Genomic DNA, 71,461 nt, shown 5'->3' on the forward strand with positions numbered 1-71,461 from the left:
ATATTTCTGAGGCACAACTCCTAATCAAGAAATACAAAATTAGACATGGGACAGTAGAAGGCCTCATTTCAGGAAGCAAGGGACCCAGAACCTTCAGTGTCAACAGTTCCACAGTAACCCATCTGGGCATTCATGCTAGAGGGTAAAAGAATCGGGTGTCTCTGATCCCAGAGGTTGCGTTAAGGAAAGAAGGAGGTGGGGATAAGAGCAACTGTAAAGTTTTACCTCCTTGTTGTCATTAATCACATTTTTTCTTCTTCCCTCACACCCAGTTACAGGCCTAAATGCTGGACCGAGCTATTCAGGGACAGGAATCGCTTATCATTCATCTTTATTTAAAAATTTTTAAAATTTGTTTTTAATGTTTACTTTTAAGAGAGAGAGAGAGAGAGAGAGCATGCACAAGCAGGGGAGGGGCAGTGAGAGAGCAGAACAGAGGATAGATATAAAGGGAGCCCTGTGCTGACAGCGGAGAGCCCAGTGTGGGGCTTGAACCCACAAACCGTAGGATCATGACGTGAGCTGAAATCCGATGCTTAACTGACCGAGCCACTCAGGCACCCCTGTCATTCATCTTTGAATCCCCCATACATTGCACACAGCATAAGCAAAGTATTTGTTGAAGGAATGCACAGATGAATGAAAGAATGAGTGAATGAATGAATGAATTCCTCCAGGCCCTAAGAATTGACAGTCCTGAATATCCCTCTCTTTCTTCTTCTTTTGTTTTTAAAGTTTATTTGTTTATTTGAGAGAGAGAGAACATGTATGCACTTGAGCCAGGGGAAAGGCAGAGAGAGAGAGGGAGAGAAGGAGAATCCCAAGCAGACTCTGCATTGCCAGCACGGAGCCAGATGCAGGGCTCGAACCCACGAACTGTGAGATCATGACCTGAGCTGAAATCAAAGAGTCAGATGCTCGACCAACTGAGCCACCCAGGCGCCCTTGTCCAATTAGTACTTTAGGTCGAGGGCAGGCAAACTGCAACCCATGGGCCAAATTGGCCCCACCACCTTTTTGTAAATAAAATGTAATGGGACACATGTTTTTATTATATGTTGTCTGTAACTACTTTTGTACTACAAGGGCAGAGTTGAGTAGCTGTGACAGAGACCGTACGACAAACAAAGGCTAAAATATTTACCATTGGGCCCTTTACTGAAAAAGTTTGTCTCTGATGTAGGCCTTCATTACACCCAACATGTAATAATCACCTCCTAACTGGTGTCTTAGCCTCTGCTCTCTATTCTGCAGCTAGAGGTTTTCCTAAAATATAAATCCAGTAAGGTTTTACTCCCCCCAAAACTTTGTTGGCTCCTCATTTTCTGGAACTTCCTAGTGGACTTTTTAGGATTTGTCATGATCTGGCCCCAATCTCCTGCAGTCTCTTCTCTTCCTTCTCCTTTCTCTCTTGCACACCAGCCACAGCAGACCATGGAACAGGTCAGCGGCTCCCATCCCTTCTCTAGAATGTCCTTTCTCTGTTCTCTACTGGCCTCTCTGTGACACCTGTCCTGACCTCCTGACCCTATATTCATATAAATCACGATAAGGTAAATTATACTGCAATATCAAGCACCCCCAAATTTCAGTATCTTAAAACTACAAATAAATTGAACAAAGAATAACATATACACAAGTGTCCCATTCCCAGAGAGCTCGACAAGTGTGTATGATGCTTTCCTTCCTCCCAAGAATGGGGAAAAAAACAGCCTTGCCACTCCCCCCCTTTTTTGTAATATGCATACAATGACTACCTTCTTAATAGGTATTTGTCATTTTGTTTGAAACTTGTCATTTTGGCCCTTGTAGAGGTTGTGGTTGATAAACAATTATAAAAGGAGAATTTCATTTAAGGAAGAAAGAGTGGAAAGTCTAAGAAGATGAACCATAACTAAAGGGCCGTGCTTAGAACTGCTTTTGACCACAGTAAGAGCTCAGTAGATGCTGGCTCAAGCTGGCCTGCTGCTACTTTCCAAAAGTCTACTTCTTGAGCCAGTTCCCCAGGCGGAGAGTGTGGGATCAGCCTGAGCCCAGGCTGTCGGCTGAGTGAGGAGGGAAGGAGGGCCCAGCCTCTGTCTGAACTGTAGTGATGCCTTCATTGGCACATTCTTCCCAGCGGGGCATAAAACCATGTTTGATTTGCTCCAAGTGGCACAGGGAAGTTTCTCCAGCACTGCCACCTCTCTCTATTCTAAATGCACTTGCTCTATCCTGACATTTCTAGTCCTTGTCCCACCCCCTGATAGCTGGTTTCTGCCCAGCTCCTTCAGACTGGCTCTTAGGAGGGTGTGAGCACTTGTTACGCAGACCATCTGCCTACCTTCATTCCGGGAGCACTTTGGGAGCAGACTCCACTCCACTAGCTCTGGGCTGATCCCTGAGCTCCTGTGTTGCCATTTCCACTTCTTGGCTTTATACTCTGGACCCCGGAGACTGTGGCCCAGGGGCCCCCACTGAGCCTACATGTTTCTGAAATCACTGTTTGCCCTACCTTGGCACGCAAAGTCAAGCCATCCTTGGCTTGGCCTTTTGTTTGGGGTCCTACTGTTTTGTGTCTTGCTCTCTTCCTTGCCCTCCCTGTGGACTGATCTTCGACTCTGAGCACCACCTGGAACACTGGATCCTGCCCTCATTCTTCCAGGTATTGCCCTATCAGAACCCTCTGGAAAACCAAGCTTGGAAATCCATACCAGAGTCATCCCTGAACTCCACACCCATTCTGTGGCTCACTCCACATACCTCTGGCTCCAAGAACTTTTTTTTTTGTTTGTTTAAATTTATTTATTTATTTATTTATTTATTTATTTATTAGAGAGACAGAGAGAGAGCGCAAAAACATGAGCGGGAGAGCGACAGAGAGGGAGGGAGAGAAGGGATCCCGAGTAGTCACTACATCGTCAATGTGGAGCCTGCTGCGGGGTTCGAGCCCATGAACCCTGAGGTCATGACCTGAGTTGAAATCAAGAGTCTGATGCCTGGAGCACCTGGGTGGCTCAGTTGGTTGAGCATCTGACTGTGGCCCAGGTCATGATCCCACGCTTTGTGAGTTCAAGCTCCGAGTTGGGCTCTGTGCTGACAGCTCGGAGCCTGGAGCCTGCTTCGGATTCTGTGTCTCCCTCCCTCTCTGCCCCTCCCCTGCTTGCACTCTGTCTCCCAAAAAATAAATAAACATTAAAAAGAAAAAGTCTGATGCTTAACCAACTGAACCACCCAGGCGTGTCCCAAGAACTCTCGATGTAGACCTGATTAAATTTATCATACTGTATTTGGATTAGGTGTAGCACCAGCCCCTCAATGGGATGCTGAACACAGTCCCCTTTTGGGAACCCACCTCCCCGTCTGACTTCTTTTCCAATCCCAGTCTGCAACCTGGTTCCTGATTTTGAGATTCACGTTGTTCCTCCATTGCTGGATACTGTCCCAGGCTATCCTCTACCAGGCTTCCAAGTTTTCTTTTGATTCTTTTGAATCCGGAGCCCTGTGCTCTTTCTCTACACCACTGCTACCCACCATCCCCATGTTGGGGCCGGCTCTTCAGAGCTCTGATGGGGAACCCTCAAGGACCACCGGTCCACAAGTATGAAGAGTGGCTTCTCCCTGCCCAGAAAGTTCATTTACTTCTGTACAGCACTCAGTTTAGTGTCTGGCCTAGAATAAGCCTTTCTTTTCTTCTTTTTTAATGTTTTATTTATTTTTGAGGGAGAGATAGAGTAGGGGAGGGTCAGAGAGAGAGAGAGGGAGACACAGAATTAGAAGCAGGCTCCAGGCCCTGAGCTGTCAGCACAGAGTCCGATGCGGGGCTCGAACCCACGAACCGTGAGATCATGACCTAAGCCAAAGTCTGACGCTTAACCGACTGAGCCACCCAGGTGCCCCTAGAATAAGCCTTCCTAAGTGTTATTTATTGTTGTTGTTGTTATCACCCACAATGAAAGTAGGCAAGGTTTGTTCCTAGAAGAGAAAGGCATACGTAACAGGTAATAATAAGCCACGCTTTCTTTTTAAAGATTTTTTAAATGTCTACTTATTTATTTATTTTTTAAATTTTTTAGCATTTATTCAGTTTTGAGAGACAGAGAATGAGTGGGGAAGGGCCAGAGAGAGAGGGAGACACAGAATCTGAAACAGGCTGAGCCATCAGAGCACAAAGCCTGATGTGGGGCTTGAACCCACAAACTGAGATCATGACCTGAGCTGAAGTTAGATGCTCAACCGACTGAGCCACCCAGGTGCCCCTATTTATTTTTTAAGAGAGAGTGCACGTGAGTGGGGCAGGGGCAGAGAAAGGGGGACAGAGGATCCAAAGTGGGCTCTGTGCTGACAGCTCAGAGCCTGGAACCTGCTTCAGATTCTGTGTGCGTGTCTCTCTCTTCCCCTCCCCTGCTTGCACTCTGTCCTCTGTCTCTCTCTCTCTCTGTCTCTCTCAAAAATAAATAATCATTAAAAAAATATTTTTAATAAAAAACAAAATAAATAAATAAACACCATCAAGCCAATAAAATAAGTCAAGAGCCAGGTTTGGCTTCAGTGACCTGGGACCTTCCTTCCCCACCTTCTACCTTCCCTCCCTCTCTTCTTGCTTTCTGCCCATCCGGTGGTGCTGACTCTTGTCCCCAGGACGGTGGCAGAAGGCACTGTGTGCAGAAAGAAAACCAGCGAGGGCACCTGGGTGGCTCAGGTTAAGCATCTGACTCTTGGTTTCGGCTCAGGTCATGATCACATGGTTCGGCTCATGAATTTGAGCCCCACACTGGGTTCTCTGCTCTCAGCGAGGAGCCCGCTTCAGATCCTCTGTCTCGCTCTTTCCCCCTACCCCACTCTCATTCTGTCTCTGTCTCTCTCTGTCTCAAAAATAAATAAACACTAAAAAAGAAAGAAAACCAGTGAGCTTGGTCTGAAGGGTGGTGTGGGGCCTGCAAACCTATGGGAGAGAGAACATGGTCTGAAGCAGTCCCCTTAGTAACAGGGCTGACTGAGCAGACCACTTCCTTTCAAAAAGGAACTAGCAAGATTAGGTGGAATGAGGGCTGAGGTGAGATGTGCCAAAATTAAGCAAATAAAGCAAATGGTCTCTCTTTTTTTTTTTTTTTTTTTAAATATTTTTATTTATTTCTAGGAGAGAGAGAGAGAGAGACAGCGTGAGCAGGGGAGGGTCAGAGAGAGAGGGAGTCACAGACTGAAACAGGCTCCAGGCTCTGAGCTGGCAGTCAGCACAGAGCCCGAAGCGGGGCTTGAACCCACGAACCGCGAGATCATGACCTAAGCGAAAGTCGGACGCTTAACCGACTAAGCCACCCAGGCGCCCCACAAATGGTCTCTCTTGTACAGGGAGAACTTTGGGATGAAATGTTAAGGCAAAGCACTGACCAGTGTGGTTCACTGGTATAACAGTGTGTAATTGTTAACAAAATTTTATCCCTGTACCATAAAATTCACGCTTCTACAGGGCGACTCCAGCAGTTTTTAGTATATTCACAGAGTTGTGCCTCCATCCCCATTATCTGATCCTAGAACAGTTCATCACCCTGTATCTATTAGCAGTAACTCCTCATTTTCCCTCCAGTCCCTGGCCACCACTAATTTACTTTCAGTCTCTGCATTTGTCTATTCTGGACATTTTATAAAAATGCAATCATACAGGGGCGCCTAGCTGGGCTCAGTCGGAAAAGCATGCTAATCCTGATCTTGGGGTTGTGAGTACAAGCCCCACGTTGGGTGTAGAGATCACTAAAAAAATAAATATAAACCTTAAAAAGTGGAATCATACAATACGCGTGTGGTCTTTTGTGTCTGTTATTTCACTTAGCATGGTGGTTTCAAGGCTTACCTATTTCTTTTTAGGTTTATTTATTCACTTTGAGAGAGAGAGAGAGAGAGCATGCGCTTGCAAGTGGGGGATGGGCGAAAGAGAAAAGGAGAGAGAATCTCAAGCGGGCTCTGCACCATCAGCACAAAATGCAATATTGGGCTCGAACTCAAGAACTGTGAGATGATGACTTGAGCTGAAGTCAAACACTTAACTGACTGAGCCACCCAGGCGCCCCAAGGCTTACCCACGTTATAGCAAAATGTGGCCAAATAATTATATTATGGCCATTATATGGCCAAATAATAATTCCATTGTATGGATAAGCCACCTTTTGTTTTCCCCTTCATCATTTGAAGGGCATTTGTGTTGTTCCTACTTTTTGGCTATTATGAATAATGCTGTTATAAACATTCGTGTCAGGTTTCTGTGTGGACACATTTTCCTTCCTTTTGAGTACACATGTAGGAGCAGAGCTGCTGGGCCATATGGTAGGTAGGTCTATGTTTATCTTTTTAGGGAGCTACTCAACTGTTTCTGCAGCGGCTGCACTATTTTACCTCCCTGCCATAAATGTCTGAGTGCTCCAGTGTCCACATGTCCTTGCCAACACTGATTATTGCCCATCTTAAAATTTTTTTTTTTAATATTTAGTTTTGAGAGAGAGAGAGAGACAGAGTGCAAGCAGGAGAGGGCAGAGACAGAGGGAGACACAGAATCCAAAGCAGGCTTCAGGCTCTGAGCTGTCAGCGCAGAGCCTGATGTAGGACTCGAACCCAGGAACCATGAGATCATGACCTATGCCCAAGTCAGATGCTCAACTGACTAAGCCACCCAGGCACCCTTGTCCATCTTTTATTATAGCCATCCTACTAGGTATAAAGCTATACTTCATTGCAGCTTTAATTTGTATTTTCCTACTAATGATGTCGAGCATCTTTTCACACATTTCTTGGCCTTTTGTATATCTTCTTTGAAAATTATATAAAGCACTATGTGATTTTAACCCTATACGCACATAACCATATTCCCCAGTACAGTCTGACACTGCGTATGAGTTCTGATAATTGCTTATTTAAGTTACCATCAGTAGGTAGAATGGAGAGGAATATTCCTGAGGTTTCCTTAAAGGAAGAGGAATGCTGTGTGGGTTGATGTTTCTCATCAAAGTGGCTTTTCTTGGCTGTCAGGTGGCATATTACTATGGGGATTAAATTGAGTATTAAATATGGGCAGCAGGGATATTCAGTGGCCCAGTTCAGCAGCACTGGTTATTTAAGGTCTGCATCTGTTCTGACTGGCCGATGCCCATGCCTTGAAGTTTTTTTGCCTTTCGGAATAATCTGCCTACATATTGAATGCCCAGCTCGTATGTCTAACAAATGCTTGATAATTGTTAATTTCATTCTTTCCCTTCTTTTGTTGAGCTCCTTTATGTCTTGCCATCATCAAAAGCACCCCGTTGATTGCTGGTATGTATATTTTCTTTTCATCTCACCCTGGACCCAAGAATGTGCTTTGATGCTCTTTGGTGGCTGTCCTGGTTCTTTATCATAAAGATCATATGTCTCTGTATAGCCCTTTGCTTCCAGGACTTTGGCAACTGCTCCTAACCCCAGATTCCCCCCTTCAGACACCTGGTCTGTTAACCTGAAGACCCTTTTCATTTTACGTATGTACGTATGTACGTATGTATGCATTAGGCTCTGCACCTAACCTAGGGCTTAAACTCATAACTCTGAGATCAAGAGTTGCATATTCTACTGACTGAGCCAGTCAGGTACCCCTGAAGACCCTTTTTATTTATTTAGTTATTTATTTATATTTTTTAATTTATGTATTTATTTTTGTTAATATTTATTTTATTTTTGAGAGAGACAGAGAGAGAGAGAGAGGCAGAGTGCCAGGAGGAACAGAGAGAGAGGGGGACACAGAATCTGAAGCAGGCTCCAGGCTCCAAGGTATCAGCACAGAGCCCAATGTGGGGGCTCCAACCGCAGACTGTGAGACTGTGACCTGAGTCGAAGTTGGATGCCTAACTGACTGAGCCACCGAGGCACCCCTTGAAGACCCTTTCTTTTTCTTTCATAGTTTATCCTCAAGTTGGTTTCCTTGAAGACACTTTTTAAAAGTAATCTTTCTCTGTGGACATATTGGATTCATATTTGGTCATTTTCTCACTCAGTGATACCAATGGTGGTAATCAACTGGTGTAATGCTGACCAAAGAATGTGTCAATTGTGGAAGTGTTTGTAATACTGAGCAGAGGGAAACTATTTAAATGTTATTAATAGCAGATTGGCTAAAGAAAGCCTGGTACAGCCATGTGTTTCAGGGGCTGGCACACTTCTTCTGTAAAAGACCAGGCAGTAACAGTTCAGGCGTTGTGGGCTACAGAGTCTCTGACGAAGCCATTCAACTCAGCTGTCTTAGTGCAAAAGCAGCCATAGACAATATGTAAATAAATGGGTGTGGCTGTGTGCCAGTGAAATTTTATTTAGGTGTTGGGCTATCTTTGACCTGCAGGCCATGGTTTGCTGACCTCTGACATAACGAACTCCTTCTATGTGGCTCTTAAAGGATCTAACAGCATTATGTGTATGAAAGATGTCCATCAAGTTGTTTAAATAATATATATGTATGTATATTTTTAGGAGGAAGGAGAGCAAAATTACACACACACTTGTACAGGCCCCAAAAAGAGCCTTACAAGATACACACCCTCCTGTTAACAGTAACACACAGAGTGATTAGGATTGAGGAAGTGGGGAGTTTGAGGCAGATGGGTACTTTTCCTTACTTTATTGCTTGAATGTTGCGCACTGGAAGAGCCTCGGTTTTGTAATTAAAATAAAATTGGGGGCGCCTGGGTGGCTCAGTTGATTTAGCGCCTGGCTCTTGATTTCGGCTCAGGCCATGATCTTGTGGTTCCTGAGATGGAGTCTGGCATCAGATTCTGTGCTGAGAGTACAGAGCCTGCTTAGGACTCTGTCTCCTCCCTCTGCCCTTCCCTCTGCTTGTGCTCTCTCTCTCTCTTTCTCTCTCTCCTCTCTCAAAATAAATAAACTTAAAAACTGAATAAAATTCAATTGGGGCTAAAAAATGTTTTTAATATTTATTTTTGAGAGAGAGAGAGCATGAGTGGGGTAGAGCAGAGAGAGAGAGAGAGAGAGCGAGAGAGACAGAGACACAGAATCCCAAGCAGGCTCTAGGCTCCGAGCTGCCAGCACAGAGCCTGACGCGGGCCTTGAACTCACAAACTGCGAGATCATGACCTGAGCAGATCATGACACTTAACCAACTGAGCCACCCAGGGGCCCCCAATTGGGATTTTTTTTAAGATTCAAATGAGTTTTACTGGAATTATTCATAAGGTGCCTAACATGTATTCTACATAAAATGTAGTAAGTTCACAATCATAATGGCCACACAATTAGCAAACACCCAGTGTGTCTGAGCTGCAGAATCTCATGGTTGTAAGTGGGAGTCTAGATGGATCCACGGACAAACGGGAGGCAGATTTGGTTGAGATGTCAGCTCAGAGCCTTGGTTGGGAAGCACAAGCCTGAATCTGGAGCCAGGTCTGAGGGCAGAGTTGGGGACAGATGCATCAGGCACCGCCCGGATCTCCCCTCGTCAATAACCCCCTCTCATCAGGCTCCTTCTAGGTGTGAATGGTGTCAGGAATGTTACGGGTCATTATGTGCACTTTTGCATGAGCCAGGAGCTGAAGGTCTACTGCAGATCAGTCCGGGTGCAGTAGGTGGAGGGGGTATGTACCCTCGCAGGTGAAACAAGAAGAAAACTAGTAAATAGGCGAAGTGTCCTACTCTGGAATGGGTGTACCGCAGAGAAGGGTGCAAGTGGGAGGGGATCTTTGCAGGATAGGTCACATCTGAGTCACATCTGAGTCACTCTGAGGTATGAATAGGAGTTCGCTACATCAACCAAGGCACGGCAGGAAATTCCAGGCAGACCGTTGAGCAGAGATGAAGGTTCAGAGTTGGGAAATACTGTCAAAGTCACCCTAAGAAGTTTATGAACAGAGAGGCTGAGAGACTGTGGATCAGGAAGGGGAACCAGCAGAGGTTGCAGGCAAGGGAGACAGGAAGTCACATCTGAGCTTTAGAAGATTTTCTGGTGGCCACAGGAAGCAGGGGAAGAGCTGTCAATCATCTCTTGTGACAGGAGCCTGGATCAGCTCATGAGTGCATTTAGACCATGTGGCCCTCACCCCTGGGCCATTCTGTAAGCTGTCCCCTCTGCTTGCCATGTTCCCTCCTCTCCTCTTAGCATGGCCAATTCTCTTTCAGTCTTTAAATTTTTAAAACTCAGTCATCACCTCCACCAAGAAAAGTTCACTGACTTCCCTACCACATCCTAACACCCCCAGCTGGGTCAAAGACCTCTCCTCTGGGCTCTGTGAGGCTCTGTGTATCTCTTTGTCTCCGTGTGAATCCCGTTGCTTTATGATGGTATTTTGGTTTCTGAATTATCACTAGACTGTGATTTTCTTAGGGTAGAGGCCAGGTTTCATTAATCTTTGGGTCATGATTTCATGGTTTGTGAGTTCAAGTCCTGCATTGGGTGAACTCGAGCCCCACTTCAGGTAAGCCCTGCTTCTCTCTCGGCACAGAGAAGAGGATTAGTAAATACTTGTGAATGAATAAAGGGATGAATGAAAGGCGAAGAGGGGAGATGAGAGGTGTTGGGGAGGCTGAATTAGGTTAACTGGTTGTGTTATTTGAGGCAAATTAATACTCAGAGACTGAGTATGTCTTTGCAAGCAATTTATTTAACCAGGTTCACAGTGAGAATTTCACAAGCCAGTGGCATACAAACCAATCATAGATTAATCACACTATTGTTCCAGTCAAGGGGAGATGAAAAGAATGAAGTCCAAATTTAGTTCAGGTAAAGAACTAAAGATCCAGGAGAGATGACTTAGCCAACCAGAGAACAGACGTCCAGGTGCCAGTGTGGCAGTCAGAGTCCCCTGTTGTTAGAGCTCGTTGCTAGGGAATGATGGTGCAGGTGTTGGGTAAGAGGTAAAAGTGTCACTTTTATGCCCCTGAGGTCTTTAGAAAGCTATTTAGATCAGCAAAGAGTTGCCTTGGCCCCACCAAACACTGGGATAGTCCTCACAAATGCACAGTATTTAGAGGCTAAATGTCCTCTTGACATAGTTGCTTCTTCGTTTGTTTTAACTTGATACCCCCAGCAGCTGACCTACTGAGTGCTTATCAGTGACAACAGATGAGATGGTGACATCCTGACACTGCTTACTTTATTCTTATATCAAAACGGCTTGTTTCTTAAAAACCACCTCAGTTTTGTCATAAACAAAACCAATACAGGGCACCTGGGTGGCTCAGTGGGTTAAGCATCTGACCTTAGCTCAGGTCATGATCTCACAGTTCATGAGTTTGAGTCCCGCACTGGGTGAGCTTGAGCCCCACTTCGGGTAAGCCCTGCTTCTCTCTCTCTTCCCTTTGTGGGATTCTCTCTCTCTCTGTTCCTCACTCACTTTCACCCCCCCCAAAATAAGATAAAAATAAAATAAAATAAAATACCCAATACACAACACTCATGAAGTGATTGAGCAGGGCTAGTGGAGGGTGGGCAGTGAGAGGGGTTTTCTGGTTTGGGAGTCGAGGAGGTCTGAAGTGCTTTTACTCACAATACTTCTGACACCCAGTGGGTGTGGGTTTTTCTTCACACTAACCACTTCAATTCAATTTTGATACTCTCTACCTGGAGTTAGTGTCAGATCTCACGGAGTACAGAGGCTTGGTCCCACAAGATGGCTCCCAACATCAGATGCCAACTGCGAGTCCGGGTTCCCAACGGTACCTGGTCAACTGGCTATAAATTGGGGGTTTTCACAATCCCCTGTTCAGGTTCAGTAATTTGCTGGAATGGCGCACAGAACTCAGGGAAACACTTTACTTAGATTTATCAGTGTATTATAAAGGATACAACTCAGGAACAGCCAGACGGAAGAGGTGCATAGGGCAAGGTTTTAGGGGCTCAGGTGGGGGCAGCATGGAGCTTCTCTGCCCTCCCTGGGTGCTCACTTTCTGACCACTTCCTGTGCTCACCAACCCAGAAGCTTTCTAAACCCCAACCTGAAGCATTCTAGAAGCCCCCAGCCCCTAGTCAGTTCATCAGCGTACAAAAGACACTCATTACTTTAGGGATTCCAACAGTTTTAGCCGCTGTTACCAGGAACCCAAGACAAAAACCAAGTGTATCTTTATCACAGGAAGTGATACTGGCATTCACCAAGGCGGGGGGGGGGGGGGCTCCAGTCACATAGGAGAAGAAAAGCAGATACCAGAAGGAAGATTGTGCAGTTATCTAGTGTGTAGTGACACAAAACAACAACGGTTGTTCATGTTATTTATTTATTTATTGTTTATTTTATATATTTTGAGTGAGAGAGAGAAAGAGAGAGCACGAGTGGGGGAGAGACAGAGAGAGAGGGGGAGAGAGAGAATCCCAAGCAGGCTTCACACTGTTGGTGCGGAGCCTGACTTGGGGCTCTAATTCACGAACTGTTAGATCATGACGTGAGCTGAAATCAAGAGTCGGACACACAACTGACAGTCACCCAGCCGCCCCCAAGACCATCATTTATGACTATCTTTTGCTGTGGCAGAAGTGGACTGAACACCCCCTAGTCCCACTCCTGGGCCAAGCTCACAGGCCCTAGATATTAGGTGTGGCTTTTGTGTGGCCTGTTCTGTGTCTGGTTCTCCTTAGCGTCTCTGTTCCACCTACGTATTCCAGGAATCCTTTCTCTTAACCTTTGCAAGGGCTTCTTATATATGCCCAGACCCCAGACGCTCAGGGCTTTGGCAGCCTTGTGAAGTAACTTTCCTCATGTGATCCACTCTCAGTCCTTACAGGGGCCACGTGTTAGGACTCTTTCTTGCATATAACTGGAAGCCTGGCATGCATAGGTTTAAGCAAAAATGGGAATTTAGTGGCTCACATAACTGAAAATTCCGGGGGCTGGACCTAACTTTAGCCATGGCTGGATATAAATGTCAGGACCTTGATTCATTCTCTGATGATTTTGTTTCACTTCCTGGCTCTAGGCTCTATTCTCAGCAAGCTCTCCCTGTGTGATGGCAAAAAGGGGCGGCGGCAGCCCCAGCCCAGCCCGAAGGAGCAAGCCTTTTATCTCTAGTAGGGCCTGCAACAAATAGCCCCAGAGTCATTCTAATGAGGCCAATACGGTTGTTTGCTGGCTCCTGAACCCGTCTTTGAGGTTAAGGGCTAGCAGCAGCGTCCTCTGCTGGATAAGGAGGGATAGGTCCGCGGGGGTCGCAGAAACCGCAAATGTTCACCGTGGGGAGAGACGGCAACGCTCAACGCTCCGAAATCCCACCAGGGTGGAGCTTAGACTGCGCAGGGCACACAGTGCCTGGCACTTTGCCCCTCTGGAAATCCTTCCACATTTCATGAAAATATGGTACCACAGAGCCACCACCTGGGACTCTGGCCCGATGGTCAGCGTGGGCCCAAAGGGATGCCTGTAGGTCTGAAGACCTGCAAGGCACAGACTCTTCATTGTCGATATTTAAAAAAAAAAAAATTTTTTTTAATGTTTTATTTATTTCTAGGAGAGAGAGAGAGAGACAGCGTGAGCAGGGGAGGGTCAGAGAGAGAGGGAGTCACAGACTCTGAAACAGGCTCCAGGCTCTGAGCGGGCTGTCAGCACAGAGCCCGACGCGGGGCTCGAACCCACGAACCGCGAGATCATGACCTAAGCGAAAGTCGGACGCTTAACCGACTGAGCCACCCAGGCGCCCCCATTGTCGATATTTAATTGCTAATCTTTCTAGGGAAATACAGGCAAAAAAGGCCACTCCCCCCCACCACACCCAGAAATATTGCAGGAAATCAAGCCTTTTAAGGTTTTTATACCCGTAGTCCCTCTTCTGTAGTTTCCAATTCTTTTTCCTAGATGGAACCTAGGAGCCCAATTTATTAATTTGTTCACTCATCTGCTAACCGTTTAGTGATCACTTATTCTGGGCCAGACATTGGAGGTACAGGATGTCTAAGGCCCAATCTTAGCTCTTGAGGATCACAGGCCAGAGCAGGGGAGACAGATTGAAAAAATGGCCATCCTGAACTTGATGATTCTGTATAATAAAGGTATAGAGGAAGAGCTTTGGAAGGAAGGCTTAGCCCTTGCCCCCTGGGGCCCATTCACCTGTGCAGTGACATCGCCTCACTCCATGCCTGGTGCACTGGTCTATATTGCAAACAGGAGGGTATGGTTGGCAAAAAACTAGCAAAATATTTCCGGAGTTTTCTCTTCTGGGAACATACCTTTCTGACCACAGGTAGGAAGTTACATATGTACCAGGTTTTTCACTGTGATGCTGTTGGTAGTAGCAAAGGCTGGAAATAACCTTGAGGTTCAATATTAATTAAAAAAAAAGATGGTGTAACCACACAAAGGAATACTATACATCTAGAAGATCAACTTCGTCTGTAAGGATCTGGAACAGTCTCCAAGGCATACTAAGAAGTGAAAAAGCCGAGTATCTGAATTGTGAAAAATGATATATTTTGCTTGTATATATATAAACTAGCTCTGGAAGGAAACAAAAGAAACGTATAGTTCCTTTGGGGAGGGGACCTGGGCATTTGAGGGGACAAATTTTTACCCCTTGTACTTTTTTTTAATGTTTATTTATTTTGAGAGAGAAAAAGAACGCAGGGGAGGGGCAGGGAGAGAGAGGGGGCAGAGGATTCAGAGGGGGCAGAGGATTCAAAGCGGGCTCTGCTGACAGCAGAGAGCCTGATGTGGGACTCAAACTCACAAAGCAGTGAGATCATGCCTGAGCTGAAGCTGGGTGCTTAACCCACTGAGCCACTCAGGCACCCAACCACCTTTTACTTTCTAATGTCCTATCTTTTTTCTTTCTTTAAAAAAAAGTACCCCCTTTCTTATTTCTAAAAATAAGGCAGGAAGGGGGGTGGCAATTTGTATCTCTGGAAGGGGGTGGGGTGGGGCTGACTGATTTCATCTCAGTGATCCCTCTGTCCCACCCCAGAAAGGCCATCTTCGGGCATCTTTCTTCACATCGACTTGGCATGAACTTTTAGTGTCACCTACAGCTGTTCAACCTAATATTAGCTTTCATTTCCTTTTCCCCGCCCTGCGGAAGACATTGTGCTTTCACAGACCTCAGGGTTCGGGGTGTGTCAGGTCCTGAGGCTCCCACCTTGATGGTCGGCTGTTGTTTCCAGCCGCTGGCGGCTGTGCAGACACTGCAGACGCTGACACTTCATCGCTCGCGGGCAGCAGCTGTTTTCAGCTAAGTTTGCTCCTGGTTCTGTGGCTGTTCCAGTTGTGAGCTCTTCCTGCTCCGCTGGGGAAAGTCCCCTTAAAAGCCACGTGCTTAAAACTGAAACCAAAGTATAACGGCCAACAGTCACCACAAAGTACTCCCTAAATCCTCCCTGACGCCTTCCTCCACAGGAAATTGGAGGTTCAGGTGGCTGGAGGAACCCAGCTCCTAAACTTACGTAGTTTCCAAATCTAGATTTGCTTTCTATCCAGAGAGGGGTCTTTGACCCTTGTCTCCCCCTCCCCACCATGCCTTTGCTTTTATGATTCATATTTTTTTTTAATGTTTTATTTATTTCTAGGAGAGAGAGAGAGAGAGAGAGAGAGGGAGAGACAGCGTGAGCAGGGGAGGGTCAGAGAGAGAGGGAGTCACAGACTGAAACAGGCTCCAGGCTCCGAGCTGGCAGTCAGCACAGAGCCCGACGCGGGGCTCGAACCCACGAACCACGAGATCATGACCCAAGCGAAAGTCGGACGCCTAACCGACTAAGCCACCCAGGCGCCCCTTATGATTCATATTTAAAAGTTTAAACAATATTTATTTATTTATGTGTGTGTGGGAGAGAGACAGAGTATGAATGGAAGAGGGGTACAGAGAGAGAGAGAGGGAGAGGGAGACACAGAATCCGAAGTAGGATCCAGGCTCTGAGCTGTCAGCACAGAGCCCGATGCGGGGCTCGAACCCACGAGCCTCGAGGTCATGACCTGAGCCGAAGAGGAGGCTTATCCAATTGAGCCACCGAGGCCCCCCTATGATTCATATTTTAAATGTAGCCAAGATCCCCTCTTTCTTTCTCTTCCAAACCAAAGGAGCAGACTCCCCCATTTCCCTTAGTAATGTGTTTTTCTTATTAAAAAATTTTTTTAAGTTTATTTATTTTGAGAGAGAGCGAGAACCCAAGTGGGAAAGGGGCGGAGAGGGAGGGAGAGAGAAAGAATCCCAAGCAGCCTCCATGCCAGCAGCACAGAGCTGGACACGGGACATGAACTCACAAAACGGAAGACCGTGACCTGAGCCAAAATCAAGAGTTGGACTAGTTTAACTGATTGAGCCATGTAGGCGCCTCTCCCTTAGAAATCTTTAGTGGGGTACAGGCGTTTACTTTAGGGGCCAGGCAGGTGAGGCGAATTCGACTGGCCACCCAGGAGTGAGGTGGGGGTGGGGGCGCTGCAAGAGCCAGGAGCCCCAGGCCCTTACACAGGGGGCAGCGGCTGCTGTGCCCCAGCTCATAGTGGTACCTGGGATTTGGTGGGGGGGTGGCTGACTGAGGCAGGGAGGCATGCAAGGTTTTGATGTGGAATTCCATGCATCTTTAAAACATGGCGAGTGTCCCAATCCAGGGCAGGCCTCCCAAGTACACACTCTTCCCCAGGATGGTGGCTGCTCCTCTGTTGCTTTTCTCCTGGGCCCCTTGGTCGGAAGCCTTCAGGGTGTGGGGACTGCCTTAGGATGGTTGTATCTGACTTTGCAGAGTCCGTTCGGGCTGCTATAACAAAATAGCATAGACTGAGTAGCTTACAAACAGCAGAAATTTATCTCCCACCATGCTGGAAGCTGGGAAGTCCAAGTTCATGGGGGAGGCAGATTCAGTATTTGGCGAGGGCCTGCTTCTTGGTTCACAGATAGCTGTCTTCTCTTTGTGTCCTCACGCGGAGGAAGGCACTGAGGAGCTCCGTGTCTCTTACAGGGCACTAATCCCATTCATGAGAACTCCACCCTTATGACCCAATCACCCCCAAAGGCCCCGCCTCCTAATATCATTACCTGAGGGGACTAGGATTTCAAACTATGAATTTTGGGGGACACAAGCATCTTTAGACCACAGCAATCTTGTACCACACAAGTCCATCATGCTCTGTGGAACCACAGGCTGTTTCATCAATATGGCCTCTCCAGGGGAAGTCCGTCCTGGATTTGAATGGTTTTAGTCATTGTTTTTACTATTTAATCTGTGTTTTTACTATCTAGCATTTCAAAATCATTTTAAATTGCTTATACTTTTGAGATTACTTAGAGATTTTTTTCCTATTTACTGTTTTTTGGTTAACAGCTATATTGAGACAGAATTCACATACTGTACAATTCACGCATTTCACTTGTACAGTTCATGGCTTTTAGTATATTCAGAACTGTGCAGTCACCACCATAATCAATTTTAGATTTTAGAACATTTTCATTTTTCTTTTTCTTTCTTTCTTTTCTTTTTTGTTTTTTAGTAATCTTTATGGCCAATGTGGGGCTTGAACTCATCACCCCAAGATCAAGAGTCACATGCTCTATTATCTGAACAAGCCAGACACCCCCTATTTATTTCATCTTATTTTATTTTATTTATTTTTCAAGATTTTATTTTTAAGTAATCTCTACACCCAAAGTGGGGCTTGAACTCACAACCCCGAGATCATGAGTTGCATACTCCTGAGTATGCAGACTGAGCCAGCCAGATGCCACCCCCCAACTTATAGAGCGTTTTATCCCTCCAAAAAGAAATCCACCTAGCAGCAACTCCAAACTTACTCCCCAGGAGAAATGCTCCCCAACCTCAGGCAGCCATTAATCTACTTTGTCTATATGGATTTGTGTATGATAGTCATTTCATATAGATGGAATCATGCAATATATGGTCTATGTGTCTGTTTTTTCCACTTAGCATGTTTTCAAGGCTCATCTATGTTGTAGCATGTTATCAGTACTATATGTACATTCAGTACTATAAATTTCTGTTTATTTTTTATTTTATTTTTTTTTTTTTGAGAGAGAGCAGGCACAAGTGAGCGAAGGGCAGAGAGAGAGAGAGAAGGAGAGAGAGAGAAGCAGGGCTTGTGCTCACTTGATGTGGGGCTCGAACTCAGGAACTGTGAGATTGTAACCTTAGCTGAAGTCAGATACTTAATCGACTGAGTCACCCAGGTGCCCCTATTTATTTATGTTTTGGAAAATTCCCTTTAGGCACTGCTCTCAGTGCATCGCACAAATTCCTATTAAATTGCATTTTCATTTTCATTTAGTTAAAAATATTTTACAGTTTTAAGACTTAATTTTGAGACTTTTTTGACCCATACTTATTTGTGAAGTATGCTGTTTAATACAATTCATATTAATACATCTATATAATGGTTATAATATATATTAATATGTCCAAATATTTGGGGATCTTCCAGTTACTTTTCTGTTATTGATTTCTAGCTTAATTTTATTGTGGTCTGAGAGCAGACTTAGTATGATTTCTGTTCTTTCAAATCCAGTGAAGTGTTTTGTTTTTTTTTTTTAAGTTGATTTATTTATTTTGAGAGAGAGGAAGGAGAGGGGCAGAGAGAGAGGGAGAGAGAATCCCAAGCAGGTGACACATTGTCATCACAAACCCAACACGGGGCTGGATTTCATAAACCTTGAGATCATGACCTGAAGTGAAATCAAGAGTGATGCTCAAGTGTGGTGGCACCGTGGAGATAAGAGGCCTCCACGGAGCCCACACTTAATTCTGAAGTGGAATCAAAGCAGGAGAAAGCTTTGTGGAGATTGTGAACAATGCTGGGAACTCAGAGAGGATTCACCACCTCATACCCTGCCACCGCTGGGGGGTTTGTAAGACTCAGGATCAAGGTCAAATCTCAGCATTCCCAGGCTACCAGTGGTTGAATCAAAAGGGGACACCAATGAACTTGGGATCTCACTCCTCCGAACACCTCTTGAGGCATCTGACCCTCAGGACTCAGTCTGATATGAAACAGGGGACAAGAAGCTTCTCAGTACTCCTCAAGGGAGAGCACCGAGCCCATTGTGGGAGACAGCATGGGGGCCAAGGCATGACCCCACACAGCAGGAGGGCCGGACTGGTTTGGTCAGGCTTACGAGGGACCGGGAGGAAGGTGTTAGCTATACAGGAACATGGAAGAGATCCTTTGAGCCTGGTCTCTGAGAAAGAGCAGATTCCTGCCTGGAGAGAGGGAAGAGTATTGAGACAGAGGAATAACATTAGAGAGGGATGCGTGACGGGGTAACGGAGGGGAGTCACTTGTGGACAGAGAAGAGGGAATGTTTTAAATTTTTGTTTCTGGTCTGGCCCTTAGGTACTCACTGCTCTCTGGCTTTTATCCGACTTTGCTCAAGATCTTGGGACAGAATCAGAACAAAATACAATGCATTCCGGGCCTCTGTGTTTCAGATATAGCCACCAGATGGCACTCTTTCCCCCTTCCAAGGCACACTGTCTGCCACCTTGGCCCTTCTGTACCTTGAACCTGCATATGGCTGCCTGCCGGCTAGTGGTTTGAGTGCCTGGATGTATCTCTGACCCTTCTGGTCTCCCTCTAAAACAGCTGGTGCTTCCCTGAGGGAGGACAGAGTCAAAGAGAATGAAATCCTGGGACAGGGAGAAAGAGGCAATCCTTAAAACAGAGGTGACCCAGACGGTGTTGATCTGAAGCAAAGACAGGAAGGCAGTACTGCTGTACCTCGTGTCCAGGGCCTGGCTAGGGGCCAGGGGGTCGGCCTTTCCTTGACAACCTGGGCCTCTCCTGTCATTACTAGTGATGATGATGCTGGGGGGCAGCACCTGAACCCCCACATCATGCAGTGTGAAGGATTAGAGGCTGATGTCACACCTGTGAGAAGTGAGATGATTCATTTTCAGAAATACCAAACAAAAGCTGTGCTGTCTAGTTAATAGGTTTACAACTTATTGGAAATATATATGAAACTGCCTCCCACCCCTCTCCCCCAGCCCCCCAGGGGAGTCCCAAACCCTTAGACACTTCACTTCCCGGTTCTTCTTCCCCCCTCCATTTCACGGGCTTATTTTTTATTTTCATGGGCTCTGCAATGAGCATGCACCAAAGAACACAGGAGGGACTGAAAGTCACCTCAGGAAATGTACATTTGTTCCGATCAGACTACTTCCTGCCTTACACGGGCATAGGCAATGTCCGGGTAAGGCTGCAGCCTCTGCAGTACTCAGCCAGTGAGGAATCAGGGGCGGGACTTGCGCCTTGGGAGATAAATTGTCTGCTGTAACTGCCCCGAGTGTGCCTGTCCATCAGACACCCGCTCTTGCAAGAACACTGACTAAAGCCTGGCTTCACTGTGCTCCGAGTCTCAGTCCCTCCTTTGACTGGGTCAGTGGGCTTATTCTGCACACAGCCTCTTGCCATTGGCAGGTATGTCTCTTTTCTGTCAGTTCCTGGGTGTGCTGTCTGGAACCAGCACCCCGTGCCCTTATAGGCTTGTAAACCCACGTGCTGCAGGGGCTGGAGAGGCCATGTATACAGGTGTATACAGATGAAGCTGAGGGAAGGGGCAGACGACAGGAAGTGGTGGGTTCTGGTGAGAGCACAGTGTCCTCTTGACAGCATTCCAATTCCAATTTCCTTAAAACACAGCACTGACCTGACCATGCGCATCAGCATGCTATGTAGTACATTCAAAATGCCTGGCCCAGGATGAAGCCCAAACTCCCTGCCAGGCTCTGAGGACCCTTCACAGCTATTCCCATCCTTTTCCTCCCCATCTCCCACCTGGTCCCCGGGCACCTATGCTCTAGCTACTGAACGTGCCAAGCCGCTCTACAACATTTGTCTGAGGCATATGCCCTTTGTCAGGAAGGCCCTTTCCTTCCCTTCCTCACCGCATTCAATTTTAGTATATGTGCTGCCCTCACCTCATTCAAGAACCAGCTCAAGCGTGGCCCTCCCCTGTGCTGGATTGTGGGTACGTCAAAGGCTGACAGTCAGGACCACCGCTTCTCTTCAAGGGGCAACTTCACTTTGGATTCTTCTAGAATGGCGCCCCCTGGTGTTTTAGGAGTTGTGCGACGCCGCCGCCAGGCGGGGGGCTGGTACTCAGAGTGATTTAAGGTACTGGGGTCACTAACACTTCCACGGAGCGCCACCAGATGGCGCCCGTCTAGTCTTCTGGGGCCTCCACTATCACAGGCGGGTGGTGACTGGGGAGCAGGGTTATGCACACGTTTCTGGCACTTTTGGATCGGAAGCTTTTCTTTGTTCCAAATGGCCCTTGGATCTCCTGAGCCCAGTAGAGGCCTGCTTGAGGTGCGTTTGTACCCCATTCTGCCCCCACGGCTAATCACGAATACCCTTAGCCTCAGTTCCTTACCACATGGATGATGTGGGCTCAAGAAATTGCCGGCTGAGTGAGTCATCAGACCCTCTCATGATGCTTAAGCTGTAAAATAACAGCCCTGTGCATCCCGCTTGCCTAGGCCTGCCCTCGATCAGTCTGTGCCCTTCTGGCTTGGGAAGGTCATTGATTAGGTCTGGGGTCCTGGGTGGGCTAGACTGGAGGAGAGGTTCTGGAAAGAGCCCCCTCAGCACCCTGAGCCTGTGAGCAGAGGAGGGGGAAGCAGTCGGGGGACCTACCTACCGCTCGGGAACCTCCAGGAGGAGCTGGGCATTAACCATGGGAACTGCCATGGCTAAAGGGCTATTCATCTGTCTGGTTTCTGTCATTACTAGGGTCTCTGGAATTTTTTTTAAGGGGCTGGGGGAGCGATCTGGTTGGAAGAAGGTAGCCTGTGGGTTGGAAATGAGGAAAGCATCTACAGATCTGCTTTGTGCCTAGCTAAAACAGCAATATTTTCTAGAGATCTCTTTATAACATTTACTTGAGATGATTATTATGGTTGTTTATTTTATTAATTTTTAAATGTTTATTTATTTTTGAGAGAGAGATACAGAATGCTAACAGGGAGGGGGAAAGAGAGAGGGAGACACAGAATCCAAAACAGGCTCCAGCTGACGCCTCAGAGCCCGACGCGGGGCTCGAACCGACGGATGGTAAGATCATGACTTGAGCTGAAGCTGGATGCTTAACAGACTGAGCCATCCAGGCGCCCCTAAATTTTTTTATTTTTTAAAGTTTATTTATTTTGAGGGAGACAGTGTGCACATGAGGAGGGGAGGGTCAGAGAGAGAGGGAGAGAGAGAATACCAAGCATGGTCCATGCTGTCGGCACAGAGTCTGACACCGGGTTCAAACCCACTAACTGTGAGATCATGACTTGAGCTGAGATCAAGAGTCCCACGCTTAACTGGCAGAACCACCCAGGCAGCCCTCTAAGTGTTTATTTTATTTATGAGGTTGATGAAGATTATAGTGGGAGTTACTCTGTTTCACTGTTAAATAATATGTTGGCTGCTAGTATGAACCGGATATTTTTATATTCTATTAATAAATAATTCAGGGCACCTGGGTGGCTCAGTTGGTTGGGCTTCCAACTTCGACTCAGGTCATGATCTCACAGCTTGTGGGTTCGAGCCCCTCCTCTGGCTCTGTGCTGACAGCTAGCTCAGAGCCTGGAGCCTGCTTCGGATTCTGTATGTCCCTCTCTCTCTGACCCTCCCCTGCTCATGTTCTCTCTGTCTCTCAGAAATAAATAAAACATTTTTAAAAAATTAAAAAAAGAAATAACTCATCTGTTTAGTTTACCAAGAACTTTTAAATACCAGATACAGCTGTTAAAATTCATAAAAGCAGACTTTTGGGGTCACATTAAGATAAACATATATATAACTTTTTTCCTCTTACCAATTAATGTGCTAAATTATTACAACAGATTTCCTGATACTGAAATATCCTGGCATTGTTGTAATAAACTTTAATTGGCAGCATTGCCATGGTATTATTTTAATGCACTTCCTGATTAAATTTCCTAGTATGTATTTTAATTTAGAATTTTGCAACAATATTCATAGTACATTTTGTTTTCAGGATCTTTTTGGCTTTGTAAAATGTATTCGTAGACATATGTCCTTTTCTAGCTACTGAAACAAATTTTGAGGTGTTGAAGTTATTGCTTTCTTTCAGCTTTGAAAGAAATTATCTGTGAAACCATCTGGGCTTGGCACTGTACTAAGTTATAATGATGTGCGAACTGTGTGTGTGTGTGTGTGTGCACGCGCATGTGTGTGTATAATGTTGTTTGGTGCATAAAAGCTTGTGGATGTTTTTAAAATGGAGATTGCCAATATTAAACAACATTCTTTAATTGTTTACTGTTTTCTGGATTGAATTTTACTTTGTTTGATATTAACACCCTAAGTTACTTCTGAGAACGATGTGCCTTTCTTGAAAATATGTGATTGAAAATGGTTTTGGCCTAGTCTGAGAGTCCTTCACAAGGCTTTTTAAAACATGTATGTTTATAGTAAAATAATCTCTCTAGTCTTATTTCTGTCATCTTGAATTATGCTTTCAATAAAGTAATGCTTCCTTCTTTCATCCTTTGTTTTTGTAAATGAGTTGTGTTTCCTTTATTTATCTCAGGTTTTTTTTTTTTTTTTTTTCGGTCTTACATAGAATTGAGCTCAGTTGCACGTAACAGAAACACCCCTAAAATTCAGTGACTTAAATATTATGGAAGTTTTTTCATCTTCCTCGTTAAGAAGTCTAAGGTAGGCAGCCCAAGGCTGATACTGGCTCGGAGGTCAATGCTCAGAGCTGAGGCTCCCAGCTCTCTGCTCCACCATCTCTCATATAATTTCTATCTTTCAGGTCATTTCCTGGCCATAAGTCAGGGTGGGAACTGGACTCCTGCATTCTGTGTCCTTTGCTGGAGCCCATGTTTGCTATAATTAAGTACTGGGAAATGACACCACGATTCAACCTCAAGTACTGTGCTGGTTAATTTTATATATCAACTTGGCTAGACCATGGTGCCCAGTTATTCGGTCAGACACAGCCTGTTGCTGTGAAGGTATTTGGTGTGTGATAACATTTACAATTAGCTGACTTGAAGTAAAAGAGATTACCCTCCATCCATAACGTGGGTGGGCCTCATCGAATCAGTTAAAGGCCTTAAGAGCCAAAATGGAAGCTTCCTGGATAGGAAGGAATTCTGTCTTAAGATTGTAACATGGAAGAACTGCTTGAGTTTCCAAACTGCTGACCTGCTGTATGGATTTTGGCTTTGCTAGCCTCTACAGTTGTGTGAGCCAATTCCTTAAAAATCTCTTTCTTTTTCTATATGCACACACACATATGTATGTAGTTGTGTGTGTGTGTGTGTGTGTGTGTGTCTTTAATCTCAGGACCCTTGCCTCAGCCCTGGTTTTTTGGTAAGAACATTGGGAATAAAGGGCCATGATGACAAAGTTAGGTCTTCTCCATCAGTTCAAGTCTGTCTCAACCACAGTAAGACTCACGTAGTCCCCAGGGGTTAAGAGGCCAATATGGAGTCTTTACACACCAGTTTAGTACATGACAGTGGTGAACAATGATGAATTTGGGTGCTTAGTATGCACTTACCCTGTTCTTAATAATCATTCTTAATTTGCATTTATAAATATACTCAAATTTTGTAACTTTCTATGGTGACAGATGGTGACAGTCTAGTAGTGATCATTTCACAGTGTATGCAAATATCAAGTCATTATTGTTGTACACTTGAAACTAATATATTGTCATATGTCAATTATACTTCAATTAAAAAAAAAGAAATAGTCTCCATCTTTACTCAATGTTCCTGTGATTCTAGCGAGGCTGACCCATCTGCTAACAACACAGATGGGCATAAGACCTAGGTTGAAACCAGGCTATGTCCTGGACAGGGTGATTGGGTCGGGGAGGGGCACCTGACGTAATTCCAGCTGGTGAAAATTAGGCCCAGCATTTTAGTTTGAACTGGATGAAGAGACAGTCTCTCTTTTCTGCCATTCTCACACCCGGGGGGAGTGTCGTGTTTGAGCTGCAGCAGCTCTATTGTCACCATGAGTGGGGAGGCCAGCCTGAGAAGGAAGATGCAGAATTGAAAGATGTAGAGAGAGAAGCCAGGTCCCTGTGACGTCATTTGACTAGCTCCATCAGCCACACCTGAAGTAAACCTACTCCCTGGATTTACATAGGTAAATAAATCCTCCCTTTCTTTCTTTCTTTCTTCCTTCCTTCCTTTCTTTCTTTCTTTCTTTCTTTCTTTCTTTCTTTCTTTCTTTCTTTCTCTCTCTCTCTTTCTTCTTCTTCTTCTTCTTCTTCTTCTTCTTCTTCTTCTTCTTCTTCTTCTTCTTCATTTTTGCTTAAGACAGGTTGGATAAGACTTTTTTGTTTCAATCAAAAAACCAAAGAATCCTCATGCTACAATTATACACTCTACTGATTTTTTTTTCTAAGAACAAGCCAGATCAAATAACCTGGCATCTGAGTAGCAGGAAACAAAATAAGGAACAGCTTGGTATGAGAGAGCATTTGGACAAAAACAGTGACTCAAAGAACAGGTTCTTTTTAGCTACAGATGCCTCAGATGAAGGTCTTGGGCTGCGTTGATGCAAGAGTGAGAGCTTTTTTTTCCTGAAGAATTGCCTTCCTAGAGAATAGGATTTCTCTACAACGTAGAAAAATTCTTTGCTATGGCTTGGGTGCTTGACAACCTTAAATAGCATTTGTAGGGCCAATGGCTTTTGTTTTTGTTTTAAAATTTTTGTTTATTTATTTATTTTGAGAGAGAGAGAGACAGAGAGAACAAGCAGAGGAGGGGCAGAGAGAGTGAAAGAGAGAATCCCCAGCAGGCTCCTTGACACCAGTGTAGAGCCTGAGGCAGGACTTGAACTCACTAACCATGAGATCATGACATGAACAGAAATCAAGAGTCAGATGCTTAACTGACAGTCACCCAGGCCCTCAGGGCCAATGTGTTTTTTTTTTTTTTAATCTTCTAGTTAACAGCCAAGTCTTTTTGATCTTGTCAACTTCTATGAAACACATTGATTTAACATTACAGAGATAGACACGAATGATACAGAAATTCAGAGTAAATGCTGAATAATGCCAGGGCTGAGTCAGCAGGGCCATCTCTTAGTCTTCCAAATTTTGCTGCAGAGATAAAAATTAAGTGCAGTGCGCATTTAATTTTAACCCAGAATACAGTAGTCCATGATCTGTTAACCCAGTTTACCTATTTATCTTACCTGTGACAAATTGAGGTCTGGGAGATTTCATCTTGTTTATCCTGAGCAACGACCTAGCCTAGGACCCAGTAGTTAGCAGATTCTTACTAAATTGTGGTTGAATAAGCAGAGAAAGCGACGGGTCAGTGAATAGCGCTGGCTTCTCCACTGTGGCTGCCCCAACTAGCATAATCACTCTGGCCAACGCTGCTTCTTTGCTTCCCACCACACACTTCCACCCAGACTCCTTCCAGCATGGGCTTCCAGGGTTTTGCCTACACAGGCTCTCGGACACTGTGATGTCTTGCAAGTTGACCCTGCCCTTCCCTGGGCTCAGTGCCAGAGACACCTGCTTTATCATAGCCTCATTTTATTGCCTCTCTGTACAATGTGTTAGCCGTAAAATTAGTTTATGATACTCATCTGGGGATTGTAGAATCTCTCTCCAAAGCAGTGCTGTGTCTCCCAGTGTACCTGCTGGGAAGTGCCCCGGTTACGGGGTGCTTCGGTCTTCCCCTCTGGAACCCAAGACACAGAAATGAAGTCACATAGGCAAGTAAAAGTTTCTGTTTGCCTATCAGATTACAACTTCTGTAATCGCCCGCATAATCTGAAGTCTTACTAGTTCTCCCTCGGCGAAGTCTTGTATGTGCCCTGATTTTCTATCCCCGCAACCAGTGGTGTGGGAGAGCCAATTGGTCCAACCTGCAGAGATCCAATTGTTTAACTCTTGACAGCTTAAAATTGGCAAGATTTACACCATAGGAATTGGCAAATGCTACAAAACAGTTCATACCTCCCCCGCCCTGACCGAGAGCTGGTTGTTAAACATTTACCAGCAAAGCACCTTGGATATACAGACGTTTCCCTAACGTAAGTCCTCATTGCCTCTTGACTGGATGGTTACAATATCCTACTGACCAGTATCTCTGCACCCAGACTTCCCATTCCACAGGATCACTGTAGAATACTTTCGACTGCAAGTAAGAAAACCCAAGTACAGATTTCTTCAATATAGAAAAATGTATTATTTCCCCAACAAGATGTTCAAAGATAAGACCCTTTAAAAATGTTTATTTATTTATTTTGAGAGAGAGAGAGCAAGGGAGGGGCAGAGAGAGAGAGGGAAACAGAGAATCCCAAGCAAGCTCTGTGCTGCCAGCACTGAGCCTGACACAGGGCTGGAAGCCATGAACTGTGAGATTGTGACCTGAGCTTAACCAACTGAGCCACTCAGGTGTCCCAATACACTTTTTTAAAAGTTTATTTATTATTTTGAAAGAGAAAGCGAGAGCACAAAGGGGAGAGGCAGAGAGAGGGAAAGTGAGAAAATCCTAAGCAGGATCTTAGCTGCCAGGGCAGAGCCCAACATGGGGCTTGATCTCATGACCTCACAATCATAACCTGAGCTGAAATCAAGAGTCAGACACTCAACCAATTGAGCCACACAGTAACCTCTGATAAGGCACTTTCAAGAAACCTCAGGGGCTGGAGAGCTCATCAGGTACAGATTCTTTTTATTTTTCCACTTGGCCTCTCTCAATGTGTTGCATTTTCCCTTCATGACTTCAAGATAACTGTCATGGTTCAAGAACATATCACATCCTCACACAATGACGTGGGTAGCTTTTTCTTATGTCCTTTTTAAGAAGCAAATTCTTGGAAGGGACTTCCCAGAAGTCCCCCTCCACAGGCTTCCTCTCAGGCCTCGTTGGCCAGAATTGCAATCTGTTATCTATTCTTAAGTCAATCATGGCAAAGGTGATAAAATTACCATGAATGGTTCAGATGACTAATTCCCAACCCTTTAGACCCAACATCTCCTTCTGCATCAAATATTTTGTAACATTCCTCTTTCCTGAAATGGAAATCAAGGAGACTATGATCTACTTTCACATATACTTTAAAAATAAATCAATACAAGCCCTTATTGCAATATAAAGGTGAAATAAGAAAATGCACTTTACAAAAAACATATATATGCATTTCAGTATATATGGTACATTGCATTATCATGACTCCCAATTATTTCCTGCCTTCCCTATAACAGAATTATACATGCCAACCTGAGAGCCTGTGACTTGCAGTACCTCACCCAAGTGATGTCAGGCTTGCTCTATGATTTGCTTTGGCCAGTGTAATGGGAATGGACGTACCACACCTGGGGAGAGCTTGAAAAGCCATAGCATGGCTCTGCCATTCTTCTTTCCTTCTGCCATAACGAGAGAGTGTTCTGAACAGGGTCTGCTCCTTTGGCACTCAGAATAAAGACATCAGGTTTCAGCCGATGTACATATGAATAGAAAATACAATTTGTTGTTACAAGCCATTGAAATTGTTGGAGTTTGTTACTGCGGTGCAACCTATCAAAAGCTGACTAATACAATATGGCACAGCAATGTTCTGCACCTAAAGAAGCAATCTGCACTTTATGTTTGCACCTGCACAGAGCACGACCATGAATCCTACAGCTTCAGAGGAACACCGACACAATCAGGTTGTACTAACAGTTTGAAAACCCAGAAAAATATCACTATCCGTGCCACAAACTCTTGGTAAAGCTCTGAGTTACAAAACAAAATAAAACAAGGCCTCCCTCAATTTACATTCACATGCTAGTTGCATTCTTGGAAAATGCGGTGTATAATAAATTTGTGCAGAATTAGTTTTTGCTGGAGTCACAAAATTAGAAAGAGATAGTTCAGCTCTACAAATGTAAAGTTCAAAAGTATGCAAAATGTCTACATGCTGTTCGAAGTTAGGATAGGTATAGGACTATCCTTGGCACTAAGGGGTGTTCAGTTTGTTAAGATTCATCGAGCTGTACACTTATGATCTGCGCATTTTTCTGTAGTTATGTTATACAACAATAAAGAGCCTTTAAAGAAAGTCAGGTAGGACACAGACAAATCTTTGATGTGTGGAATTGTCTAGTATTGACAGGTGTCTAGCATTCCTGATCCCTGTTTATGAACTGTTAGTGGTGTCCCCTAATCCTTATGATAGCCAAACTGAAACAAAACACCCTCACAAATTTCTGTAATGCTAACCCCTGGGTGTCTAATGTGAGTAGGGGAGAGAGACAAAGGGAGAGAGAGAGAATCCCAAGCAGGTTCCACGGTTTGGAGCCTGACACAGGGCTCGATCTCACAGCCCTGGGATCATGCCCTGAGTTGAAATCAAGAGTCAGATGCTCCACTGACAGTGGTGATTAGTAGGGCCTTGTAGATGGCTAATATTTGACTTGGAAAACCAATGGAGGATCACTCAAAATAGGGAAAGTATTCAAGGGGGTTTGTTTACACCATCTTCAGCTCTTTCCTCTGAGTTAATAGCATGTGGTCTTAAAAGCTGGGAATCTTGGGGCGCCTGGGTGGCTTAGTCGGTTAAGCGTCCGACTTTCGCTTAGGTCATGATCTCGCGGTTCATGGGTTCGAGCCCCACGTCGGGCTCTGTGCTGACTGCCAGCTCAGAGCCTGGAGCCTGTTTCAGAGTCTGTATCTCCCTCTCTCTCTGACCCTCCCCTGCTCACGCTGTCTCTCTCTCTCTCTCTCTCTCTCCTAGATATAAATAAAAAAAAAATAAAAAAAAAAAAGCTGGGAATCCTAAGCTCCTCATAGGATAAAGAAATATTTTCATTGAAATAAAACATACATAAAGTACATATGAGTGCACTAATCGTAAGTATACATCTCAGTGATTTTTTACACACGTATACACCCATGTAACTATGACTCTGATCAAGGTATATACATTTTCATCACCCTGGAAGGTTTGGCTGACTTTTACTATCAGAAAGCAGTTTTACCTTTTCTAGAATTGCATCTAAATGGAATCGTATGATGTTAGGTATCAGTACTTGGTTCCTTTATATTGTTGAGTAACTTAATGACTGAATAACTGTATGAATATATCAAATTTATCCATTCTGTTGAGAAACAGATGAGGTGTTTTTGCTCTTTGGTTAATACGAATAAAGCTGCCTTTGGGGGACACATGCATTAATTTCTCTGGGATATAGAAGTAGGAATGGTTTTGCTGGGTCATTGGGTCAGCTTTAGTAGATGCACACTGCCAGGCTGGATTTAGGATTGGTGTCTGAAGCGGGGGTAGGGCGGCAGCCTTGTGGGACTGAGCCCTTAATCTATAGGGTCTGCACTAACTTCAGGTGGATAGTGTCAGACTGAATTGAATTGTAGAACACCTACCTAATGTCCAGAGGATCAGGGAACCGCTGAGGGGGGGTGGGGAGGGGATGGGGAACTGACACATTTGGTGACCTGAAGTACAGTATTCTCTGTATAGAGTGTTGTAGTAAAGGAGAAACAGATTTTCCTTCATATGCGGTATGAGTAGTATAGTAAGGGTAGAGAGTTTATTTATTTATTTTTGAGAGAGAGAGAGAGAGAGAGAGAGAGAAAGAAAGAAAATGTGTGGGGGAATGGCAGAGAGAGAGGGAGAGGGAGAATCTCAAGTAGAAGCAGGGGTTGAACTCACAAGCCATGAGATCATGTCCTGAGTGGAAATCAAGAGTCAGCTGCTTAGCTGACCGAGCTACCCAGGCACGCCAGAAGTGCTTTGTCTATTCCAGAGAAATGGCGGGAGAGGTGAGGAAAGGCACGGGACCTGAAGCACCTGACACTGAGGAGAGAAGGTGTTTGCCTGAGGGGAGAGAAGAGGGTGAGCAAGCCATCTGGGGAATTGGCAAGTGTGGGGAAGACAGGCTGGATCCTCCTTCTAGTCTAGACCAGGTGCTCCCTAAGTGTCCTCCATCTGTTTTCTCAGCATGGTGGGCAGCAAGTGGTACATACCAGGCACTCAGCGCATGCATATTGAATAGGAGGTGGATGGCCGGCTGCAAGAGGCCCTGGGCGGTCTGGTGTGACCTTAAGAAAAGCAGTGAGAAGTCTCAAGCCCTGAGCCCTGAGGCCTAATTGTTAAAGCTGGTTTTAGGAATGAAATAAGAAAACAAAACTAGAAATTCAAGTGTGTCTAAAAAGAAATGCTGAGGGGCACCTGGGTGGCTCAGTCAGTTAAGCTTCTGACTTAGGCTCAGGTCATGATCTCACGGTTTGCGTGTTGAAGCCCCGCATCGGGCTCTGTGCTGACGGCTAGCTCAGAGCCCGGAGCCTGCTTCGCATTCTGTATCTCCCTTTCTCTCTGACCCTCCCCTGCTCACGCTGCCTCTCTCTTTCTCTCTCAGAAATAAATAAAAACATTAAAAAAAAAAAAAAGACATGCTGCTGGGGCACCTGGGTGGCTCAGTCGGTTGAGCATCTGATTCCTGATTTTGGCTCAGGTCATGATTCCAGGGTTGTGGGATCAAGTCCTCCAACCCCGTCATCTGAGGAGCTTGCTTAAGATTCTCTCTTGCTCTCCCTCTGCCCCTCTCCCTGGAACACCTGCTCTCTATCTCTCTAAAAGAAAAAAGGAAAAGAAATGTTGCAATTTTATTTTAGCTTCAAGGCACACCTCAGTCATTTTGTGATTGGACTAGTAATTGGTCCCTGAATTCTCAGATAAGAGGAAAAGGGTATGAACCAGCAATTCCCTAAGATTCTCCCAAGATGTCGGTATTCCCACGTGGCAAGGGACAGAAAAGAAAGGGGGATGGGGTTGTAGGGTGCCTGGGCCATTGTGATTTGCACGTGATTCCAGGGGACCAATCACTGCGAGAGATTGGAAGATAGGCCTTCCCTAGGAAGACAGGCCTAGGATGATAGGCCTCCCCAAGTATTGGCCTTTGGTGTCTGTCTTAACGTTCAGGTCTCGGAGACCTAGATGTGTGTGCCAGTGTGCAGCTCTGGAGCCGGGAGCTGAAGTGGGTTGGGGAAGGCAGCCTTACCGTATAAAATGATGAGGTGCTTAAGACTTCTGAAATGATTAAGTGACCCCCTCGCCTATGTGCATCTCCTGCACCCCCCCCTCCCCCTGCCCTGGCCACATCCCATCAGCTCATTATCTTAGAGTGGAAAAGCAAAGTGCCCTAAGTCTCCTCTTGCTTTGTGTCTTCTTAAATTCTTCATTACAGTAGGGCTGTCACCAGCACCCTGCAACCTCAGAATAGAAAGGATTTCTCGGGGAGGGGGTGAGAAAGTCATGGGAATCTGAGAGTAAGGGGGCCCCAGGGAACCGGGCTCAGGAACTGCTCTCCGGGTGAGCCCGTTGGGGTCAGGCAGTCGGTGGGATCCAAAAGAAAGGAGCATGTGATTTGCGTTCCAGAGAGGAGGTTGGGGCCAAAGAAGCCTTAGGAGTGGCTGCTGGACAGGATTCCTAATGCGCATGAGAGGCTCCTATGGAGGGAGGTCGGGAGGTGGAGGGCGCTCCGGGTGGGGCAACTGACATTGTAATAGTTGCAAGTGACTTCAGATCTGCCTCTTCCAACTCCTGCCTTTTCACACCTCATCTCTCTGCTGCTTGCTCCCTCCACTTCCTGTTCTTCCTCAGATCATCCAACACTCTTACCGTGGCCCCTGCATTTGTGCCCCCTTCCTGGAAGCGCATGTCTTATCCAGAGACCCCCCTCGACTGACCTACTGAAAACTGCAGTGGCACTTGCATGCCTGCTTCTGCCCCAGCACACTCCCCCCCACACCCAGCTTGCTTTTCCTCCAGAGCCCTTCTCACCAGCAGACGTACTGTGGGACTGCTTGAAGGCAGTAGTGATTTCTTCCGCTCCCTTTTCTTTAACCTTCCAACAGTAGACCCTAACAGGGTCCATTATGCTCAAGTAGTAAATGCTCCTGAAATCTCATGAAATGTTTGACACAACAGTCCCAAACCTTAGGTTATGAAATCCCCCAGAGCACAGCCTTGGCCCTAAATTCTGGCTTCACTACTCACTGGCTGTGTGACTTTAGAAAATTCCTAGTCTTTTTGAAACTTAGCTTCCCCATCTGTAAAATGGGATAATAATCATACTGCCTTTATTAATAGAGTTTCTAAGAACTAAAAATCCTAACACAGTGCCTGGCCCACAGCAGACACTCAGCTAAGGCCCCTCCCAAGGGGCCCCCTAAGGTGTTTGTTTTTCTTTATCTACCTTCCCTACCCCCCGACCCCCATAGCACAGGTGTCACTGTCATTAGTCACTTCTTTGTGCAAGATGGGCAGTGACTCCCTCAGCCTAGGTGTTCCTGACTTGGTTTGCTGTGGCTGCCCCCTCACCCACCAGGGTTTTAAGTTCCTGTGGGCAGGGATCACACCTCATTGAAATTACTTGCCCTCACCCGGTGTCAAGTCCCCACGGTCAGACAAAAATGTGGGACAAATCACTCAGCAATGTGTCAACTCCCTTTTTAGATTTCACCCCTGAAATCCTAAGCAGGGTTCCCCTGCTCCGGAATGCCTGGAGCCTCCCTGCCCCCACATGGTCCCTCTCTTCCCCTTGCGTCTAGAGGGTGTGACCCTGCGGGGCTCTGCTACCAGCCCCAGCCCGCCCACCCTTCCTGCTGCTGCTGGGCCGAGCACTCCCTCTAATGGCTAGCTTTTGTGGAAGGTTCTGCGCTAGGGTTGAAAGACAAAAAGCTAGGGCTGTCCCCTACAGCTCCTCTTGTGCCCATGCTCCTGCTGTGGTTTCCCTGGATCCGCCTTTGTCTTCCTCCTACTGCCTCCTCTTTTAAGTTCCAAGAAAACCTCTTGGAGAGTTTGTGACCTCACCCAATTTCTAACATTCCAGATTTAGGCTCTTATCCCTTTCTTCTCAGACTCCAAATCCCTGTTCTCCCCGGGGTGTGAATCAGAACGGTGAGGAGGCCAGGGAAACTGGGGGACGGCAAAACCTTATAAAAAATCTTGCTCCCTTGAAAAAGCATTTCCCCAGCTTCCAGGAATGACAAGGTGAGATGAAATTTTACACGGATTGCATTATAAGCAAGAGCTAAGCGGCTAATAATAACCCACAAGATCTGGAGAAGCAGGTAAAGTCAAAATTTAAAACGGTCCCTTCCAGCCGGCCCGTTCTGCGACCCCCTCCCGCTCTGCGGCAACTCGAACCTGCGCGTGGGGCTGTGCTGCAGCGACACTGCCCACGAAATTCCCAACGAAGACTCAGACCACGCCAGCCATGCCACGAGGTGTGTTTTATTTTCATTAATCATACAAATAATTTGCTATAATATCCCAGGGCAAACCGGAGAATTTGGCAGTCCGATTGGGGGGGGGGGTCCCCTCAGAGACCCGCAGGCCGGTGGCGTCGGCACGGAGTGCCCGGGTTCACAGTGCAGCTTGTCGCTCGTGTCCATCTTGCAGGTGGCTCTTCCTCCTCCACATCACGACTAGGGTGTCTCGAAGATGACGGGGGTGGGGGATCCTTTAGGTTCTTAGGAAATTTCACTCCGCTTCTCCTGCTCAATGGCTGTGGAGAGCAGGAAGCGGCACTGGCGGAGGAGGACACCTTGCAACCTCCGCTCCCCCACCCCCCAAGCCGAGACACCCACGAAGGCACCCACGAGGTCTGGGGAGACGAGCACTTCGTGGAACAGAAAAGGGGCCGGGGCCGCGGGGATCCGGAGCCTCGGCCAGGTGGGGGTGGGGCTGGGTTCGCGGGAAGGGCGGGGTGGGGTGGGGTGGGGGGACCGGGCTGGGGGGCCCGCGGATCCGGAGGCGGGGGGCGGGGGTGCACTCACTCTCTTTGGTCGGCAGGGTGTTCTTCTCCTGCGTCTCCGTTTTCTTCAGCTTGGCCTTATCGAAGCTGGCGATTTCCCCCATGTCTGGCTTGTCTGCCATTTTCTTACAGCGATTCTAGTGGGCAAAGCAAGGCTGTTGGCCTGCGGTCGGGGCCGGCGTCCCCTCCGCCTCTCCGCCGACGCCTCTCGACGTGGCACTCGACCGGGGCGTTCCCGGCAGCCCCCGGCCGAGGACCTGGGCGCCGCCCGCACCCCCCTCCTAGCCCCAGGGCGTGGTCCGCCGGCCGGGCGTCCCGTCGGGGAAGGGCGCCTGTTGCGGCTGCGGCTGCGGTGCGCGGGCCAGGTGCACCCGCTTCGACCCCACCCAGACAGGGCCCTCGCCCAGGGCAGCGCTCACCGTGGAGTTCCGCTTCGAGCCGGACGAATGCTGCTCCCACTCGCGTCGCTGCAGCAAGAGACAAAAGAGCGGCGCCCGCCCCTCGTCTTATATATGCCGCGCCCCGCCCCGCCCCTCGCCCGCCGCAGCGGGGGCGGCGCTGATAGGCGAGGGGCGGGGGCAGCGCGGGCGGCTCGCTTCCCCGCCGCGCCCTCAGCCGAGGCGGCCTTGGGGGCTGGGCGCGGCACTTCCTGCTCTGGGGCCCCAGCGCCCCGCGCCCCCAGCCCGCGGTGATCCCGTGGCGGAGGCTGTCGGGGCTGCCGGGGCGGGCGCTGGGCCCTAGCTTTGTGTTTGGAGCTGCGCTCCCTTCCCCAGGAATCTGCTGCTCCCCTCCAAAATAATGGGCGTGGGGGTCGGCGGGGGAAGAGTGTGTGGCTGTGTGTGTGTAGTATGTAGTTGTAGGTGTGGATGTGCAGTCTTGCACGCTCGTTCTGCAGTCATCCCTGCTTGCAGGAGAGCCCCCCACCCCCCCGTCGCTGTTTAGTTCCCACGTCTCATGCCGTTGCCCCCAGACCAGCCCCCCTCCCAACACCCCTTTTCCTCTCCTTGGGGAGGCTGAACCCTTGCATAGTCTCTCACTAAAAGAATCTGAGCCGAGGGTTCCTAGAGAAGAAGAGACGGGGGAAACAGGTTTCCACTGCCCTTTGCTCGGATTGGGGGCCGGTTGCCCTCTCGTCGTCTGCGTTCCCTGGGCTGGGAGGTTCTCGCGGGAGCGATGGCGGGTGTTCCTTAAAGGCTTGGAAGCATTGTCTGAAGGGCGGTGGTGAGAGCAGGCAGTCCGAGAGGGCTCTCTGTATTCTTTCTCACACAGGGTTCCGGGAACACTGTGTCCACGGGTGTGGTTTTCCTTCTTGAAGTTAACCTTGAAGATAACCTACAAACGTTCTTATTTCCCATGTTAACCCATTATAGGAGTGGGATAACGCGATTGTTCAAATGTTTCTTACGAAAGTTGTTAATTTCAGTGGCATTATCTAAAGATATTTAGGTAGTAAGTTCCATAAGTGAACAACACAGGGGGTGAAGCTGGTTGTTGTTTTATTTGTCCAGAACTTTCCTTTTTCAAGTGCCAAGGAGAATTAGCAAGCTCTGCTAAAGTGGGATTTGATGGAAACCTGAATTCTGTCCACTCCTTCCTGATTTTATCTGCTTTTCTTGCATTTCTTTCAGTGTGTTTGGAACAGAAGGAGGAGCATTTAGACTTAAGAATTTTATATCCTAAACCCCTTGTGTGGCCTTGGGGAAGTCTTTTCCTACTCTTCTGTTTATTCATCTGTAAAATAGCTTCAGCATAAATAAGTGAGATAATAGAACAGGCATCAAGTGGAAGCCTAATATGGCAGCTCCATGAGACTGCCACACTCACACTTCATTGGTGTATCAGTCAGCTAGCTCCAGAGTATGCTGTGTAACAAACTACCCCAAACCCGGTGCCTTAAAATAATACTCATTTATTTTTTCTCATTCATCTACACGTCAGCCAGTTGCCGGTGGTTTGGGCCAGGATGGTTTTGGTGGTCAGTTGACAGCTGAACCTAGGCCTGCCGGACCAGGATCTAGCTGGTGTTTGTTCTTCTCAAGCTGATGGCAGGACAGCAAGAGGGCTGTAGCACTATAGTGTAGAAGTGATGAAGTGTGTGTAAAAGCACATCATGTCACCTCATGTCTGTGAACATCCCACTGGCCAAATCTACTGTCAATGGAGTGGAGAAGTATATTCTGCCCTTGGTGGGGGAGGGACGGGCATGGACAGTTCCTAAATAAAAACCCAACTTCATAGTCAGGGTAGGCGCATAACTGTAGCAAATGGCCCCTAAAGTGGCTTAAAGTAATAAGAATTTATATTCCATTCATGCGGCAAACTGTATGCTGATGTTTCTGGTCAGGCAGCTTACCTCCATGTAGTGACTCAGGTACTCAGGCTTCTTCTCTCTTGTCACTCTGCTGTCTTCCAGGTCCTGGAAGTTTACTCCATCCAGCCAGTGGATAGGAAAAGAGGAAACAAATACAGGACCACACTGGAATTTCTATGGACCAGTCTTAGAAGTTGTCTCCAATATTTCTGCCCTCATGTCTTTGGCCAGGACTTAGTCACATGGTCTTACCTAACGGTGAGGGAGGCTGAGAAATGTAGTCAAGCTGTGCACCCAGGAGAGAAAGAAGGCGGGTTTGGATGGACCCAGAGCATACACTATTAAAGGATCTGCCAAACTTGAGCATGAAAATATCCAGACATTCTGAGACATTGACTCTTTGGAGGGCCTCACTGGTGCTTGATTCCTTTTCAGATGCAAGTTTGTGTTATCTGATGGGACCCTACCTTTGGCCTGAGCATTTGTCGCCATTTGGACCCATGGTAAACTCCAATTCCAATTTTTATTTTCAAAACAAAGGAATCTATTCCTTCAAGATACAGCTATCATACACGTTTCAAACACATCAAGCATGCAGGATGCCAAAACACAGGAGCCTATGGGGACTCGCAGGTACTTTCTATTCTCAATCCTGTGACCCATCTCTAAGAGAATGGGTATCCTCTTTAGCATTTGTTGCTTAAGAACACTCATCAAATCTACTAGTTTCATTCAATCCCATTGGTAGTGTTTTTATCTTTATTTTTTAATTTTCATTAAATTTTTTTTAAAGTTTATTTTGAAGGAGACAAAGAGAGCAAGTGAAGGAGAGGCAGAGAGACAGGGAGAGAGAGGGAATCCCAAGCAGCCTCTGTGCTGTCAGCGCGGAGCCCGACACAGGGTTTGGACTCACAAACCGAGAGATCACCACCTGAGCCGAAACCAAGAGTCAGACACTTAACCGACTAAGCCACCCAGGCACCCCACTCCCACCATTTCTCAAGAGTAGATTGTCCTTTATGACTTTCTTCTAGTGAATGAAATATAGCTGGGTTATGCTTTTTAACTTATGAGGCTAAGATTTAAAAGTCCACAGGGACATAGAAGGGGGACTCTCTCTCAGGATGCCTCTGCACTCTGAGAAAACCAAGCACCTACAAGGAAAGGCTACTTGTAGGCATTCCAGCTACAGCCCCAGCTGAGGCCTGAGCCAACAGTTAGCATCGACCACTAAACAGGCAGACAGATGAGCCTTAAAGCTTCAAATTGCTTCAGCTAATGCTGAGTGGAGCGAACACAAGTTGACCCTGGCCATATTACAGATTCGTGAGGAAAATAAATATGTGGTCATTTTAAATCACCAAGTTTCAGGATGTTTTGTTATGCAGCAGCACCATGAGATGGAAAAATCATAACTTAGTGGTGTCAGGGTCTCAGGTGCCACTTGGGATTTTTTCCTATGTATCTTCTGCAATACTCACACATATACTTCTTCAGTTGTCATTTATCAAATATCCATGAAGTATCTAGCTGTGTTCTCTGGATGTGGAAGATAACAAAGGTGATGAGACTACAAGTCTAGTGTAGCAAATGACTTACTCTAAGTCAGTCCACAAGCTCATGCTCATGCCTTGCATTTACTTATGACTTGGATGTCATTTATGTCTGACAACATTTCAGCCTGCTGCTTGGAACAGATTGTATACTGTTAACAGATGGTAATGAGAGAGCTGAACCACTCTACTCCAATTACATTTCCATTTTCTTTGTTGAGAAGGATGCTTTGGAAAATGTTGAGCTCATAAGAGGGAGCTAATGGAATCTTGATGACTGTCAACTGCAGGGTGAGGAGGTAGGGAAGGCACAGGGAAGCCTTTGGAGATTTGCTGTGGGGCAACAGTCCTCAGGTCTGTTCAATTTAACAATTTTTTTTTTTTTAAAAATTCAGGCTTTGAATGGGGATGTATATAGAATGCTAATCATATTAGGAAGGATGTAACTGTAAACACTAAGGCAAGGGGTGCCTAGGTGGCTCAGTCGGTTGACTTCCACTCAGGTCATGTTGTTTTAGTTCACGAGTTCAAGCCCCACAGTGGTGTCTATGCTGACAGGTCAGAACCTGGAGCCTGCTTTGGATTCTGTGTCTCCCTCTCTCTCTGCCCCACCCTCCGACTCATTCTCTCCCCTCCCACCCAATAAATAAACATTAAAAAAACCCACTAAGGCAAGCTGGATCCAGGGGAGATATAAACAAAATAAGAGGAGATTGGATCTGATAGGGGCAGATTTGGGGCCTGCTTGGTCTGACCACAACCCTATAAATACAGACAGACATGATTAACATGATTACCTCTGAAGTGGAGGTGAATTTTGTGGCTGTGTGAATAAGAACAAAGAGTTTGGTCAGGTTTCCCTTGACTGCAAGGAAGACATTCACTTGTGCTTCAGGGTCTTTGCCCTCGTTGGGATCCTCATGTGAGATGTTCTTCTTACTCTAATATTCTCACTGTGCACCTTATTTCCCTTAAAAAGTTGTTTAAGTGTCCTCCTCTCAGAGAACTTTTCTGTGACCACCCACATAGAGTAATAGCCCTGTCATTCTCTCAACCTTTACCTTGTTTCATCTTTCTGCATAGAACCCATCTCTACCAAATGTGTTATGTATTCATTTATTTGTTTGTTGTCTCTCACCCATACTAGGAAATTGAAGACCTCATCTATCTGGTTTACTACTGCATCCTAGCGCCAAATACAATGCCTTGACACCTTAAGTGCTCAATCGGTGTTCTTTGAACAATACATAACATTCTTAATCAAAATGAAATAAGCTATTCTGAGTGGAGTGATGAGTTCCCTGTCAGTGGAGGCATTCAATGAGAAGTGGATAGCCAAGTATATGAACTGTTGTAGAGATGGTTCAGACCTTGGGCTGGAGTAGGCTCATGGTTAAGCAAATCTACTTCTCCCCAATGACCTTTCTGGTCCTTGTTATTATTTCAGTTGTGGAACAGCCTCCTCTTGGGTACCAGTTTTGCCAGCCTGAGAATAGCTGCATGACTCTCACACCAAGGAGATATGGGAAACAAAGGAATCAGGAGGTGATCTCTGGATTTTCCTTGCTATCAAAACGCTGTTGCTTTTTGGAGGTGATGAAATTTAAGGACCTGAGATTAAATTGTGAAGAATGTAAAGTGGGCCTTTGAGGTTCGCTCTCGCTGATGATTGTTCTGCTCTATAGAGGTGTGGATGAACCCCTAAATAAAGCTTGGCAGTGGCCTAGCTCACCCAAGTGGCTAACAGCCAGGGTGTGAGTACAAATAGTATGGCTCCAGTTTCCATTTCTGGTGCTATAACAAGCAATGATGATGGCAACTAGCGTTATTGAGTGGCTATTGTGTTCCAGGCCTCGTGCTAAGTACTTTTATCTCACTTAATCCTATTTTGACCATTTCTGCTTTACAGCACAGGACTTGAACAAGGTCACACAGCAGTTAATTAGCGTTGTTGAAATTTGAATCCAGGTCTGGCTGATTCTGAACCCTGAGCTCTTAACCAGGGCACTTTTGCCTTGACCTTGCAGCAGCATTTACAAACTGGCAGCCTGGATCCAGCTGGCATATGTAATTTGTTTGGCCAGTTAAGTTTCACGTGGGAAGATTTCCACATTGAAATCTATGTTTTCTCATACAGCATTGTGATTAACAGCTGCACCCTTGAAATGGGGGTCCTCTTCACTTTACTGGGTTCCCTACCACTCCCTAATGTCTTCCCCACATGGAGACTGGTGTCAGTTGTCATATTTCCTATTTGTACAGGTGCTTTGCTCAGAGTGGAGAAATATTTCTTGTTCCCAGGCCTCTCTCTATGGGAGTCAGCTTTTAAGACGGTCACCATTGATCCTGCCTTTTGTTCCCACCCTTGTAAAGTCCCCTCTTCTATTATACCAGGACAGGTCTGTGTGACCAATGTTATAGGGCAGAGGAGAGAAGTTATAAGTTAGTCTGAAGTTAAGTTATAAAAGACTGGGGGTGCCTGGGTGGTTCAGTCGGTTATGCATCCGACTTCAGCTCAGGTCATGATCTCACAGTTCGTGGGTTCGAGCCCCGCGTCGGGCTCTGTGCTGACAGCTAGCTCAGAGCCCAGAGCTTGCTTCAGATTCTGTGTCTCCCTCTCTCTCTGACCCTCCCCTGCTCAAGCTGTCTCTCTCTCTCTTTCAGAAATAAATAGAAAACATTAAAAAACATTTAAAAAGTTATAAAAGACTATAATTTCCATGTTGGTGTCTGGCTTTCTCTTTCTTCTCTTGTATCTCTCGTTCTGGGGGAAGCCAGCTGCCATGTTGTGAGCAATTCTGTGGAGAGGACCATGAAGTGATGGAGCTCACGTCTGTGGCCAACAGCCAGTGAGGAGTTCAGGGTATCAACAAGCGGGTTTGGAAGCAGGTCCTCTGGCCCCAGGTGAGTCTTCAGATGGCTGCAGTTCTGGGTGACAAGTTGACTATAGCTTTCTGGGAGACTCTGAGCCAGAACCTTCCCAGCCAAGCCATTTCCAGAAACTGTGAGATAGTAAGTGTTTGCAGTTTTATGTTGCCAAGATTTGGAATAATTTGTTGGTCAGCAAGAGATAAACTCATTCCCTATCAAAAGCGGGAAGAACAGATAGATCAAGAGTACCATGTAGTTAAAAGAAAATAAAGAGCTTATTTATTTGTGGGGGTAAAGAATATTTATATGGCTATGAAGCCTACCATAGTCTACCATAGTAAGAACTGTAGTATATGGGAGAAACGAGACAATCTTAAAGAGCCAGGCCTGTTTTACTTCCTCCCGTGCTCTACCTGGCCCCTCTAGGTCTTTGAGTCTTCCAAGCTTGCCAGAAAGCAACAGTTTTCAGATTGTTTTTGACCTTGATGATTGACTCCCTCCCCAAGAAGTGCATTAAGTACATTTCACACTGTGATATGGTGATCACATGAGCACACACAAATGAAACCAAAGTTCTCTAGAACAATATTCACTTTCACTATGAGTGATATACTCTAAGCTTCTCTGTTCTGTTCATTTTCATTTTTAAAAACATTTTTATTTTGAAATAATTATAGACCCATAGAGTGTTGCAAAGATAGTACAAGCGAGGTCCTCTGTGTACTCAATGGTAACATCTTATACAGATACAGTGCAGTGTCAAAACCAGGCAGCTGACAATGGTGCAATCTACAGACCTTTCTAGATTTCACCAGTTTATTATGTGCAGTGTGTGTGTGTGTGTGTGTGTGTATGTGTGTGTGTATTTCTCTGCGATTTGATCACCTGTACAGAGTTGTACAACCATCACAATCCAGATACAGATACAGACCTATTCCATCACCAGAAAGGAAATCCCTTGTGCTGCCCCTTTATAGTGTCACATACCCCCTTCTACCCCGACTCATAGCGACTCGCAAACACAATCTATCCTCTATCTCTAAAATTTTGTCTTTTGAGATTGGCTTTTCTCATTGAGCATAAGGCCCTTGAGGTCCATTCAAGTTGTGGAGTGTACCAGCAGTTCATTTCTTATTATTTCTGAGTGGTATTCCATGGCATGAATGTACCATTTACTGAAGGCCACGTTGACCGTTTGCAGTTTTCAGCTATTACAAATAGCATTGATATGGACATTTTTTTGGTGCGTGTGGACATAAGTTTTCATTTCTCTTGGATAATGTCCAGGGAAGTGCTTGCTGGGTCATATGGTAAGTGCATTTCAGTTTTGTAAGAAATTGCTCAGTGCCTGCATGGCTCAGTCGACTGAGCATCTGACTCTTGATTTCAGCTCAGGTCATGATCCCAGGGTCGTAGAATCAAGTCCTGTGTTGGGCTCTGTGCTGAGGATGGAGCCTGCTTTATTTAAGCAATCTCTGAACCCAGAGTGGGACTTGAACTCATGACGCCAAGATCAAGCGTAGCATGCTCTTCTGATTAAGCTAGCCAGGTGCCCCTTATCAAGGTTTTAATTTGCATTTCCCTAATGGCCAGTGGTGTTGAACTATTTCTTTTTATTTTATTATTTCATTGCAAATATGATTGCGACCCACTAACTTGATTTTATCATCCACCAACTGGTTGTGTCCAGCAGTTTAAACCCTGCTCTAGAGGGATAATTTCAATCAGTGGCCTAGCACCCATTATTCTCAAATCATCTCTTTAACTTTTAATTCTCCTTTTGTTTCTACAAGACAAATGGTCTCGGAATTTTATATCTAACCTAGATGTCTTCTGGTGTCTGAAAAAGATCTAGATAAGAATGATTCCAACTCCTGTCTGATGCTTCCCCATGGTTTCTCTGACTTTTCTGCTGGTTGTTTCTGGTCTCCTTGAATTTTTGTGTCTCCACACTGATGCCCATCCAAATAGGGCCAGCCTTGGCCTTCATCTCCATCTTCAAAGCAACTGTAAAATAAGGCTGGTCTGTGCAGTACAATTTTTACCAAAGGTTTGTGGGTGAAGGGGAGGGATGAACCTATATTTTTAATGACATAGTGGTTTTTTTTTAATGTTTGCTTATTTTCAAGAGAGAGAGAGACAGAAACAGAGACAGAGACAGAGACAGAGAGCAAGCAGGGGAGAGGCAGAGAGAGGGAAACACAGAATCCAAAGCAGACTCCAGGCTCTGAGCTGTCAGCACAGAGCCCTACCAAGGCTCAAACCCAGGAACTGCGAGATCGTGACCTGAGCCAAAGTTAGATGCTCAGCCAACTGAGCCACCCAGGTGCCCCTTTAATTCTTAATCCTGAAAGCCCTTTTGGTGCGTTGGGGTCTTTTTCTAGTTAGGCCCTAGTTCACACTGTCTCACTATCTCCTCATTTCCATTTTCTGATCCCTTCCTTCCTCTTTATTTGTTCCATTGAGAAATACCAAAGTCCCTTCCTTCCTTCCAGCAGAACGTGTGCTTGTGCTTTGCTACCCTGGTTCTTGCTAAAAAGAGATTGTTGGGTCTCCTTTTCTACTACATGCAACTGATGGAAATATTTCCCCATAGATAGTGCCACCCTCAGTGGGATTCTGGTGTTAGTTATTAAGATAATATCGCTTGTATCTTTTGGCAGGATAATCTATCCTCTGCATTTTTTTTTCTTTTAAATGCTAGAGAAGTTTTTTTCTTTTTTCTTTGCCCCTGCCTGCTTGGTATAGATCTCAGTGGAAAGCCCTTGAGGTCCTGGATTTTGCCTGCCACCGATCTGTGTGTGAAGGCTGCTCTGTGCACTAGTGCTGGCTAATGTGTTCAGTCCTTTATCTTCTATACCTTTTGTCTTAGTCACGAAGGCTGACATGACAGGATACTATAGACTGAGCAGCTTATAAACAATAGAAGCGTATCTCTCATTATTCTGGAGGCAGGACAGTCCAAGGTGCCAGTGGGTTCAATGTTAGTCAGGATGTGCTTCCTCGTTCGCAGACAGCCATCTTCTCACTGGGTCCTCACATAGTACAAGGGGCAAGGCAGCTCTCTGGGGTCTCTTTTATATGCACATGAATCCCATTCATGAGGGCTCCACCTTCATGACCTGATCACCTCGCAAAGGCCCACCTCCTAATACTATCACCTTGGAGGTTAGGATTTCAACATATGAATCTGGGGGGACCCAAACATTCAGTCCATAGCACCAATGTTCCACGTTGATAAAACTCTTTGAAGAGCCACTCCGATGCAAGAAAACTCTACCTAACAATGAATGAAGCTTTTTTCCTAAGGTTGTGAATTTTTCATCTCTAGGCGTAGAAGATAGGGGTCACACCTGGGTTAGGAAATGAAGAATAGAAGGATTACAGAGAAAATAAGAACATGTATTCTCATTTCTCCATTCAGTCCATCAAGGTTTTTCTGAGTATCTATGCTACCCCCTATGTGTGTGATCTAGAGATGAGTAAGCTGTGGGAGTTATGTTTATCAATGTGGACTTTTTGTTATGTAGAGTTACTGGGACACACAGTGAAAATCTCTCTCCCACCCCCAAGCCCCACACCTCCCATTTCCTTCCTTGGGAGCAATTCCTGCTACTGGTCTTTTGTGCACTCTTTTCAGAGATACTGGCATTGTATATGTACACACACAAGAGATGCAAGCACATATGTGCACACACACGCTCTCTTATTTATTTTCACAAATGATAGTGTATTATCACACTGTCTGCACTTGACTTTTCCCTCTTGTTACATCTTGGAGATTGTGCCATGCCAGTGTAAATAATGAACATAAGAATACTGATAGCTAAATGTATCCGCAGTTACTATATGTCTATCACAGTGCTAAGCACTTTACATGTATTGACTCTGAGTCCTATGAACAGAGTACCAGTCCTTCTCTATTTACATATGGAGAAACTGAGGCACAGAGAGGTTAAATAACTCAAGATCACACATCTAAGAAAGTGGTAGAGCCAGGATTTGAATCCAAGCCATTTGGCTCCAAGGCCATTATTATCATTATCATTATTATTATTATTATTAAATTAAAGGCTGCATAAGATACTGTTATGTGAATGTATCATGTGGTATTTAATCAATACCACATGAATCTACATTTATATTGTTTTCAGCAGTTTGCCACTCCAAACTACTAGTCCCAGTGCTTGCAGGCTCTGGAAAGAATACAGATGGAGACCCACATCACATGGCTAAATATTTAAGTTATAAAGCAAGCCAGCATACTGTTAAAGAAAATATATTCCATTCTCCAGCATAAAAGAAACAATTTCATAACACAATTTAAAAATGTCAAAAGTAGAGGCGCGTGGGTGGCTCAGTCAGTTAAGCATCTGACTTCAGCTAAGGTCAGGATCTCACGATTTGTGGGTTTGAGCCCTGCTCTGGGCTTCACGCTGACAGTACAGAGCCTGTGTAGGGTTCTCTCTCCCTCCCATCCCTCTCTCCCTCTCTCTCTGCCCCTTGCTCATTTGTGCTTTCTCTCTCTCTCAAAAATAAGCAAATAAAAACTGAAAAAAGGAATTGACTTCAAAAAATGTGAAAAGCATGATTTTTGTATGAGTGAAAGTGGGCAAAAACAGATGACTAATTTGATAAGTATTATGCAGTTCTGGGTATTCCATTGATGGGGCTGGGAATGTTTGAAAGGACAGTAAAATAAAGACATACCTCATTCATAAATTATTAGACAATTATTCCATAATTTTTTTCCCACTTTCACTTAAGCATATTACTAATTATGTTGTTATCAAGATTGTCACATAACTTGTGTTGTGTAGATAGTAATGATCTAAACAATTAAAAAATAAAATGTAATTTTATTCAAAGTGTACAAAACATGAGTATATAGTCAATTCTCATTGTTCAAGGTAGTTGTATTCTAGAAAGTTATTGCTGATGCTGAATTTGTGAACGCTAAAACTTTGCTCCTAAGGAGAAATGCAATTTGGTTCCTGTGAGCCGTTGGTCACACATTTTTGTTAGCTGACCAATCCCAATATAACCTTGTTTTATATGTGTTTCTGTTGAAAGACACTTTATTTAATATATATTGTTGATTCATTAACATTGGACTCACGGCCAACAGCACTATAAAATACCTGTACAAAGCTTATCTGACAAATGCATTTTCTCCATAAGGCACATAACAGCCTCCGTGTGCTGGAGAATACTACGCAGCATTTCAGCACTATGCGTGCGGCCTTTTTGAACAGTAAAAGCACCAACAAAAATGAGAAAAATGGGATACTAAACATACTGCAAAGAGGATTTACATTATGAGAACTGAAATAAGAAGGCAGAGTGTTGTCTTGTTCCGCCTCAGCTGGGAACGTGTGCCCTGGGGGACTCCAACTTTTTGGCACTCTGCATGCCCTCAAATGACCACGAAATTGCTAGGGATATTGATTTGGGGGTTACAAATAAATTTTAACAAGTAAGTGAATTCTCAAACAGGGAACCCATGAATAATGGAGATTGAATGTTTTCATAAAAGGTATGAATTAAGTTTTAAAATGTTAAAATGGCTGTATATATTTTAAACAAGATATTTTCTCTTAAGCCATTATCTAGTATTCAAAAGTGAAGTATAAACAATTATTAATGAATTTCAAAATGGTAACCAGCATCATTTATTATTTTATTTATAAATTTATATAATATATAAATAAATTTATATGTAATATATATATAATATAATATAATATAATATAATATATTAATATATATTATATGTATAATAAATTTGTATATAAATAAGTGCATGTATATATAAATTTATTTATTTTTTATATAAAATAGATAATACATATAAATATGTTTTTATATGAATAAATAATATATATAAATAAAAATACTATTTTTTAAGTAGGCCCATGCCCAGTGTGGGGCTTGAACTCATGACCCCAAGATCAAGAATCGGATGCTCTACCGACTCAACTAGACAGGCGCTAAACCAGCATTAGTTAAAAATAAAATATTTAATTAAATTATTGTATACGTAGTTAAACGCAATGAATAATTTTTATAAAATTTAAACTCTGTTCAGTGTCTATCATGTGGCCAATATAAAGAATCTGTATATTGCTTCATATGTGTTATCTTCACATGTGCAAATATAAGAGTAATATGAGCTATTTACTAATTGTATATTTCTCAGCTGTCATAGATGTACTTTTTGGGAACACTGCTCATTTGTGAGTGATTCCTGTAGCTACAAGAATTTCTGTGCTAATTTTTGGAGCCACAGACTGGAACAGGCATAGGAGCAAGACAATGGGCGTTTGGTGCTACTGGGAATCCTGGTTTTATAAGAATCTGTGAGAGAAAAGGTTTGAGTGACAGAGGCGCTTAGGTGAATGCTTCCATCGCTCCAATCGTCCCTAAACTCAGAAGCATTTCCTCGTTGGTGCTGGCAGCAGCACAGCCTAGAAGCCTTTCTGGCATTGAGGTGCAGTCACCCTTTTCCTCCAGGATACAGAGGAAGCCTGTGCCCAGGTCTGCATGGTGCTTGTGTGTGCGGGGGCGTTGTCTAAAGTGCCAGCCCCTCCTTCCTGGGTCTGCGGAAGGGACATCTACATGCAATGCTGCAAGTGAATTCGAACAAACAAAATCTGTGCAAGTGTCTGTGCAGGATCGATTCTGACTGTTTCTCTGTAGTTTTTCACCAATTTTAATTCATTTCTGCCTCCTTTTTCATTTGCATAATTTCCAGAAAACTGGCCCCTTCTGCATACTACATTTTTTTTAATCCTCCTCCTTCAAGAATATGCAAAATTGCCATTTCCTTTTTGGTTAATTTGCTCATTTCAGAATTCATTTTCTTTTTCTGTCTCCTTTATGCAATGTGTTGCTCTTTGGCTTGGAGCCAGATTACTAAGCTTCCCCCAATCAAGCCTTATAAAAAGACAATTACAAGCTCACTGGGGAAGGAGTAATAATTTATAACAGGCAAGTAGAAAGAGAGGTTTAACTTACTATCACTGCACCTCCGGAAAGGGTTGTGGTAGATGTGTGCTTTCATGCAAACCCCCTCTTCTCTAATGAAAGTGTAGACGTTTTTACAAAGCACCTCAGGTGGCACACAGCGGCAGGAGACCTGGGTCCAAGCACTGGCACCATTCCCTACCAGCCCTGGGCCCTTGGACAGTCACATACATGGCCTCTCTGAACTTCAATTTCCTCATCTAAGAAATGGAGATAGTAATTGAGCTGTCACAAGGATCTGTGAGATCAAGTATCTGAAAGCATTTTGTAGGTGAGATGTATTATGTGAAGGGGATGGTTCAACTACTTTGGTTTCTTTTTATAATTTCCCTGCACCATGCTAATTACCTCTTTGTAGTGTTTTCTGAGCTCGTTCTATTGTTATCATTTCATGCTCCCCAGTAAATGCTCCTGAACTGAATATTAAAGCTTCAAAAGGGTTTCTGGGAATGTTGAAGGACAGGGTCATCTTGAAGGGACGCACTGATAACAGATGAAGGAAAACACCAGTTCTGAAATTAAGATCAGATGATATCTGGAACTGATTGGAAAATATTTGCCAGGAAATTAGGGGAGGTTCCCACAGATGAAAGTTGGGAGCCGAGCGGGGACTGGGACTTTCCCACTGTATTGGCCGCCATAACAAAAACGCCCCATACCACAGACTGCGTGGCTTAAAGAATGGAAATTTATTTTCTCACAGTTCCAGACCTGGGCAAATTCAAGACATGGGCAGGTTTGCTTTCTTCTCTCTCCTTGGCTTGCAGATGGCCATCTTCTCGCTGTCTCCTTACATGGTGCATGCACATCCCTGTCTCTCTGTGTGCCCATATTTCCTCTTCTTCTTTTTTAAATTTTTCCAGTTTTAAAATTTTTTATTTATTATTGAGACAGAGAGAAACAGAGCATGAGTGGAGGAGGGACAGAGAGAGAGGGAGACACAGAATCCCAAGCAGGCTCTAGGCCCCGTCACAGGACTCGAACCCACAAACTGTGAGATCATGACCTGATCTGAAGTTGGATGCTTAACCGACTGAGTCCCCTAGACACCCCCATATTTTCTCTTCTTAAAGGGACACCAGTCAGACTGGAATAGGACTCTACCCCAACAGCCCCGTTTTAATGTAATCATCTCTTTAAAGGCCGTCTCTCCAAATACAACTACATGCTGAGATACGGGGGTTGGTGACATGTGACATTTGAGGGGACACAGTTCAACCCATACACTCATCAACATTTAACTCACCTGTCAGTACAGGTGCTGAGTTTAGCCCATATGCGTTCTTGTCCCCAAAGCATGTACCAATACTTGTGACCAGGGAGTAAACCAGGGAGCTTTCAGCTGGGAGTCCGAGTTGCGTTTGACATGGTGTGTTAGTTCATGTGCTCATGTATTCACTCAACAAGCATCTCCTGGGTGCCTGTCAGATGCTGAGCACTAGGTCAGGTGCCAGGGTATCTTGACCTCTGACCTTGAGCTGTTCATGGCCTGTAATGGGAAATAGACACATAACTACATGTGATGCTGTATGATGGGTATAACAGGACAAGCCTATACCACATTTGGTGGTGGCACAGCCTGGTCCACGTGGCAGTGGATGTTTGAGTATGCAATGCCAGTAAGAATGATAGCTGACATTAATGGGATCTTTATCTTTACTGTGTGGCAGGCTAGGTGCTATATGCTTTATGTGTGTTATCTCAACAATAAAAATCTCAACCACAATTACCCCCGGGTTGTTGAGCCTATGATAACCCTGGAAGCAAGTATTATTACCGTCATTTTACTGACAAGGAAACAAAGGCCTGGGGACCTTGTTATGGACTGAAGGTTTGTGTCCCTGAAAAATACATTTGTGGGGGCCCTAACTCCCAGTGTGGTGGTATTAGGAGGTGGGGAGGTAATTACCTTTGGGAGGTAATTAGGTTTAGATCAGGTCATGGAGGGGGAGACTCTCATGATGGGATTAGTGCTGTTATAAAATGAGGAAGAGAGAGGAGGGCTGTCTCACTTCCTCCCCATATGTGCCCCGAGGAAAGGCCACGCAAGCACCCAGTGAGACGGTGCTCCACGTCTGGTCTCCAAACGAGGAAGAAAGTCCTCACCAAATGCTAAAACTGCTGGTACCTTGGTCTTGGATTTTCTAGCCTCCAGGATTGTGAAAAGTAAATGTCTGTGGGTTAAGCCACCCAGTAAGTGGTGCCCAAGCTAAGACAGAACTAAATGAACTCACTCAACGTCTCGTGGTCCTAAGTGGCAGAGATGGTGTTACATTGGTGTAAATCTCAGCGGAAGTAAGGCAGGGAGGAACAAGGAAGAAGCAAAGGGGGTCAGTAGGGGATGTCCTGCCTTGGCCCCTCTGTGCCTCTGCTATCCTCATCTGTAAAATGGGATGACAACAATAGTATACACATCTTAGGACTGCAAAGTGGTTAGAACAGCACCCAGCATGTAGTGGAGGCTACGCATGTGTTTGCTCTTATCACATGTCCATGGATTTCACAGATGCAGGCAGGTTAGCTAGGAGATTGTTACTTTGATCCAGGTAGCAGATAATGAGGGTCAGACTCACAGAGTGACAGTGGGGAGAAGAAGCTGAAATATTTGAGAGTTAATCGCCATAGAAAATAGGTAGTTGGTGAATATGATATAGAGGGTGACAGAGAGCGGTCTCCACCTGGCTTGGGTGACATTGTGACATTGGTAGAAATAACTAACACTATATGCTAGGCTCTGTGCTAAATGTCCCTCCCTATGTATCCAGAGCCTCACCCAGTTCGATTATTTTTTCATAACATGTATCAAACCACCTGACATATGTATAGTCAAAGTTTATAGTATATACTCTATATTTACATAGTATAATAAATAGCGGGGCATGGTAGCCTAGCCAAGGTGACACATCAAAAAAGTCATCACAGAGACCTGGCATCTGTCTGCCAACAGTGCCCTAGCCAGCTGGGGCAGTACGAGGATGTGTGTGGTGCCTCTCAGGGTCCATCACAGGGGATTTAGGCTATGAATACCTTAGGGCTGGAAGTTGACCAGCCCCCAGGAACTCTGAGCTTCCCCTCCCCTCTCCCCTCTCCCGGCTTTTATGACACACATGCTTCCCTCTTATCTACTGTCCGCTTCTTCTGTGGGTCTGGCCTGCTCTTTCCTGGGCACCACCTGTGTTGTCCTTACCACGTTCTTCTGGTGAAGTTCTGGAAGAGTTATTCATGTTGACTTGGACTGTAATTCCCAAACTGTCCCGTGGAACGCTGGTTCTGGAAACGTTAATATGGCTTTCTGACAAGATTGGGCGTGTTCGGGGTGGTATGGCCGCAGACCGGAAATGTTAATGTCTTTCAAAACCTACATGCAGGTTCATTGTCCTCTCTTTTTTTATGTTTAAAAAAAAAATCTCCTTAATAGAAAATGTAAATAAGCCTATCTCCTTAAAGAAAATGTTAGCTGGTAATGAGAGGAGGAGGTATAGGGAAGTGGGTGGAAGTTTGGATTCTGAAGTTAGAATATGCGAGTTTGAATCCAGCCCCCGAGTGCATGTCTGACCTCAGCAGGTGACTCAACCTCTCTGGGCTGAGCTCTGATTTCCCAGCAAGTGCCGTGGGCAAGCTGGCCCCTGGTAGTTGGGGGCACTGAGTGTCTGGCATATCCACGTTAGTTATTTTATGGAAAAATATCAAGTATGGAGTTCAAAATGTATTTTTTCTTTTTGAAAAAGGTTTTTATTTAAATTCCAGTTAGTTAACATAGAGTGTAATATTCGTTTTGGGTGTGCAGTATAGTGATTCAACATGTCCCATACATCACACGGTGCTCATCACAAGTACACACCTATTTCCTCCAACCCCCACTGCCTCCCCTTTGGTAATCATCAGTTTGTTCTGTTTGTTCAGTTTGTCTGTTTCTTGGTTTGCCTCTCTCTTTTTTTTCCTTTGCTCATTTGTTTTGTTTCTTAAACTCCACATATGAGTGAAATCATATGGTATTTGTCTTTTTCTGACTGACTTATTTTGCTTAGCATTATAACTCTCTAGCTCCATCCACATCGTCGCAAATGGCAAGATTTCATTCTTTTTTATGGCTGAGTAATATTCCATTCTTTATATATATAGCACATCTTCTTTATCCATTCATCATTTGATGGACACTTGGTTTGTTTCCATAATTTGGCTTTTTTTGATAATGCTGCTATAAATGTTGGGGTGTATGTATCCCCTTGAATCAGTGGTTTTTAAAAAATGCTTATTTGTTTTTGAAAGAGAGCAAGTGGAGGAGGGCCAGAGAGAGAGGGAGACAGAGGATCCCAAGCAGCTCTGCACTGACAGCCTCTATGTGGGACTTGAATTCATGAACTGTGAGATCATGACCTGAGTCGAAATCAAGAGTCAGATGCTAAAGCGACTAAGTCACCCAGGCACCCTTGAATTAGTGTGCTTGTATTCTTTGGGTAAACTACCTAGCAGTGTAATTGCTAGATCATTGGGTAGTTCCATTTTTAACTTTTTGAGAAACCTCCACACTGTTTTCCACAATGGCTGCACCAGTTTGCATTCCCACCAACAGTGCAAGAGGGTTCCCCTTTCTCCATATCCTTGCCAACACCTGTGGTTTTTGTGTTGTTGATTTTAGCCAAAATGCATTCTTATTTTAATTTTTTTTCAAAATGTATTTTTTAAAGTTGTACACGTACGTATACAAGGACCAACTGGAAAAAATAATTTTAGTGATGTCTCATTTCTGGAAGACTATAAAATATATTTCTCTCTAGATCTCCTAGACCTAGATCTCCTTGGAGTAAGTGTGTGCAGGCACACTTGGAGAAAAGGTACCTCTTGGGGTAGAATTTCTGGGCCCACAAGGAGGTGCCACAGGGATCTTAGGAAGAAAGAAAGCAGATCTCTGACCTTCTGGCCAGGATGGCTTGTGGCTTACTGGTGGGAGGGGATCTGGACCGAGATTCTCCCTTACTAAGGCTGCTGACATTAGTGTGTGAGGCCAGGCCCCATATGAATTGACATTCATGTGGCATAAAGAACTTACTATCCCCCAAAACAACAGACTTCTGGCGAGGAATGAAAGAAATGGAGATGCCTCCCCACTCGGTCATAAAAGTATCAGTTGCCAGATGCCAGGGCAGCATTCCAAAGGCTGGTGGGGTTTCAGGGGCCGGATGGGGTCACTGCAGACAGTCAGAGGAGAGACCGAGGCTGAGGCTGCTGGCAGCTCATTGCGTCTCTGAGAGACTGGCCGGGCCAGCAGCACTCGGGGTCACTGCTCCTAACAAACAGCTTGGAATAACAAGAATAATAATCCTGATGGTGTCATCAGCACTGATTTTCTTCACAGCATTATCCTCTGAATGTTCATAAAAAATGGCATTTGGGGGGCACCTGGGTGGGGCTAAGTCGGTTAAGCGTTCGACTCTTGATTTCAGGTCAGGTCATGGTCTCACATTTCCAACAGCGTGGAGTCTGTTTGGGATTCTTGCTCTCCCTCCTCTCTCCCCCTCCCTCCCTCCCTCTCTCTCTCTCACTTTCTCTCTCTCAAAATAAATAAACAACCACTAAAAAAAAAAAAGGCATTTGGCCATGTTGTAAAGAGCTGCGTAGACGGTAGGAAGAAGGAATAGATTGTTAGGCTTGGAGTACAAGGTACACTCCCAACTGGACTGGTCACAAAGGATGTCCTCAGGAAGCATCCAGTTAAAAAAAATAAAATTAAAGACATTATAAAAGTGGTGATTTTTATTTTAAAAAAATCAGCAATAGGGAGCGCTTGGGTGGCTCAGTGGGTTGAGCGTTGGACTTCAGCTCACCGCTCTTGAGTTCAAGCCCCGCAAAGCCCTCTCTTTGGCTCCTCTGACCCCCTTGCTCCCTGCCTGTCCCAGGCTTGCATGCTCCCCTCCTCTCAAAAAGAAATAAGCAGGGGCGCCTGGGTGGCTTAGTCGGTTAAGCGTCCAACTTTCACTTAGGTCATGATCTCGCAGTTCGTGGGTTCAAGCCCCCCGTTGGGCTCTGTGCTGACTGCCGGCTCAGAGCCTGGAGCCTGTTTCAGTCTGTGACTCCCTCTCTCTCTGACCCTCCCCTGCTCACGCTGTCTCTCTCTCTCTCCTAGAAATAAATAAAACATTAAAAAAAAAAAGAAATAAACATTAAAAACATCAGCAACACAGAAGCAGAATGAGTAAAAACTAAAGGCCCTCTTTCCTTCCCTCCCCCACCCACACCAATCCCACTCTGTCCGAAGGGAAGTGGTCAGTTTGATGTGTGTTCTTCCATTCCACAACATAAAGATGTGCCTCGTTCCTTCAGCTGGGCACGTGTCTCTTCAGAATGAGGATTGTTTGAGATTTTTCACTGTGACAATGCTTCAGTAGGCCCAGCTTGTTGATTCCCAAACTGTAGTGTGTGTGGGGGGGGGCGGGTTGTGGAGGAATGTGGGGGGTGTGTTTTCACGTATGTGTCAATATTTCCTTAGGACAGATCCCTACAGTGGAATTCCTAGGTCAAAGGGCATGCATATTTTAAATGGTGCCAACCTGTGTTACAAAAAGCCTTTGTATACCTACTGGATATTGCCATGCTTTTATTTTTGTCAGTTTGAGAGGTAAAAAATGCACCTTGTTGTTTTAGTTTCCTTTATAAAAAGGATACTTATTCTATTTTTAAAACTGTGGTGAAATATACATAACATTTACCATTTTAATCATTAGAATTTTTTTTTCTTTCTTTTTTTTAATTTAATTTTGAGACAGAGAGAGACAGAGCAGGAGTTGGGGAGGGGCAGAGAGAGAGGGAGACACAGAATCTGAAACAGGCTCCAGGCTCTGAGCTGTCAGCACAGAAGCCGATGCAGGGCTCGAACCCACAAGCCATGAGATCATGACCTGAGCTGAAGTCAGACGCTTAACCAACTGAGCCACCCAGGCTCCCCTAAAAAATGTTTTTAACATTTATTCACTTGTGAAAGAGAGAGATAGAGTGCAAGTGGGGGGAGGGGCGGAGAGACAGGGAGACAAAGAATCAGAAGCAGGCTCCAGGCTCTGAGCTGTCAGCACAGAGCCTGACATGGCACTTGAACCCGTGAGCGGTGAGATCATGACCTGAGCCGAAGTCGGACGCTTAACCGACTGAGGCACCCAGGAGCCCCCATTTTAATAATTTTTAAGTGTACAGTTTGGTAGCAAAAATATATTCACACTGTTATACAACCAACATCACTGTCCTTCTCCAGAATTAATTTGCTTTTACTGGATTAGCGAAGTGAGGATCTTTCCGTCTATGGACTAGTATATTGTTCCTTCTCTTTCCTTATCTCTTTTCTCCTTCCTTCCTTCCCCTGGTTTCTTTTGCCTTTTTATGATCTTTGCAGATTTTCTAACTAGGCTGATGTCCTTTTTCTTTCTTTTGAAAACTTAAGAGCTTTTCTGTATTATGAGTATTATCTATTTCCAGTTTTATATTTCTTGCTTGGTTCCTTATATATTACACTGGCTTTAATTTTCCCAACATCTCTGCAAGGTAAGTATTGCTATTCCCATTTTGCAGATGAAAAAGCTGAAGTTTAGAGAGGTCGTGTGACTTCCCTAAGGTGACAGAGCTAGTAAGTGGCAGGGACCAGAGGAGATGGCTCTGTCTGGCTTTTCCACAGTCGTGGGCCAAAGCGAAACTCCTGAGGCATTAAGACTGTGATGGAGTGCAAGGCCCCCTGGGTGTCTGGGAAGGCCAGGAAACTCAGGAAGACTTCGGGGAGAGGCTGGAAGGATCTAGAAATTGGCTAGAAATTCCCCTGTTGTTCTTGCTGCACGACGGACTAGCAAAACACTGATGGCATTTGGGTCCATGGGTGTTCACTCCCCCATTACCACGGTGGCTACAGAGCAGAGGCCAGAGGGTGTGGTCTGGTCTCTTCTGGGCGCTAATTCCGTGCAGTTTCTTGTTCCTTCTCTCTCCCACATCCAATCAACCACCAAGCCGGGCAGGTTTCACTTCCTCAGTGTCACTTCTCTTATCTCTGTCCCCTGCCAGAGCCAGGCCCAGGTTCCGTGTGTCTCCGTTTGTACCCTGGTTCCCTCCAGGTCCCTTCCATGATGAAGCACACATTTGATTGTGCAGACTCCTCTGCTTAAAATGCTTGGGTGGTTCAATGCCGACAGCGGGGGGTCTGCTTGGGATTCTCTCTTTCTCTCTCTCAAAATAAATAAACTAAAATGCTTGGATGTGGGGTGCCTGGGTGGCTTAGTTGGTTAAGCGTCCGACTTTCGCTTAGGTCATGATCTCGCGGTTCGTGGGTTCGAGCCCCGCGTCAGGCTCTGTGCTGACTGCCAGCTCAGAGCCTGGAGCCTGTTTCAGAGTCTGTGACTCCCTCTTTCTCTGATCGTCCTCTGCTCACACTGTCTCTCTCTCTCTCTCTCCTAGAAATAAATAAAACATTAAAAAAATAAAAAAAAAAAATAAAATGCTTGGATGGCTCTGCAGTGCCTCTCAGTCAGGCACTGAACTCCTCAGCCCAGCTCATAAGTTCTTCATCTTCTGGCCCCTGCTTATCTCTCCCTTTCTCACCCTTGTCTGCTTGGGTCTCTGTGTCAATCAGACTAAATTCTGTGAACATAGCTAACTGTCTTTCGTGCCTCAAGGACTTTGCCTATACTCTTCCCTCTACGTGGAATGCTGTTCCCGGTCTAACTCATGCTCAAATTTTATGTCTCCGTTTAGACAACATTCCACTGGGAAACTCTCCCTGGAATGATGGGCTCAGTTATGGGCTGTGTTGTTGTATGCATCCTACCATCTTGTAATTTTCTTTTTGTTTGTCGTCTGTTGACCCTGGCTGCATATTAGAATTACCAGAGCTGCTTTTAAAATGCTGGTGCTTGGCCACATGCCTCTGAGATTCTGAGTTAACTAACCACAAATGGGGCCTGGGCTTTGGTGGTTTTAAAAGTTCCCCAGGTGATTCTAGTGTGTAACCAGGGGTAAGAACAGGGCCCCATGGGGAAGCTCCATGGTCCCAGGTTCCTCTCTGTTGTAGTCATCATTCTAAACTCCTCTCCGGGTACTGGAAGGCTCAAGTACTTAATAAGGGTGTTGAATAAATGAAAGTAGCAGTTTCTAGAAGGGATGCAGGAATCAGTAAGGACAAAAAATGATGCATACCAAACATATATTGGATAGCAGGTTAGTGCTTTTAAAGTTTCCAGAGAATAATCACCAAATTGTCCTAGAGAAACTTCTCAGTTGGGACCCTGGGGCATCTCAGTCGGTTGAGCCTCTGACTCTTGGTCGTGGCTTGGGTTGTGAACTTGCGGTTGGTGGGATCGAGGCCCAAGTCGGGCTCTAAGCTGACAGAATGGAGCCTGCTTGGGATTCTCTTTCTCCTCTTTCTGCCTCTCCCCGGCCCCCCAAAGAAATAAACCTTAAAAACATAAAAATAAATAAAAACTCCCCAATCATTCAGGTCACTTTCAAAAATGTGTATACTTTTGTTTACTTTAGAGTCATAGTAAAAATGACACATTTAGTAACTTGTGTGTGATTAGTTCCCCTTTGGAAATCTCTCTTCTCCAGGCCCTCTTGAGGCCAAATGCTACACTGTCAGAGGCCCCCAAACCCACCTCTGAAAGATTGATGTGTAATTTTAATTTCATGGAAAATGTCTTCAAAATTTCATTACTTACGAATAGTAAAATATAATAAAAATTCCGTGGCTGACATCTCTGCTGTCTTTCCCTTTTCTCTGCCCAGGAGGCTTCTGCAGTTTGCTTGTCCCCAGTTTCTTCTCCTTTCCTCCTTCTCTGAAAAAAAAAAAAACACGCAAATTCTCGTGGACATCCCACAGTTCAGCTGTTTCTGTCTGCTTGCATAATCCAGGTCAGGAGGAAGCCAGAAGTGAGAAGCTAGCTGAACAGTGACCAGAAGCTAGCTCCATCGCTCTCCTCGGTTCATCCTGACATACTGTTAAACGCTTTCTGTCAGGAATCATTCATTCAGGCACCACCATTGCACCAGGCTCTCAGGAGCAAGGTACCATTCACCTCAGCGCAGACTCAGCCATGTGGCCTGTGGGGAGGGGGTGGGCAGGAGGGCAGGCACAGGGGAGGAGAGTAAAATCATGTCAACGTGAGAACTTCTCTCCACACAAGGTCTGATGTAAGACCAATGGAAGCACAAGGGACGGCTCGGGGGCTGGCCAAAGTTGCCCCAATAGACAGACAATTATCACTGCCAAAAGCCAAAGACCGTCAGGACACCCCTGAAGGTCACGTAGATGGACTTACTGCTCTTTGTAGAGAGGAAAAGCTCATACTTTGGGGAATGTGGGGCATCTCACTGAGAAGATCCTGGGAGGGCTTGTTATACAATTTGACTTGTTTCCTTAGGGGATTTGGGGGAAGGTTCAGGGAAGCAGGGCTTAGCTCTGGATTGAGGAAGTGGGTGTCATTCTTATGGGGCATCTCTATTAGCTTGCTCAGGTTACCATCACAAAATACCACAGACTGGGTGGCTTAGACAACAGAAATTTATGTTCTCACAGGTCTGAAGGCCAGAGGTTCAGAATCAAGGTGTCGATGAGTGTGTTTTCTCTTGAGCCTCTTTTCTTGGTTGGCAGAGGGCTGCCTTCTTGCTGTGTCCTCCGATGGTTGTCCGTCCGAGCCTCAGTGCTCTTGGTGTCTCTGTTGTGTGTCCAAATTTCCTCCTTTTCCAAGGACAGCAGTCAGATTGGAGTTGGGCCTGCAGTAATAGCCTCCTTTTAACTTAATCACTTCTTTAAAGACACTATCTTCAAATTCAGTTACACAATGGGGTGCCAGGGTGGTTCAGTTGGTTAAGCCTGTCATGATCTCACAGTTTGTGGGTTCAAGCCCCACATCGGGCCCTGTGCTGACAGCTCAGAGCTTGGAGCCTGCTTCAGATTCTGTGTCATCCTCTCTCTCAGCCCCTCCCCTGCACATGCTCTGTCTTTCTCTGTCCCTCAAAAATGAATAAACCTTAAAAAAATACAGTCACATTCTGAGGTACCAAGGTATGGGCTTCAACATCTGATTAAAAAAAAAATATTTTTAACGTTTATTTATTTTGGAGAGACAGAAAGAGGGGAGAAGAGACAAGCAGGGGAGGGGCAGAGAGAGAAGGAGACACAGAATCCAAAGCAGGCTACAGGCTCTGAGCTGTTAGCACAGAGCCCAATGTGGGGCTCGAACCCACAAACTGCAAGATTATGACCTGAGCTGAAGTTGGACGCTCAACCGACTGAGCCACCCAGGCATCCCCAGCATCTGACTTTTTGGGGGCCACAATTCAGCCCATAGTGATATCTTCAAATATCTTGTCTATAATAAGGTGGGGGAAATCATAACAGCTAACACACAGGGATTGGTGAAGAAGCAGCAGTCACTCACTAGCCAGGATATGGGGATGTCTGGTCCCTTTTGTTGTTTGGACAAGGTTCATGTTTTGTCTGTGTTGAGACATGATTATGGAGTCATCTGGATTTTGTCTTCACCACAGTCACAGAGTGGCTTTGTCCAATGTTGATAGACTGTGAAATTGTTTATGCTTAATAGGAGAACACCATGGCCTGGCTGTGGATAGTGTCAGCTTGTAACAACACCAAGGTCTCACCCATCAAGCTAGACCACTCCCTGCTGGCAGAGGAGGTTTCCCCTTGCCCGTGATCTAGGTACACACAGTGTACTTGCTAAGCAAAGGCAGCTGTAGGGTAATTGCTACCCCTTCCCACTAGAAATTCCGGTGCCAGTGCTGGGTGACCAAGAGAATGTGGCAAAACTCTGGTCCCCTTTAGGGAATGCAGGGGGCATGAAGAAGTGGAAATGCAGGAAGCAGCTCTTATGTTGCTCACTTTGAGTACACACTCTGATGGTGTAGACTCTGTTGGAATACCTGGGTATTCCTTGGTGTTCCATTTCACGTGGTGTCAGTTTTTTTTCTTTTTCTTTTATTTTTCTTTTCTCTTCTTTTCTTCTTTCTTTCTTAACATTTTATTATTTTTTTTTGAGAGAGAGCTTGAGCCGAGAAGAGACAGAGACAGAGGGGGACAGAGGATCTGAAGAGGGCTCCACACTGACAGCGGCAAGCCCAAAGCAGGGCTCAAACTCATGAACCGAACCGTGAGATCATGACCTGAACTGAAGTCTGATGCTCAACCAACTGAACCAACCCAGATGCCCCTGGTGTGTTAATTTTCTGTTGGCTATGTGACAAATCACTAACTCAGGGGGTTAGAATAGAACACATCTATGATCTCACATTTTCTCTGGGTCAGGAGTTCAGGCTTAACTGGGTCCTCTGCTGAGGGTAACCCAAGGCTGCAGTCAAGGTGCTGCCCAGGACAGGGCTCCCATCAGAGGTTCTACTGGGAAAGGATCTGCTTCTGAGCTCACTCAGATGCTTGGCAGAATTCATTTCCTCCTGGCCGTAGGACTCATGACAGCTCGTTTCATCAAAGATGGCAATGGAGAGACCCTAGTGAGATTGGCAGCACACTACATGTGTGATCACATGTAAGTGATCACGTACAACCCATCGTCTTCGTCACCTTTTGTTGGTTGGAAGCAAGTCACAGGTTCCTGCTCATACTCAGGGGGAGGGAATTAAACAAAAGTGTGAATACCGGGGGGCAGGATCAGGGGACCTACCCTCCACCCTGGGGCTGCCCTGACCGTTTTGGGAAATCTGCGGTGTGCTAAGTGATTCAGGGTTTGGATGGCTACAGGTCAGTCAGGCCAGGCCAGCCAGGCAAGGCAGGTGTGGTGGAAGCCACAGCAAATCCTCTGGGCATCCTGAAAACTTTGTCTTTGAGGGAGGATCTGATTTAGGGGAAAGAACAAATAGAACTCCAGAGTATAATTTCCTCGGGTGACTGCTGTGAAGGGGACAAGCCTCACAGACTTGTGTGTTTCAGGAATCCATCAGTAGGGGCACAAAAGGAAGAACTAAGAATAGGTGGACACAGGAAGGTTACCAGGGTACCAACTATACATGAAAGAGAAACAGAAAGAAGCAGGGGAAAGTTTAGGAACATCCAGGTGTCTGGCAATGGGCTGCAAGAACAATACCCAAGGAAGGGAGCTGAACCAGGTACCGAAACTGTGGATAGGCAGAGAGGAGGCTAGGAGGACATTTAGCATCTCTTTCTTTTTAATTTTTTTTAATGTTTGTTTATTTATTTATTAAAAGATTTTAGTGTTTATTTGCTTTTGAAAGAGAGAGACAGAGTGAGAGTGGGGGAGGGGCGGACAGAGAGGGAGGCACAGAATCTGAAGAAGGCTCCAGGCTCTGAGCTGTCTGAACAGAGCCTGAGGTGGGGCTCGAACTTGGGAACCGTGAGATCGCGACCTGAGCCGAAGTTGGCCATGAGCCACCCAGGCGCTCCAGCGTCTCCTTAATCATGAAGTGGAAGCCAGAAAAGCTATCAGCCTAGAAGATAGGTGAGGACCAGGTCATGCAGGCCTGCCTGTCACCAGGTCTGGGGCAGCACTGTGAAGTGATGGGGGCCTTAAGAATGTCTGTACAGACAATGTATATAGAGTAGATGTGATCTTATTGAACGTTTGGATATTGGGTGTCATACAGAATAAATTCTACTTAATGATGGGTGTAAGGCAGGCAGCTCCACCTAAAAAAATATTGGAGCTGAAGAAAATTGTTCATACACTAGACATTTCAAGTTCAGTGTATGACCATATCCTGGGCCATAAAACAAGTCCCAGTTAATGTAAAATGATTGCAGTCATACAGACTATATTCTCTGATTGTAATGGAGCTAGATCGGAAATCATAACAAGATGTCTAGGAAAAACCCACAATTTGAGAATTAAGCAACATATTTCTAAACTAACCATGGTCAAAGAAAAAAACCCACCAGAGAAATCAAAAAGTATCCCAAACTGAATGATAATGAAAATACAGCTTTTCAAAAATTTGGGTAATGCAGCTAAAGCAGTGCTTAGAGGGAAATTTCTAGCTTTAACATGCTTATATTAGAAAAGAAAGGCTTTAAGTCAGTGACCTGGTGTCCCACCTTAAGAAGCTAGAAACATGAGAGCAACATAATCCAAAGTAGAAGGAAGGAAATAATAAAGGTTAGAGCAAGAATCAAGGGAATAGGAAAGAGACAAAGAAAACTAACAAACTCAGACTTGTTGTTGTTTTTTTTAATTAAAAAAATGTTTACTTTTGAGGGAGAGAGAGAGAGACAGGGCATGAGTGGGGAGGGGCAGAGAGAGAAAGAGAGGGAGACATAGAATTCCAAGCAGGCTGCAGGCTCACAGCAGTAAGCACAGAGCCCCACGTTGGCTTGAGCTCCCCAACCTTGAACTCACCAACCCTGAGATCATGACCAGAGTTGAAGTCAGATGCTTAACCGACTGAGCCACCCAGGCATCCCTCAGTCTCGTTTTGGGACATATTTTCTCTCCCCCTCTTCCTCTAGCTCCAGCTGACTGATTGACACTCCATTTGGAATCGGGGAAGAGTATGAAGTAATAGTTAATTACTTCCTCTAGAGATTCGGGTGCTTTCATCTCACGCCGGGAGAGAACATTTTTGCCAGTAGGCGGCAGCACTGGCAACCTGAAAACCCTGACAGGTGGCGGTGCGGGTCGGCTTGCGGTCCAAGGTTCGACGACAGGCTAAAAGGGTGTCGTTTGGAGACAGGAGAGTCAACTCCAGAAAGCAACCCCCCACTGAAACTTAAAACAGGAAAAATCTGGCGATTTCACAAAAACACCTGAAGCCTAAACGCCTCTGAAATCATAGCTGGAGAAACTTGGCTTTTAAAAGCCCAGGGGTTCTTTACTGGAGTATTGCAAATGGGCATCTGAGGCTCAGAGAACTTCTCCCATTGCGTGTAAATCTGGGCCTCTGCATCTCCACAACCCCTCATCACTCCCAGTTTCTTTCCGGGTCTCAAAATGGACAGGGACTACACCACTCAGAAGGTGATCACGCGAAAGTATGAGCTGTACCTCAAGGTTGGTGAAGTGCGCTCAGGGCTTGGGTGGGAGGTGGCAGAGGCTGGGCACAGCTGGTGGCTTTCGTAATGTTTTCTTCCTGAAGGCTCAGCGTTGTGAAAAGGGATTAGGAGCAGAAAGGGAGCAAGTTCATTCTGCAGGCCTCCTGTGTGTATCAAACAAGATGCTTTCCATAAATGTCCTCACTTAGCCTTTGAAGGAGTCCTTCAAGTCTGATGTTCACATCCTTAATATTATTCTCCCAACTCCCTTAAGAAAACACCTAATGGGGTACTGGCTTTTGTGGTCCCGGATGTTAAGTGTATGCACAAATGGACCGTTCCCCTCTTATAAATTTTTTTTTGTTTTTATTTATTTCTAGGAGAGGGAGAGAGAGAGAGAGAGAGAGAGAGAGAGAGAGAGAGAGAGAGAGAGAGAGCGTGAGCAGGGAGCAGGGGAGGGTAAGAGAGAGAAGGAGAAACAGAATCAGAAACAGGCTCAAGGCTCTGAGCTAGCAGTCAGCACAGAGCCCGACGCGGGGCTCGAACCCACGAACCGCGAGATCATGACCTAAGCGAAAGTCGGACGCTTAACCGACTAAGCCACCCAGGCGCCCCCCGTTCCCCTCTTATAACAGGGTGATTTCCTTTGTTTAAACGCGCTTTCCTTTAAAGTATAGCCTATCATTTGTTTCTTTGGACTGACTTGCAATCAAGAGCCACACTCAGAACTGGCAGCATAAATACAGAGGTAAGGGCAGGAGCCAATAGGATTTTGGGGTGAGGTTGGAAGACAGTGCTGACCTTCATTTTCCGCTTCTGGCCGGCTCGCCAGGTGGCCGGCGGCCCCGGCAGAGCTCGGGCGGGAGAAGCCGGGCCCCGGAGGCCGCGGCCGCCTCGGCGCGGGGCGGCGGGGCGGCGGGGCGGCGGGGTGGGGGGTGGGAGGTCAGGGCCGGGCCCCACGTGGCCGCCGCCGCCCGCCCCGCGAGCCCCGCCCGGAGGCGGCCGCGCGAACTGCAGACGGAGCAGACGCGAGGCGCGCGGCTGCCGGCGAGCGCCCCGGGTCCCCCGAGCCCCGCGCGCCATGGTGGGCGCCGGGCTAGTCCGCAGCCCCGCGGCCGCCGGCTAGCCGGGCGGGGCGGCCGCCGCTGCCTCACTCTTTCCCGCCGCGTCCAGGACCTCTGCGCCGCCGGGAGGAGGATGAGTCCCTGGGGCTGGCTCCTGCTGCCGACCCTCTGCGTCCTGCGCGCGGGCGCAGCCCCGCCGCGCGGCGCGCCAGCCTCAGCCAACTGCGAGCTCAAGCCCCAGGTAGGGCGCGCGTCGGGCGTGGGCACGCAGCTTTCCCGCACCTCCCCTGGGGGGTTACCTTCCCAAGCCTGCGGAGCACCGCGCGCTCGGATCCCAGGCCACCTCCCCCTGCGGCGCCTTTTTGCTGGAGCATCCGCTGCACCCCGGGGTCCCCTTTCTGGCGGCGGCGCAGTCCCCTAGCCGCGTGAGACCCTGTCCCCAGCCCTCGCCATTGGGCAGGACAGCTAAAGGGAGTCCCGGCGGGGTCTCCCGGGTCTCTCCAGCCTGCTTCGCGGGCATTCGGGCACATTCGGTGGATGAGTCCGCTAAGATAGAGCGGTGCAGGGACTTAGGCACATTTACTTTGTAGGTTTGTTCTGCCTTCTCTTCCCTAGCGTTTAATTTCCCCTGCTCTTACCCAAATGGTAGGAGCACCCTGTAGCTGCTTGATTTAACCTTGGTATAGTCAATGCCTGAGTTAGAAGGGATTTGGGGGAGCCTGACGCCATCCCCCTTGTTTTACCAAGCTGGGAAATTGAGGCTCAGAGAGGGACATGTGTGCCCCAGGTCACAGAGCGCCTTGGCGAAGTAGCCACACCTGACAGCCACGCGTTCACGCACAGACGCTTCCTCAGATGTTCGCAGGGGCGCTTTTCAGGTGAGCGGAACCCAGGCGAGGAGTGCCAGTGACCTGCCCGGGTCCACCGCGCCCTACGGGGGCAGAAGCCGACCGGAAGTCGGACAGGTCTAGCGTCTTCGAGCTTGGCCCTCTTTCGAGATCAATGTTTCCTTTTCCTAATCAATTTTCTTACACTCGAAATTTTCTGTCGTTCTGAAGTTCACTTCCGAGCTCCGTGGAGGTTCAATTTTGTGAGTTTGTATTGGGGGGTCTGATCTCCGGATCCCTGGAGTTGGGGAGGCTGATCCTAGGCCCGTCTTTCAGGTGGGCTGTGCGCGCTCGGACACGAGGGTCGCCCCACCTTCGGCGACACCTGCGCGGCATCCGGGACCGTGTCACCTCCGGCTAGTGGTAATTGTATTCATCGTCCTAACCACAGGAAAGGAGAGGGTGACCTAATTGAGCCTTCCTGGCGCACGGGGCTGACCGGGGAGTCACACTGATTTCCCCGAGCTTCCTGCGCTGCTTTCCCTGTAGGAAAGCGGGCAGCGTGGTGGCTGCAGAGGGAAATACGCACCAGGGAGAATTTGGAACTCTTGCGCTGTGGCAGCTGCGCTCTCGTTATACAAGGCGGAAACCCATCCTTTCCGGTGAAAGCAAACGTTTTTCCCTTTTGCAAACTCCACTCCAAATTATGGTATGATGAGTGAGTCGTGATAAAAGTCTCTGTTTCTCTTTACTCTTGAACTTGTGTTCATGGCCTTTTATATTCTCCCAGTTCTCAAAGTTTTTGGTCTCGGCATCCCTCCACATTTAAAAAAAGTCCCGAGGACTCCAAAGAGCCTTTATGGATGTAGGTTGAGGGGCCCATTCGTAAAACACAAGGATACATAAGCACACATGTCATTAACCATCACAGCAGTGATGTTGTCACACACCTGTAGCCTTTAGAAAATTCTAGGTGTACATGTGTGAAAGAATGACAGCAAGAGAGGAAACTATCTTAGCATTATTATTAAAATAGTCCTGGCCTTGCAGACCTCTTGGACGGGCCATGTGGACACCCATAGGTCCCTGGGCCACATTTTGAAAATCTCTGAACTATTCTGGGAGCAAACCGTGTTATCCCCTGCAGAGGTCAGGTCAGTGAGTGGCAGGGCTATACGCTGACCTGCACTCTGTAGAGGGCACTGTGGGTGGGTGCCCCAGAAAGGGGGGGGGGGCGGGGATTGAGGTTGTAGAGTAAAGCCCTGGAATCCAGCCTCCAACGCACTACGTGGCATTTTGTGCCTTGAGAGCTGGTTTCAACTTTCGTTAATCATTACAGAGAGGTCTTCCAAGGTGGCCTGCAACATGCTTGTTCCCATACTTCCACCTGGTCTTTGCTCAAAGAGACCCTTCCTGATTATCTATTAAAGATTATGTCAAACCCCTGACCCACCTGCCCTCTTACCTGCCTTTCCTGCTTTATTTTTCGTTGTAGCACTTAACTGATAAAAATGTGTTTGCTGCGGCCCCCCTGCCACCCTTCCCCCGTAATCTTCATCGGGGGTGGAATTTTTGTCTGTTTGGTTTGCTGCTGCATACCCAGGCTGAGAAGAGTGCCTGGCCACTGTAGACACTCAATAAATATTTGTTGAATGAAAAGTGACCGCTAAAGCCAACTACCTCATTTTGGTATCATTCTAGCTGGTCTGCTGAAGTGCATTTTAGGAAAAGCGCCATTATCACAGGGCCCAGGAGGCTGGGACAGGAGGAGCTGAGCGGTGCAGCCGCTAAGGGACTTAGTCCACATGACACAAGTTGTCACTGTGCTCCTTTGTATTACTGCGTGGATTACAGATGTGTGCGTTAAAATCGCCAGTGATTCAACGGACACAACTGGGGCAGATTTATTTGGGCAGGTCCTGGGGCCGGGGCAGGGGAGCTGGACAGAGCCTCTGCCGGACCCGAGTCAGGAGCTCTGCTGAGCAGCTCTGCGCCTGCGAGGCTCACGCAGAAAGATACGATGAGACCAAGTAAAGTGTGTTGCATGTTAAGGTCACACAATGCGATGTTTCAAACCCAGGGCTCGGGACCCAGTCTGCCTGGCTTTGAATCCACTGAACCACTGGGGGACCTCGTGTAACCCCATAAACCTCTCAAGTTCACAATTTCTGCGCGTGGCAATGGCCAGTGTCTTAAGTCGTTGTGTATCTTCTTACTGCCTTTCTTCCCATTTGCTCCTGAACGGGTAGGCTTTCACCCCCCGCATGCCACCAAGTCATTCTTGTATAGGGCCCTGGTGTCTTCAGTGTTGCTCCATCCAGAGGCCAGTCCTCAAATCCTTGACTCATTTGGCTCATCAGCTTACATTCTCCTCCTTGAAGCGCTGTCTCTGGTTGGCTTCCTAGTATTTCAATTTTCTTTCTTTCTTTTTTTTTTTTTAATATTTTTATTTATTTCTAGGAGAGAGAGAGAGACAGTGTGATCAGGGGAGGGTCAGAGAGAGAGGGAGATACAGACTCTGAAATAGGCTCCAGACTCTGAGCTGGCAGTCAGCACAGAGCCCGACGTGGGGCTCGAACCCACGAACCGCGAGATCATGACCTAAGCGAAAGTCGGACGCTTAACCGACTAAGCCACCCAGGCGCCCCTAGTCTTTCGATTTTCTGGCGACCTCGATGACCACTTCTCTCATTCTCTTTTGCTGGCTGCTCTTCTTTCCCTTGACTTTGCAAGGTTAGATTATTTCTAGACATTTACCTTCCTAAATTACACCTGGCTCCTTGGAGGTCTGATTCAGTCCCATTCCTTTAACTAACACATCTAAATGGTGACAGTGCCTCGTTTTTACCCTCTGGCACAGGCCTCTCCCAAAGTCCGGATTTATGTGCCCACCTGCCACCTCAACCTCCCTGCTTGCTGTCTGCTTCACATATTGACTCAGCAGAGCCCAGGCCAGACTTCTGACCTTCCCCTCTGATCTTCTTCCACCTGCTCTCTCCTCTGTCTTGGTTGATGGCAACTTTGTCCTTTGAATTAACCAGCTCATCAGCAAGTCCCATTAGCTCCGGCTTCCAGAATATATCCAGAACCTGATCACATTTCAATTCTATCATGACTGCTGTGTTCTCTTGCTTGGATTGTTTTGGTAATTTCCTAGCTGACTTTCTTGCATCTGCCCTCATCCCTCTCTCTGTTCCTCACGGCTACCAGGGCGTGACCCTGTTCAGGATCAGCTCACACCGCTCCTCTCACAAAGACCTGCCCTCGTTCCAGTGTGGCCTGGCCTTGCTCACCTCCCTAACCTCTCCTCCTGCTTTCCTCTTCCCTCACCCTGCCGCAGCTATGATGACATCCTTGCTAGCACCTTTCTGCCTCAGGGCCTTTGCACTACTGTTCCCTTCTCCTGGAGGGAAGGCTTTTCTCTCAGCTATTCCCCTGGTTTGCCCTCTTACCTCCTTCACAGAAAGACCCAAATCTCCTACCAGATGTGCAGTGATTTTCTTTTAAGTTTGTTTGTTTGTTTGTTTGTTTATTTGAGGGAGAAAGCATGAGTGTAAGCGGGAGAGGGGCAGAGAAAGAGGGAGGGAGAGAGAGAGACAGAGAGAGACAGAGAGAGAGAGAATCCCAAGCTGGCTCCATGCTGTTAGCACAGATCACAATGTGGGGCTTGAACTCAAGAAACCATGAGATCATGACCTGAGCCGAAACTAAGCATCGGATCCTTAACTGACTGAGCTGCGCAAGTGCCCGCATTCTGTGATTTTCTGATCACCGTATTGAAGACTGAATAACCCCTCGGCCAGTACTCCCTGCTCCCTTTCCTGCTCTTGTGTTCTCCACAACAGATATCACTGACATACCCGAGGCAGGTACCTGTTTTCCATTCACTGTTGTATTTCTAGTGCCCTTAAATGCCCCAGTGCCTCATACCTACAACAGTGGCTGGCACATACTAAGAGGAGTCTAAATAATTGTAGAACATGTGCATGTTGAATGCATATGGTAGGAACATTCTTTTTTTTTTTTAATATATATATATTTTTTATTTATTTCTAGGAGAGAGAGACAGCATGAGCAGGGGAGGGTCAGAGAGAGAGGGAGTCACAGACTGAAACAGGCTCCAGGCTCTGAGCTGGCAGTCAGCACAGAGCCCGACGCAGGGCTCGAACCCACGAACTGCGAGATCATGACCTAAGGGAAAGTCGGACGCTTAACCGACTAAGCCACCCATGCGCCCCTCGTAGGAACATTCTTGTGCAACTCTTGGATTGTCCCTGGTGCACAGTGAATATTTGATCACAGCCAGCTGTTCTTAGTGTCCTTACTGTTATTACATGGCTGGATGCCCCACATGAGTCTTGTTTGTTTGCTTTTAATTTTTTTAATGTTTATTTATTTTTGAGAGAGAGAGAGAGAGAGACAGTGTAAGCAGGGGAGGGGCAGGAAGAGAAGGAGACAAAGAATCTGAAGCAGGGTCCTGGCTCTGAGCTGTCAGAGCCTGATGTGGGACCTGAACCCACGAACTGTGAGATCGTGACCTGAGCCAAAGTCAGATGCTTAACTGACTGAGCCACCCAGGCGCTCCTCTTTGTTTGTTTTTTTTAAATAGGAGCAGTTTTCAGCAAAAAGATCGTACAACTCTATTTCTAGACTAATACTAATTGAAAAGGCAGCAATAAATAAATAAATGAAAATGGTACATATAGTTGAACAGATTTTGTTTAAAGAGAAGTGTAGGTATTTTGAGGTAGGATGAGACTTTAGGGAGACTAAAGGCATTGGGTAAAAACAAAACAAACCAAACCAAAATGAGACCACCCCTTCCACTCTGCCTACCCCCCAATCTCAGCCATGATCCTGCAGTATGAATTGGATTTTCTGGGGAATATATTTGTTTAATATCAAAATCTCCTGGCAGATGAAAATGGATTAGGTGCCCTTGGTTTTAATGATAACGTTTTAGCTCTTCACTGTGTCTCTGGGTTGGAAACTGTGTATAAGTCCTTTGGTAGACTGGGTGTAACTTGTGTGAGCAGACCCCTTATATAGGGCAGTGGTGCCCAGTCATGTCACCATTCAGGCTCTCTGGTTATTGTTTCTTCCCAGTAAAGTGAACAAGTAAACCAAACTCCAAACTAAACCTCTACCTGGAAGTCTACTTATACCAAACCAGTTACATTTATAGGTAATTATTTTGTTACCATTTTTTTTCTTTTTAATTTGGGAGAGAGAGAGAGAGAGAGAGAGAGAGAGAGAGCACAAGCCAGGGAGAGGGGAAGAGGGAGAGAGAGAGAATCTTAAGCAGGCTGCATGCTCAGCTTGTAGCCTGATGTGGGGCTTAATCCTATAACCCTGGGATTATGACCTGAGCTGAAATCAAGAGTTGGATGTTCAACCGACTGAGCCACCCAGGTGCCCTTTGTTACCCATTGTAAATAAACCAAAGCCATAACTGTCAGTCTCAACTTTTGATTAGCGTCTAGTTAACCACTGTTTTTCTCCTGGCTTGACCTAATTCAAACAGTGAGACATTGGACTGCTTAATTAGTGTTGGCAGCCATTGTTTTAGATGTAGAGCTTCTGTTTGGCTTTTTGATGTATTTAAATAATCCTGGGGACATTTGTTACTTCACAAGCGGGTGCCTAAGGTCAGGCTGGAGACCCTGGATGTGATTCCTCTTATTATTAATTCAATCATTAATAGGTGTTAGAAATACGTTTTTTTCATTTGTTCATTCACTTAACAATTAGCTGTCTAGTTTGTTTATTTCCATAACCTATGACAAATACTGTTATCTAACTCTTAAAGATGAGGAAATTGAGGTACAGAGAAATGAAGTGGCTTTTAAAAATCTCAGTGGGGAATGGGGCGCCTGGGTGGCTTAGTCGGTTAAGCGTCAGACTTTCGCTTAGGTCATGATCTCGTGGTTCGTGGTTTCGAGCCCCGCGTCGGGCTCTGTGCTGACTGCCAGCTCAGAGCCTGGAGCGTGTTTCAGTCTGTGACTCCCTCTCTCTCTGACCCTCCCCTGCTCACGCTGTCTCTCTCTATCTCTCCTAGAAATAAATAAAACATTAAAAAAAAAAATCTCAGTGGGGAAGCTGAAATAGAAGCAGAAGAATTTAGGCTTCTTTCACCCATTTGTGCA

General features: G+C 46.0%; 2 protein-coding genes across 6 annotated transcripts in view; one reads left to right on the forward strand and one right to left on the reverse strand.

Annotated features, from left to right (window-relative positions):
• Positions 1-34,137: 34,137 nt before the first annotated feature.
• TMSB10 (thymosin beta 10) lies at positions 34,138-35,202 on the reverse strand. Its single transcript, XM_039217606.1, has 3 exons — positions 35,100-35,202; positions 34,703-34,817; positions 34,138-34,431 (listed from the first exon to the last, which is right to left on the reverse strand). The coding sequence occupies exons 2-3, from the start codon at positions 34,800-34,802 to the stop codon at positions 34,397-34,399; spliced, it is 135 nt and encodes a 44-aa protein (XP_039073537.1). The 5' UTR covers positions 34,803-34,817; positions 35,100-35,202; the 3' UTR covers positions 34,138-34,396.
• Positions 35,203-64,419: 29,217 nt separating this feature from the next.
• TRABD2A (TraB domain containing 2A) overlaps positions 64,420-71,461 on the forward strand; it is a 52,259-nt gene continuing 45,217 nt past the window's right edge. For all 5 annotated transcript variants that reach the window (XM_039217620.1, XM_039217624.1, XM_039217625.1 and 2 more), the window contains exon 1: positions 64,420-64,729. In XM_039217620.1, the coding sequence (XP_039073551.1) occupies positions 64,622-64,729 (108 nt within the window). In that variant the 5' untranslated portion in view covers positions 64,420-64,621. The remainder of the gene's footprint in view (positions 64,730-71,461) is intronic.

The sequence above is a fragment of the Hyaena hyaena genome, unplaced genomic scaffold (assembly GCF_003009895.1).
Source record: "Hyaena hyaena isolate Hyena2069 unplaced genomic scaffold, ASM300989v1 scaffold_699, whole genome shotgun sequence".
Taxonomy (NCBI): Eukaryota; Metazoa; Chordata; class Mammalia; order Carnivora; family Hyaenidae; genus Hyaena; species Hyaena hyaena.

Bases quoted from the DNA above. Each gene is read 5' to 3' on its own strand.
- TMSB10 (XM_039217606.1), bottom strand. From the start codon at position 34,802: ATGGCAGACAAGCCAGACATGGGGGAAATCGCCAGCTTCGATAAGGCC. The intron at 34,432-34,702 runs GTGAGTGCACCC...TGCTCTCCACAG, and splicing joins CACCCTGCCGACCAAAGAGA to CCATTGAGCAGGAGAAGCGG.